This window comes from Artibeus jamaicensis, unplaced genomic scaffold, assembly GCF_021234435.1.
Source record: "Artibeus jamaicensis isolate MK-2021 breed Jamaican fruit bat unplaced genomic scaffold, CSHL_Jam_final contig_1803, whole genome shotgun sequence".
In the NCBI taxonomy this organism is placed as follows: domain Eukaryota; kingdom Metazoa; phylum Chordata; class Mammalia; order Chiroptera; family Phyllostomidae; genus Artibeus; species Artibeus jamaicensis.
In genome coordinates this window covers 4,677,626-4,748,530 of record NW_026521356.1, presented here as the reverse complement: position 1 = coordinate 4,748,530, position 70,905 = coordinate 4,677,626, and the positions used below count along the sequence as shown (strand labels likewise).

Below are 70,905 nucleotides of genomic sequence, written 5' to 3'. Positions count from 1 at the left end.
GGAAGAAGTCGATCTGATCTCAGTATTCTCCAAAGCCATGCTCAAAATCAGAAGGTGATGGACAAGAACTGTCTAAAAAGATCTGAGGAAATGAGAGTACCCCAAGAATAGCATTCCCGATCATGGTCTTTTTTCAAATACAAGGGCAACAGCAGAAATTCTCAAACATGATTGAGTTCAAAACTATGACAGCCTCCAGCCTTTGCACTAAAAACCACCCGGAAAGCAATTCTGCCCTCTAGCACTTGTGAATGGAAAAGCCTGGAGGTGAGCACCGAACCTCTGAAATGCAGAACCCACATTGTCGCTGAAGGAATCACGGTGCAGCATGGAAAATGCCATACACCCTGACAAGGGAAACTGTAACTAACAACGAAAACTGGGAGTGAGTAAAGGAGGGTGAGTGTGAGATCACTGGAAATACATAAATTGGCCTCTGTTCCCAATTCTTGGCACAGGGCTACTAAAACCCTTGGAAATTCCTAAGTGATAAGAGCACCAGGAGCATCTTTTGTTCTAATGAGGAGACTCTGGGTAGGTTCCTGGATGGCTCCTCGATGGGGACTGGTCACAAGAAAGACGAAGCCATGACTAGAGGCCTGGAGTTCCCAGCAGCCCCCAGGAACCACCGCCACTTCTTCAGAGTTCATAACTGACCATGCCTCCACAAGGAACCTCCATGAAATCCCAACAGAACCAGGTCTGGAGAGTGTCCGGGTGGGTGAACACGCCTATACCAGGAAAGTGACACACTGCACCTCTAAGGGACAGACTCTCTGGCACACCAAGACCTCTCCCTCTGCCTCTCTCCATCAGCATCCTTTACCATCCTTCAACAAATGCAAATATAGGTGTTTCTCCGAGTTCTGTGAGCCACTCTGGCAAAGTAATCAAACCCCAGAAGGGGGTTGTTGGAACCTTCTCTGGGAACCTACAGCCAGTTGGTCAGAAGCACAGACACTCGTACCTGTGTGTGTCTGTGTGTCTGCGTGTGTCAGGGGGGCAGTCTCATCTCCAAGTGAAATTGTAGGGCACCTAACTGGTATCACAGAGAATTGCTTGCTGTGGGATAAAACCTCCTTACGTTTGGTGACCACTGGCAGAGTGAAGTGCTCTGTGTAACTATGTCTAAGTAAAGGAGAAGCACAGGAGGGAAGAACTGGATTTTCCCCAACACAGGAAGTAGGCAAAACCGAGTTTTTTCTAAACAATAGGGAGGGGTAGAAATTAAAATACTAATTGCCTCATCTCTCATAGCAGGAAGCCAATATTTTTGTTAAGTATATACAAAGTTAAATATAATACTTTATGTTTAAAAAGCAGTATCATGCAGGACACAGCCTATTCTTTTTGTTCTATTCTATTCTAAATTACTTCCACTTAGTTGTTCATCCATCCCTTTAACTAGGTATCTGAAAAGAAAGTCTCTAGAAGAATGGCCACCAAGAGTTAACACTGACCATTTCTGAGAGGTGGGATAACTGGGGGAATAATTAATGGTGGTCAGGGAGGTATACTTATGAGTGATTTTTGGTTTTTTTCTACTTTCCTATATATCTAGATTTTGAAATTTGTCCATGTATGTTGAAAAATTGAATGCCTATGGTCATAAAGGATAAATGAAGGACAACTGAGAATGATAAAGAAAAATGAGACTGAGAAAAGACTCTCCCACAGAGAGACGCAAACTATTTAAAGGCAGAAGAGCAGGAACAGGAATTAGCAGACAGAAAATGCAGACTGAGAAGTAATGGCCCTTAAAACTAATAAATGTTATTAGCATTTCAGTAATAAATCTAAATCCCATCTAAATGATAACTCCCAAATTCATACCTCTATCCCAGACCTTTCCATGAACTCCCGCATTTATATTCCATTATTTATTCAACATCTCTACCTGAAGACCTGACAAGTATTTCAAACATAATGTGTCCAAAACCAAAACCAAATTCTTCTTAATCTCTCCCCTCCAAACACACTCCTCTCTTACCTTTCCCCACTTCACTAAATTCAAGTCAAAAACTTGGAAGTCATCCTTCATCATCTCTTTCTCTCACACACTTACCCACCCAATCCAATCTCAGCAAATCCCATTGGCTCTATTTCTAACAAAACATAACCTCAGTCCCGTGACTTCTTGCCACCTTCTCTACTATCGGCCTTGTCCAGCCACATGGGTCTAGCCTGGATGACTAGAGCAGCCTCTAACAGGTTCCCAGCTCTCACTCTTACCACTCTATCTGCTCTCTAAACAACAAGCAGAGTGAGATTTTTAAAGTGTACATCAGATCATGTCACTCCTTTGCTCAAAACTTTCTAATGGCTCCCATCTTATTCAGAATAAAACACACAATCTTTACCACGCCCTACAAGCTCCCACATGATCTACATGGGCTCCTGCCTTACAGCCTCTGCACCTGTTCTTTCCTTCAGCCATAAGGTTCATTTGCTCGCTTCTTTCTGATCTCTGCTCCATTAATAACACCTACTCAGAGAGGACTTCCCTGACCTTTCCATTAAAATAGCACCCACACATCCTTTTCCTGCTTTATTGGGAGCAGGAAGTTTTTTTTCTCTTTGTTCATGGCTGTATCCAAGAGCTTAGAAAAGTATCTGACCCAAAGCAGGTGCTCAATATTTGTTAAATGAATGAATTAATCAAAGAACCCGGTATTCTATTTCTCTCACAACACTGCAAATGTCTTTCTTTACTTCTGATTCTCAGACTACTCTATATATTTCTATAATTCAGGCAGATATTACTTGCTCTTAGCAAGCAATACATGGAAGTTATGAGAAACTCTACAAAGCCCAAGAGTCGAGATTAGTTTCTGGTCAATCTCCCATGTGTGTGTTTGCGGGGAGGTGTGCATCAGTGAAGGCAGGAACAGTCACCAGAATCATGAACACGAGTCCCTGATGCGTGGAAGACAGCCCCGGCTGCCATACATCAGTTACAACAGAATGAAGCTTCAGAAACTAATGTTGGCTCAACTGTACCTGTCCCTGTTGGGTCACCTCCCTGGATCATGAAGTCTTTGATGATTCTGTGGAATTTGGTGCCATTGTAGTAACCTCGACGAGACAACTCGGCAAAATTCTTACAGGTCTTTGGAGCGTGCTTCCAGTACAGCTCCAGCACAATGGCCCCCATGCTGCAGGAGGGAGAGGGCGGGAGAGCGCCGGTCAGGAACAAGGTCACAGGAGACGGAATGACATGAGACCTCCAGGACTCTTCATTTTCAAGCTTGTATGTCATGCAATTGTGATACACATCAGATTTCATGCTCAGCAAGCAGAGCAACATAAGGTAAATAGCATAAACATAGTCCTCTTTTCTGTAAAACATACAGGGGCTTCTGGTATTTCTTTTAAGCAACATAACTGTGGACAACTAAAAATTTTAACTGTATACATTAAAAAAAATCACTGATCATCGAAAACTAATATAACCAACCCCTAAACTAGGAGAAACAAATCTTACGCTTAATTTGTAATTTTTTTAAAGAAAGACATTAAAATATCAGGAATTCAAATTTATCTACATATGTGAGTAAGTTTCTGGGTGGGGGTGGAAACTGGGTAAATAGAAGACAGGAAGGTTTTCAATGAATATCTTTTTAAACCACATAAATATATTACCTGTCATAAAAATTGGTTAATGGAAAAGATAGTTTGTGTGTATCTAGGAAGGGCCGCAACAAAGACAAAACCTGATTACTTCAAACCTTCGTACCTACCCAAAGCCATGAGTAGTACTGCTAAGGAAAAGGAAGAAGGAAAACATGTAGATGTCTTCCCCTCCCCATCACTCACCTAGACTTTAAACTTCAAGAAAGTGAGAACTGAGTCAACTCTGTATAGGCTGAATACCCAGTGCCAAGCACAGTGCAAGTAAACACTATAAATACTATAGATAGGTTCTTGGACACTGACTTCTAGGGAAACAACGTATAGTGAAACCAATTTTACCACAGGCTAACGGTTTGAACAAGAGTTCAGTTCCTGCGGCATACTTCTGGCCATAAAAACATCACCAAACTTCTAAAGAAAGACCCCAAACGCTTCTAATATTTTACATTGAAACAAATGTGAACTATACATCCTCTTAAGACTAATAAAGACAAGTTAAGACAATTAATTTCCAATCTGCTCGTTCCAGTTCAGGTTCTGGGGTGGCTGGAGCCTTACCCCAGCAGCTCAGGGAGAAAGGCAGGAATGGAGCCTCGACAGGTCACCCTTCCATCCTGGGCACAGTCAAACACACACACTCATTCAGACTGGGGTGATTTAGACACGCTAATTCACCTCATATGAAGGTCTGTGGGATGTAGGAGGAGAGCAGAGTACCTGGAGAAAACCCGTGCAGACATGGGGAGGACATGCGAACTCCAAAGATAGTGGCCCTGGGTAGGAATCTTTTTTTTTTCTTTCTCATTGTTGAAACAAAACTTTATTCAAGGACCTACTGTATATGTGGTATTTGCCAGGACATAGCTTTCTATTGGCAATTCATCCTTCACATTACTAATACGCAACACAGATGAACAATTACTCTGTGCAAGGCATGGTTCCAGGTGCTTTTCCCTTCGTGGAGCTCACATTCTGGGGGGTACTGGTAAAAATAGAGTTAGTACCTTTAGAATATCAACCAGAAAGCACCTGTACAAATTTAAAATGTGCATACTTTTTGACAGCAGTTTCAATGTCTAAGTATCTATTCTATAGAAAAACTTACTAAAGTGCTTGAGAATACAATGTGTGCAAGGATGTTCATTCCAATTACGTATCATAACAAAAAACAAGAAGTAAACTGATGCCCTTCAAAGAGGGAATGACTAAAATGTGAAATATCCATGTTATGGAAGGCTGTGTATATTAGTGAATGAAAGAAAATTATAGGAAAAAACAGAGATACAGTGTGATCATATGATCTTATGTTTGTTTAAAAAAAAAACAGAGCATAGCCTTGACTAGCATGGCTCAGCTGGTTGAGCAACATCCCAGAGTGAAATGTTGCTGGTGCGATTCCTGGTCAGGGCACATGCCTGGGTTGTGTGTTCAGTCCAAAGTTGGAATGTGTACAAGAGACAACAGATCGGTATTTCTCTCACACATGGATGTTTCTTTCCCTCTCTTGCTCTCTCCCTACCCCTCTCTCTAAAAATAAATTAAGTTAAAAAGTAAAAAATAGAACATAAAAAATGTTTGTATGTACATAGAAAAAGACCTGGAAGATAATTCAACAAACTACTAAATGTGTTTTTACAGGAGAATGGCTTTCAGTGCTTATTCTATAAACATCTATACTTCTTGGATATAAATTTCAACTTATTTTGTAGTTTAAAAAAATGTTACCAGGTGAGTTCAGAAATTACTTTCACGTTGGTGGTAGAATTTTGCCACATAAGAAGGTGGCAAAATGGTCTGGGAGCAAAAGCAGCATCTGGGAGAACTGTGCTGTGGTGGAATGCAGCGCAGGCAAGAACTAAAAGAAGGCAGAGATGGTGGCTGGACCCTGGCTGCTCATGGGGGAATGGTACTCAGGTAAGAAAAGGCCAAATGAAGAAAGTCACTTGAATGTCAGACTACAAAGTTTTAGTTTTAAAGTGCTGTCGAAGTAAGAAGTTACTTAATTTGTCCTACTTTGGAAAGATAATTTGGAACTTTTTCCCAAGAGGAAATTAAATGAATGAGGCTAAGGAAACTAGGACATGAGGCAGACATAACAGGCTCCAAATAAGGTTCCCCTACTTACCATGTGGCTTTGGTCGAGCCATTTAATCTGTAAGTTTTGACATTTCGCTGCTAAAATTGGAGGAAAGTGGAATAATACATACATAATTTGAGTTGTTAGAAGCATTAAACTAAATCCTTGCGATGTGATGCTGGTTGGTGCTCAGTTGTATCACTTTTGATAGTGGGGGAAATGTGTTTCTTCCTGTGTTCTAACAATTTGTTTATAAACTATAGTACTTACGACGTTACAACTGTACTACTTATCACGTTGCTATTTCTACAGCTCTCTCCTTCACTATATCATAAACTCCTAAAGGGTGGCTGTGTGTTTTATCCACCTCTGTATCCTCAAGTGCCAGATCCTACGTCCCCAGCCAGAAAGTATGGATGAACCGAGGGGCGGGAGCACAATAATCAGGCAGTTGTCGCTAAGGCCTCAGCACGAGTCGGTGCTGAGCTCGCTCGGATGCTGGCGGTGACGGTCCACACTCAGCTTTCACGGCCGCCGCTCCAAGGTTCTCCACGAGGCAGGAGAGCCCACCGGGAACCCAGCCCCGCGGTGAAGCCCGGGCTCCGCGTCGCCCCCGCCAGCGCAGCCGTAGAGGCCCGACTCCCCCTTACCTGGTCTCCAAATATACGTTGGGCGGTTGCCAGGAGTCCGGGGGAATTGCCGCCATAACGGAGCCGGCGGAATCTTTCTCAAGCAATTACTACTTCCGGCGTCGATTCGCTGGGGACCCGTCTGTGCAGCGCACACTTCCGGTCCCCTCCGTTTCACCCTTGCGCTACCAAGATTTGGGGAATTGAGAAAAGAAAAAGGAAAGACCCCCACCTCCACGGTTGGGAAGCTGGGGTGCACGGCGAAAACAGACTGGTCGCAAGGACGCAGAAAAATGCAAGCCGCCTTCGAGGTGGTCTCTGTGAGGAGCCAACGCGCCTCTCTCCGGACGCCTGATTGGTTCGTTTGGGCATGGAAGGCGGGAAAAACCAGCAAATATACACTCCGATTGGAGTCCCGTCCTAACTTTCAATTCTAAGAATTTCTTAGTCCCATAAGTCAGGGACCTTTAGGAGAGGAAGAGAATGAAAGGGAGTAGATAGGAGAGTTACCAGGAACTAGCTTTGACAAGGCTCTGTACAATTTACCTAGCACCCGCACTTTATTATCTTATCTACTGTAAAAGTAAATTTTGTTAGTCTCATTTTTTTTGCTTAGAATGAACTTTTTTTTTTGGTTAGAAAACATCGAATATAATCATGAGGTTCTTCTGTAAAATTTCCCAGTTGGTGTTTAATGGTGTGTTAAGTCCTGCATTGTGAAGGAACCTTGACACTGACGCGGCTGTGCGGTCTACCTGCTTCCTGCAGTGGGCACAACCTAGAAGGCTGTCCCAGTCGCGGAGCACTGGGAGTGAGCCCTGGGTGTGGAGGGGCGGGTTCTGGATCATGAGTCTTTGGGCACGTGGGGCCTGGCGATTTCTCCCCAGCTGTCTCCTATGTGGAGTTCGCGGTCGAGCACCTCAGTGTTAGGTCCGGCCGTCTGGGTGATCACTTCCAAAACTGCTGGGTCTATTTTACATCCCTGGCGTACTCCGGGGTCGTTTCTTAAAGCCATGAATGACCGCACATAAGGAACCTCGGTCCTCTTGCCCTGTTGGCGGCAGAAGAGGTCTATTTGAAGGGTAGTATTATAATTTAGATTGCCGTTTTCTGGCCAGACTTCCTGGTCTCCTGACTTGTAGTGCAGCCAGGCAGTGTTACTAAAGAAGGCTCATCTTTTTCATTTTAGGGTTTGGAGTCAAACTTGTCCTAATTCTTAAGGATGCATCATCCATGGGCAAGTCCTGAGTTTTGTTTTCCCATCAGGGTAGTGATACGAATCACTGCACCAAAAAAATGTCACCGGATCACTGGTGGTGTTCTGTAGACCTTGGTTCTTCTCTTCTCCTAGTAAGGAATTCAGTCAAGAGACACACGTTGCCCAAAGCAAGCAAGTTTGTTTATTAGAAAGGAGGAGAGTACACCTGGGAGGTTTCAAAGCAGGTGACTCAGAGCAAACTGAGTGCCTGTTCTCATTTTTCAGACGTGAAAACTCAGCAGTTAGATGACTTGTTTATTTGTTCATAGATATATAACAAATCCAAATCTTCAAACTTCAAAAGCCGAGATGCTAGGGAGAAAGGAAATGATCTGGAGGAAAATGAGAGTTAAGGAAAAGGAGTGAAGAATAAACAGCCACTGCCTCCTCACTATGTAAGCTGTTTTATAACAACATCTCTCAGCCTCATTCCACGTTCGGCTTGAATGCTCCCAGTTTGCAAACTGTTTTTGTTGTTCTTCGGGTTTGTTTGCACAATAAACTTTTGCTAATTATTCCAGTAATCCAGTGGTTTTACTTCCACTATTTCTGAACTTTTGACAACACTTAATCTTCAAAACCCCATGAGGTAAATATTATTCCCTTTTTACTTTGAGGAAACAGTTAATAATTTGCTCAAAGTACCACCGCTGTGAGCCTGTGCTTCAAGCACAGCTCAATCCTAGTTTCCTTCATCATCCAGTGGGAATAAGCTCAAATAGGTTGTGAAGGTCAAACCAGACAGCAAGTTCCTTTGAGAAAGGAACTGGGCCTCCCGCATCTCTTGCCCTCCTCACAGAGTACTGAGCATAAGGTGCTGAGGGTTCGTTGAAAGAATAGTGGACATAAAATGATGTTTTAAACTGATGAGTGCTGTGCTAAGGTAAGATGTGATTAATATCACACCTCCCACAGGCTTGTGTTCATGCCTTCTTTGTAAGCTTTGAGCTGGAAGGAAAAGTCTTTATCATTGGTTGTGTCTGTTGTTATTTGAGTTGCTTTTTTTCTGGATATTTTGTAGTTTCTTACTGTGTATTTTGGGAGGCTTAGGGCACAGTGAAGATACTTCAGAGTTTTACTGAAGAATAAGACAGTGGGCCCCAGTCGGGTAGCTCAGCTGCTTAGAGCATGGTCCCAATACGCCAAAGATGCAGGTTTGATCCCTGGTCACAGCACATACAAGAGTCAACCAGTGAATGAATAAATGAGTGGAACAACAAATCAGTGTTTCTCTCTCTCTCTCTCTCAAATCAGTAAATAATTTTTTTTAAAAAAGAGAATAAGGCAATGTCTTACTGTCTTACTCCAAAATCCTTCCTCAAGAGGCTCAACATTTGTTGATCTTTTTGTCCCCAAGAGAACATTGGGTGTCAGTGACTTCAGGAAGGAGTTGGCAAAGAGGCCTAGATTCCCTTTCTTAGTAATAACTAACAGTTCACATTAAATTAGAGTGATTTGTATTTACTTTATTTACCCTGTATCTAAGCTTACTGTATCATCTGAATAAATTTTATTAAAAAAAATTAAAACTCTTACAGAAGCATCATTTTTCAGGTTGGAAACCTTAAGATCATCCTTTCTCTCCAATTCCTCTAAGGGATGCATCATCAAGACCTGTTCAATTCTTATTCCAAAGATCCCCAGAATGTATCCCTTCCTTCTGTTTCAGACCCTTAACACCAGGATTATTTCAGAACCCCCCCGGCTGGATTCCTCGTCTCTGGATTTTCCCCACTAATCCATCCTATACACATACAGCAGCAAAAGCCTTCCTCCTGAAATTTCTTGTAGTATGTTGCTTTGCCATGAAATGTTAGGTAGTTTCCCTTTGCCTATTGAAATAAAGTCCCAAGCCACTTGACTTGGGCTTAAAGGCCCTTACTGACTCTCCTGCCTGATTTCCTACTATTTTATCCATGTTTAAATGTGCCACCAACGTTCCCACTCCTGGGCCTCTGTCAAGGCTGTTCTCTTTATTTGCAATGCTTCCCAAACCTCACCCATGCCTTAGTCCCAGCTCCTTCAGAAAAACCTCTATTTTCCCCGTCTACAGTAGGCTTTCTTCCCTTCTCTCTTCTTGGTCTTTAATTTGGTACCACCTTCCATTGGTGTCTAACTGCTTGTGTCAGATTCTCTTCTCTCCAAATACAATGTTAAGAGCCCACATTAGGGACCATGGACTAGTTTACTTCAGCTCAACATACACACAGGGCCTTTTCCAGACAAGCACAGAGAGTCTCCAATGGCTGAGAGGAGTGAAGACACCAACCCACAAACAAGCAGTTCTGTTACACAGGGTGCTATTACCTGGGAACCTTATCAATTGCTTTTCTAAATGAGATTTACCCATCATTTCTTTCCTTATCCTCTCCCCCAAACAAGTTCCTCCTCCTATGTCTCAAATCACTATTGTCCTATTCATCAGATGCCACTTTAAATTTTTTATTTATTTATTTATATTTAGAGACGGGAAGGGAGGAAGAAAGAGAGTAAGAGAAACATCGATGTGGGAGAGAAACATTGATCAGTTGCCTCTCACATGCCCCCCTGGGACAGGCCAGCGACCCAGGCATGTGTGTAACTGGGAATCAAACTGGTGACCTTTCACTCTGCCAGATGATGCCCAACCCACTGAGCCACACCAGCCAGGGCCACCGGACTCCTTACACTCCCTCAGCCACAACCCTACACACATTATAGGTTACCAAGAACTTACATACTCATGATCTGTTCTTAGTCTACACCAACCAGGTTTTAAGTGGAAGGCTCTGAGTAACAGGAGGAAGCAATCAGCTTCCGAGCCTACCAGGATTTCTTCTGTTCTAGAACCCACGCCTTTCTCCTGCTATCTTCTAAGCTTTTTCTCCTACCTGGCAGCCTTTCTGAGCTGTTTTTCCTGGGAAATGTTTCTTAAGTAAATTCTCATCCATCATTTTACCTAGATCATCAAAGTTGTTTTTCCCTTGAACTTTCCAATGTTAATTTTTCCTTTTCCAATCTAGCCTTTCTCCTCCACCGGATGTGTATGTCCATAGCAGAGCTCTGATCATGTCACACCCTTGCTCAAAAACCTGCAGTGGATCCCCATTGCCCACAGATTAAAGTCCTAACATTCGAGACCTTCCTGGCTGTGCAGACGTGATCTTTAAACATCGTTTTTTCTTCTATGAGTAGCCTCGGCCTCAGCTAGATAGATTAACATGCCAGGTTCCAAAAATGTGCCTGAAATGTTCATTTTCACGCTCCAATGTCCGATTCCTTACTGGCCATCTCCAAGCTCACTTTCTCCTTTAATCTTGTCCTGGCACACCTACCAGCCACCAGGCACTGAAGAAGATAGAGATGGGTCATGTGCACTGTGCTCAGCCCCAGAGGAACTCATGTTCTAGGAGAGAAAGACAATTAAACTCACAGCTACAGGAGAGTGACATGAGAGCTGTAATAAGGAAGCACATTGTGCTCTGGTTGTTTCAGAGCTGGCTCTAGGTGGTCAGAGATCTCTCTGGGAGTGATAACCTCAGCTGAGATCTGGCAAATGTTGAAGCCAGGAGAGATTTCTTTGAAGATCTGGAAAATTATAAAAAGCCTGGGAAGTCAAAAATTTCTTTGGCTGTCCTAGAGTTGAGTGTAAGGGAATCATAAAGGATCTTGGACCTTGATTCTGAGGGCAACAGGGACTCGTGAAATGACAGAATCAGATTTGTAGATTGGAAGCGTCGCTCAGGTGATAGGAAGGGCCAGAAAGACATGGGCTTTTTAGGGTATCCAGAGTCCCCAGAGCACTTTTTTTAAAGTGAAAATTTAAACTGAAGTATAACACACATCCAGAAAGGTGGACAGGTACTAAGTGTCACAGTTCAATTAATTATTACAAAATAAATCCACCTGTGCAACCATATCAAAACAAGAAAAAAAGTGTTCCAGCTCCACAGAAGCACCCCCATCAATCAGTGCTTCTCCCCACTCCCCAGAGGTAACTACTTTCTAAATTTATAGATATTTTAGGAATATAAGACACACCGGACTATAAGACCCACCTAGGTTTTTGAGGAGGGAAATAGAAAAAATATTTTTGAAGCAAAACATGTGGTAAAATATTTAATAACCTCCACAGCCACCACGCCCCTCCTCCACAGCAAGCCAGGCAAGCTACATTTTTCCCTTTCCCTCCCAAATTGGGGGGGTGCGTCTTATAGTCTGAAAACACGGTAGTTTTAAATTAGTTCCCTGATTTTAAAATTTATATAAATGGAGTCATAAAGTATTTTATGTCTCCATATTCTTTTGTCTCCATATTTGTGAGATGTATCCATGTCGTTGTATGTATTGGACATCATTTCATTTTTTCAGTGCTGTGTAGCATGAATATATTACAATATATTTATTTTATTGATGATGGGCATTTGGGATGTTTCCATACTGTGACTGTCATAAATGGTGATGTTATTAATATTCTTGTATGCCCCTTTTGCACTTGTGCATGAATTTTTGGGAGTGTATACCTGGAAGTAGAATTTCTGGGTAATAGGTTAAGTATATATTACAATTTGGTAGTTAACACCAGATTGTTTTCCAAAATGGCTGTAGCAATTTACAGTCCTACCAGCAGTGTGTGAGTTGCTGTTGCTTTGCTCCCTTGCTAACACTTAGTGTTGCCAATCTTTTTCATTAAGCAATTCTGGAGCTTGTATATTATCTTATCTTAGTGATCACTTGCCTGACAATTAATGATTAACGAAATTGAACACATTTTCACATGTGTATTTGCCATTCAGATGTCCTCTTTTTGTGTTCAAATTTTCAGACCATTTTTCTATTTGGCTTTTTTTCTAACAGAACATCTCAATTCCTACTAGCCACATTTCAAGCATTCAGTAGTCACTTGCATGGTGACAGTATTAGACGTGCTTTTAAAGTTTTGCTTTGTTTTCCTCATATAGATCTACAATGAACATAGAATTTTAATATATGATGTGAGGTAGGAGTCAAGTTTCATTTTTTCCTATATGGATACGCAGCTGATCCAGCACCGTTTATTGAATGTACTATCTTTTCCTCACTCCTTTGTTAATCTCTTTGTCTTGAAGCAAGTGTCTAAATATGAGTGGTTCTGTTTTTGGTTTCTCTGTTCTGCTTAATTGGTTTGCCTATTCCTGCCTCAATATCACACTACCTTTGTAGCTGTAGCTTTATTAGTCTGAACCCAATAGCATTTTGTTTGCAGATCTCTTGAAGAAAGCAATTCAAATCTTCAGCACTGAAGGCAGGACAAGGTAAGTAGCCTGGGTTCAAATCGCGACGCATATGTAACCTTAACGAGTTAACCTTTCCATAAGCCTCAGCTTGAGGGAAAATGTTGTAGTGCAACTTTTTTCATAGGGTCGTTGGGGCGACTTCACTAATATAAAGTGCTTAGTAATGTTCGGCACAAAGTAAGCTCTCAAAAAATACTGAGTGGGCCGTGTGTAAATTTGAGTTATATGCTGGTCTTTTTCTTTTTTAGACATGGAGCTCCCGGAGTAAAGGCCTGCCCTCCATTTACGTATTCATTTCCTGCCTACCTCTTAAAGCCTGTCACGCTACTTGGCATGCAGTAAAGGGCTCAATTAACGCTTGTTGAATTAATCAATTTGGGTACTTAGTCAATTGGGTACTTGTACAATTTGGGTACAATTTGGGTAGCGGAGGTAGGCCGCAGAACCTAACAAGGAAGGACTGGGAAGCACGGAAAAGGAAAAACTGAACACCAGGGGGAGCAAGAACCCGTGCTCTCCAGATATCGTGAGAATTCCCGACAAAGCACGTTCCGTTTGGGCGGAAACGCGACTCTGAGTGAAGGAGCTACCCTAGAGCAGGCGGTATTGCCAGTAGCTTGGCGGTTGCTTCCGGGTTGTGGTCTGAGAAGCAGGAAGTGATCGGCTTGTTGCCCAGCGGCTGCTGTCCCGAGGCGGGAGGAGCGCTGGGGGGCGCGGGCCCTGCAAGTGAGTGACTGGGGCCCGAGGCCGGGAGGGGGAGGTCGCTCAGTGACAGCGTCGCCGCCGCGCTGTCCCTCCCGCGTTGTGACATTCTTGCTCAGCCCCTCCCTTGCCCCCCACAGCCACCTCCTGTCCCTACGCTGACACCTTTTTTGAGTCTTTGGCGTTTTGCAGACTGATGGAATCCCCCAGCAACTCTCCGAAGTCGACTCCCTTAAAACATCTACCCTATTTTTCTTCGTTCTCCCTTTAATAGCAAAGCGAGGTCGACCCTATTTGTTTCGCAGCCACCACAGCGGTGTCCAGAACAGGAGAGATGCTAGCGAAATGTAGGTTTCACTGCTTTTGACAGATTTCTATTTTTTTGTATGTTGAGATAAGATTCTCTGACCCCCTCCGAAACATCTTTCTAGTTGTTAAAAGAGGGTTTTTTTTTCCATTGTGAATTTGGATTGTGATGAGCATGGCATTTGGATTACCGAAAGGAATATGACTTGGTGTGTTGACCTGAATAAATGAGCTATTTGTAATCGCCTTTTATTATGTTTTTTAATTTATTTTTAGACCGGGGGAGGGAAGAGGAGAGGGAGAGAAACATCAATGTGTAGTTGTCTCTCCCACGCCCCCTACTGGGGACCTGGCCCGCAACCCAGGCAGGTACCCTCACTGGGAATGCAACCGCGTTCGTGGTCCGGGGCTCCATGCACTGAGCCACACCAGTCAGGGCATGTAATTGCCTTTTAGTACAAGGAGTTCGCCTTCTTCATTCCATAGTATTTGAAGGGCAATAACCTTACGCCACATTTTCTGCTCTGAGAGCCCACATAGCCTTGGTATTCAAAAATATATTTCGTCATCACCTTATAATAGAGACTACTCCGGGGTATTATTAGGACTTTATCTGGGTGATCATTTGGTTGTTCACATGGTGGAACCTTATATGAACATCTCTTTGTTAATAAATTTGTTTGTGTTTTGAGTTATCACACTTTCTCTCTAAGGAACAACATGCCTTAACCTAAATTCAACTTTGAAATTGCGGGAGTTATATATAATATAAAATATAAAGTGATGTTTTCCCTCCCATCTTCTAAATCTTCTAACTGGGCTAATAATCAGATTAACAGGAGAAAACCAAAATTTTAGTATGTATGTGCAGAGAATTCACATAAGCATGAAATTCCCCAAGACAGTAAGGCAAATAGGCATATTCATCATTTTGGACAAAGGGGTAGGGGGTGGAATCTTAAATTTAAAAAGTGAGGTTGAGTGATTTACAAGAAATTGAGGACGAGTGGAACATCCTTGGCAGGTTAGTTTTTGCTAGGCAACCCAGAAAACAGTTTGTGGTGGTGGTGGACGGGATTGGCTCTGCTTGGAGTCTTCCAGTCTAAAGCTAAGGTGATTCTGTTAAGGTTCCCTTCCTGAAGCTTGTTTTTCCGTCTGACTCTCTTAGGTAGGAAAGGGGGGGGGGGTCAAAGGTGCTTTGAGTCTTTTAATTACTAACTTAAAGTTAATATCCCCAGAGGAACTTTAGGGTGGCAAAACTCAGTCCCTTTCACTATATCGAAGTTTTGACTGAAGTTCATAGCCCAACTTGCATGAACAGACTTGCTCTCCCAAACAGAGAGAGGCCCTGTTTGCCCTGTTAGGCCCTTCCTGCTTTGGACCAAAACATTTTTCAAGACCCAGATTTAATCACTTCCTTCACAGCTAACTCACAACACCACAGAGAATGTTCTATATAAGGATCCTGACCTGCCCGCCTAAACCTTCATTAGGCTAATACATATTTTAAAAATAGAAGAATAGACAGTGAAATGAATAAATAAAAAAGATTTTTATTATTTGTTTTTAGAGGGGAAGGGAAGGAGAAAGACAGGGAAACATCAATGTGTGGTTGCCTCTCACACAACCCCCCACTGGGGACAAGGCCCACAACCCAGGGATATGCCCTGACTGGGAATCGAACCAGTGACCCCTTGCTTTTCAGGCTGGCACTCAATCCACTGAACCACAACAGCCAGGGCTTAGGTCCTTTCTATAAGTTTGTTCCATAGATACTGATGAGGTTCCACATTTCTTAGGTGAATTTGCATGTCTGTTTTTAGTTCCTAAAATTGTTCCTATTTATCTCTGCTTTCGAGAAAAAATTAGTGTGTGTGTGAGAGAGAGAGATAAGAAGAAAATGTAATACAAAATGATAGAGTTGTCTTTAAGGTTCAAAGTGGAAAAGGTTTAAAAATCAAGGTTGGAAGAAAGAGTTCAATCATTGGACAAAACACTGGGGGCTAGGCTTTGTAGGCAGAGGGAATTATACGTACAAAAGAAAAAGATGTGAAACATTATGTTAGCGAAGAAAGTGAAGAAGGAATGGGAAATGAGACTGAACAGGTAGGCAGTGACCACATTATAAAGGGCCTTGCTAAGTAATTTGGACTTAATCTTATAACAAACAGTAAGTATTTAATTTGAGTATTGGGACAAATGTTTTACATACATCATTTTATAATTCCTTAACAACACTGTTGGAAAGACATACTTACTCCCATTTTATAAATGAAAACCGGGGCTTGGAGAAGTTAAGTACTGTCTCCTGGCCACACAGTAGATGGAGAATCTGGTATTTCATGCAGCTTTTCCCAACTCCAGTGCCTGTATTCTTAACCACCATGCCCAGCAGGGCATGTGGAATCAAGGAAGGAGCGTTAAATAGGTGAGTAATGTGAACCAGTTTCTGTTACAGAAAAATAACTTGTGCAGAGGATCAAGGGTAGATTAGCCAAGAGGAGATAACCTGAAAGTATAGGGATTAAATACATCTTTGTGATGGTCCTTGGGAGAGAGGTTTATGGCCTTAACTGCCATTAATGTAGAGCTAAAGAGGAGGCGATGAATGTGAGAATGATAGAGGTAGAATTGATGATTTAGTGATTGATTTATTGGTGAGGATGAAAAAGGAGGAGAAGAGGTTTTAAATTTGGAGAACTGATGTTTCTATTAAGAGAAGGAATGTAGTTGGAGAAATCAGTTGCAGGGGAAAAATAATCAGTTATGGACACATTACATGTAGGGGACTGTAGGAAATTTGGGTCTTGAGTTTGGGAGAGTTTTCTAGATTGGAAAAGAGATTCGGGACTCACTAATAGCTGGTTCTTAAAGCCATGGAGGGAATGAGAAGGTCAAGTACAGCTATGATTAATACCAACATTCAGGCACATAGACTCTGGGAAGAGAACTAGAGAATTATGCCGAGGTTTGAGAGCACTTGATAGAGTAGACACAGCAGCTGCTGCAGAGGGATCAGGTAAGTCGGTAACTGAAAAAAATGTCCTTTGGACTTGTCATTAGTGGCCTTAGTGAAAGCAGTATCAGTGGTGTGAGGGGGACAGAAATATGATTTTAACGGATTAATAAATGAATGGAGACTTAAGATGAAGTGATGCTTTTTTTTGAGCTTGGCTCCAAAGAGAGAATAGAGTGCATGCATTGGAAGTCTAAAGAGGAAGTATTATTATTTTTTAAATAGTGGAAAGTGGAAAAGGTGAGTATAGGAGCAAGTGGATAGAAGTTTTGTAATAGAGAATTAGTCATTTTAATAGTTATGATAATGATGCCTAATGTTCTAGAAAATAATGTCCTTATTCTTAGAAGATGCATCCTGAAACATTTAGAAGTGATTTTGTGATGTGTCACAACTAACTTTCAAATGGTTCTGGTAAAAGCAGAGACAAACAAAAAGCAAATATGGCCATGTGTTAACAATTGGTGAATCTAAGGATATACAGATGTTCACTGTCTGTTTCAGTGTTTCTGGAGGCTTGAAATTTTCAACATAAAAAGTTGGGAAAATAATGAAGAGGCATATTTTCAGTGAGTGAAGAAAGTCCCAGACTCTTCAAATCTCACTGAGCAGATGGCCAGAAAGGGGACTGTTAGATTCAAGTGATGATAGGAGTGGAAAAATAGAATTCTCTCAATTGTAAAGTTTAAGTACTTATTTTAATTTTAAATTGCTACTCTTTTAAGTTATGTTTTATCAATTATTTTTTCTTTAAATATGTCTGTTATTTCTTAGTGTTTTTTATTACAATCCAAAGACCACATTTTTCTCCTGTAGTAGAACATATCTTCAATTGATGGGAATCATTGGACAAAATATAATGGAATTATAACACTACACAATGGATTATCATACTACATAGGTAGCATAATACTAAAGAGCCTAGTAAGGGAGAAACAAAATATTTCTATGGATATTGCGCCCATTGCTGAAGATTGGGATGTATTTAGATGGGCTTTTGTAACTTTATTTCTCAACTGTACTGTTTCCTGGTTCGTGTTTTATCTAAATGAATCAGCATTACCTCTTAGAGTTGCTGAGCTGGCATAGTTGTTTAGTTTGGAAAGCTGAGAACCTCCGGGCTTTTGTTACGTCAGTATTTAGGACATATTTCTACCACTAGAGGAATTCTGTAATAAACAGGGCAAAGGAGTTTACATTTAGTCTGACCTCCTAATCTGTTTTCTGCCTTAAACATTTTTTTGATAAGTTTTATTAGAGTCATTCTACTACAACTCTGTCCTGTTTTTTCCGACGGTTAGACCCAGAAGGAGTTGTGGAGAACATTTCCTTAGAGCTCTCAGTTTCTCCCTCCTGTTCTTGAAGTACTCCTTCAAAAGTGGACAGCCCCTGGCTTACCTCCCCCGGCCCTCTCTTGAAAGCAGGCTTTAGCTATCTCAGTGATCTTCTAACATTTTGAGCAGGACGATTTCTTGTTGTGGGGTCTGTCCTGTACTCTATAGGGTGTTTAGTCTTCACCCACTAGATGCCAGTAGTACTCCCTCAGTTTTGACAATCAGAAATATCCTCAGATATCCCCAAATCTCCCCTGGGGAGCAGAAGCACCCCTAGTTGGGAACCGTTCCAAAACAGTGTCTCCTCGTTGCGGGTGTGCCTCTGGTCAGCAGGGAGAACCGCTCTCCCAGCGGTTCTGACAGTTCAGCACGTCCAGGGTGGTACCTGCGTGAAACCTTGGTTTTTGTAATGCTGCTAGTGATCCTGCCTGTGCCATGGCAGGTATAAGCCACTGTTAAGGGTCAAACTCACTCTTCAGAACTTCCCTCTGTGGCCAAATTCATTTCTGCCAGAGTTGGACCTGCTTTCTAGATGTAAAGAGATTGTAACAAGCCTCAGCTGATTTCACTCAGTCTCCACGTACTTGATGTTTAGCCGTGACTTTATGTTTGATTTTTTTCAGGGATATGGTTTTATTTTGATACAAACTGTTGTGTCTGAGGGCTGATTTTCAGTAGATCGCAGGGAGGGAGCTGCTCTGGCAGTATGAAACCAACCTAAAGACAGGATTTTTGTTGTCTAATTAACATCTTACCCACTAGATGCCAGTAGTACCCCTCAAGTATTACAGTAAAAAACATCTGCAGACTTTCCAAAGGTCCCCGGGGGGGGGGGGGGCAGAATCCCCCTAGTTGAGAACCAAAGGCAAAAGGAGGGTTAATTATCAAGACTCCCTCATGCTCTTAGAAATTTCACTAAGTTATCAGTAGCCACCTTTCTAATAACTTGGGAAGTATATTAGAATATCAGGGAAGAAGGATGTACAGTTTGCAAAAAATACATTCAGTATCATAATGTCATTGTATACTTGGATTATAAAAAGAAATTCTTGTTTTTACAATTTAAACTAGGAGTTTGGTGAGATTGTTATGTGTATCAAAAGTGGGCAGAGGTTTACAAAAGTTGTGAAAGAATCATCAAAAATGGTGATGGTTGCTCCTTTTAGCCTCACTCTGTTTGCGTATACCAGTGTGATGTTCCCCTCTGCCTGGGGTCCTACGTGTGCCCCACCGCCCGATTCTTTCCAAAGTTTTTACTGGATTTTTTCTACAATTCCCTCTGCTCTCTGCCAGCCTTCTACTGAGTTTTAATTGATTTTGACTAGGTAACATTTGATAATTTATTGTAGTGTGCTTAAATGAACATTATTCCTGCTTGCTTGCTTGCTTGCTTGCTTAGAATATCTTTGTTAATTTACTAGGAAAAATATATCTCTGGAATCATTAGTCCGCAAAACCAAGATGTGAAAACTGTTGTAATAAGTTATGGCTTTATTCTTTTTCCAGGGCTCTTTATCGCTGGTAACTGCCCAGGTCTCAGCCACTCAGTTGTGATAATCAAGGGCCACGGTGCTGTGGTTCTGGAACCGCCGTCTCAGAATAGGAAAATACTTGGTAAGGGAGGCAGCCTGCATACAGGTTAAAAGCACCAACCCTGAAGTCACACTTGGGTTTGTGTCCTGGGAAGTAATGAAACCTTTTGAGCCTTAGGTTCAGCATCTGTGAAATGGGATTAATCACACCTTCCGTATGGGCTTGCTCTAAGGACTTGACTAAGATAATGTTGCTCAGCACGGTGAGCAGCACGTAGGACGGCATAACTGGAAACGGTAATATAGGAGTGCGACTAAACATAAGTCTTTAGTTTCTAGTGAATTGAATTTGTTCTCCTTCCTGAAGTGTTCATACACTTCTAAAATTTTACAGCTAGAAGAGATTTTAAAAACCTTCTGATTCGATCTTCTAATTTTGGGGTTGAGGAAATAGATCAAGTAACTTACCAGAATCATGACAACATAATAAATACCATAACAGGGGTAAGTTCAAATTCTATAAATATACATTTTAAAAAGTCTTTATTGAAGTATAATGTATATGCCAAAAAATTCACCCACTTAAAATGCACAATTCAGTGGTTTTTAGTATATTCACAGAGTTGTGCAACCCTCACCACAGTTTAAATTTGGAACATTTTTGTCACTCTAGAAAGAAACCCTGTAGCTATTAACAGTTATTTCCCATTCCTCCCCACCCTCTTCTCTAGACAACCACTAATTTACTTTTTGTCTCTATAGATGTGTTTACTTTTCACTTTTTATAATAAGTGCAGTCATATAACACGCGGTCTTTTAAGACTGTCTTCTTTTTCTCAGTGTTTTCAGGGTTATCTGTGTTGTGGCACGTGTCAGCACTTCACTCCGTGTCACTGTGCGGTAGCACCGCACTGTGTGGACGGACCCGTGTGACCCGGCCACACAGCAGTGCGTGGACGTTCGGATTGCTTCCATTTTTGAGCTATTGTGAATAATGCTGCTTGAACATCCGTGTGTCAGTTTTTGTGTGAATATATTTTAAATGCTTTTGGGGTCATACTTAAAAGTGGAATTGCTGAGTTATATGATAACTACGTTTAATTTTTTTGAGAAATTGCCAAGTGGTTTTCCAAAGCAATAGGACCATTATACATTCCCAGCCGTGTATGAGAGTCCAATTGCCTAGCATTTTTGCCAACACTTGTTACTATCTGACTTATATTATATCCATCCCAGTAAGTGTGGAGAGGTATCTTACTGTGGTTTTGATTTGTATTTCCCTGATGGCTAATGATGTTGAATGTCTTTCATGAGTTTATTGGCCATTTGTATATCTTCTTTGGAGAAATGTCTGTTCAAGTCTTTTATTGGATTATTTGTCTTTTTATTATTGAATTGTAAGAATTATTTTTTAAGATTTTATTTATTTATTTTTAGAGATAGGGAAAGGGAGGGAGAAAGAGAAGGAGAGAAATATCCATTGGTTGCCTCCTACACACGCCCTAACTGGGAACTGAACCTACAACCCAAGCATGTACCCTTACCGGGAATTGAACCAGCAACCTTTTGCTTTGCAGGACATCACCCAGCTAACTGAGTCACACCAGTCAGGGCTAAATTGCAAGAATTCTTTAAGTACCTGAATGTAGAACGTTATCAGATACATAATTTGGAAATATTTTCCCCCTCTGTGGGATGTTTTACTTTCTTGATCATTTGCAGCACAAAAATTGTTAATTTTTGACATAGTCCAACTTAGCTTTTGGTGCTTATGCTTTTGATAACATCTCAGCCATTGTGTAATCCAGTGTCAAGAAAATTTTCCCATTTTCTTTTCCTTTTTTAAAATATATTTTATTGATTGTGTGATTACAGTTGTCCCATTGCCACCCCCTTCACTCCCCTCCACCCTGCACACACTCTCCCACCCACATTCCTCCCCCTTTAGTTCATATCCATGTGTCATACATATAAGTTGTTTGGTTTCTACATTTCCCATACTATTCTTACGCTCCCCTTGTCTATTTTCTACCTACCATCTATGCTACTTATTTTCTGTACCTTTTTCCCCCTCTCTCCTCCTCCCACTCCCCTGTTGCTAACCCTCCATGTGATCTCCATTTCTATGGTTCTGTCCCTGTTCTAGTTGTTTGCTTAGTTTGCTTTTGTTTGTGTTTTAGGTGTGGTTGTTAATAACTGTGAGTTTACTGTCATTTTACTATACATGTTTTTTATCTTCTTTTCCTTAGATAAGTCCCTTTAGCATTTCATATAATAAGGGCTTGGTGATGATGAACTCCTTGAACTTGACCTTATCTGAGAATCACTGTTATCTGCCCTTCCATTCTAAATGAAAGCTTTGATGGATAGAGCAATCTTGGATGTAGGTCCTTGCCTTTCATGACTTGGAATACTTCTTTCTAGCTCCTTCTTGCCTGTAAGGTCTCTTTTGAGAAATCAGCTGACAGTCTGATGGGAACTCCTTTGTAGGTTACTGCCTCCTTATCTCTTGCTGCTTCTAGGATTCTCTCCTTCATCTTAATCTTGGGTGATGTAATTATGATGTGCCTTGGTGTGTTCCTCCTTGGGTTCAACTTCTTTGGGACTCTCTGAGCTCCCTGGACTTCCTCGAAATCTGTTTCCTTTGCCAAATTGGGGAAGTTCACCTTCATTATTTATTCAAATAAGTTTTCCACTTGTTGCTCTTCCTCTTCCCCCTTCTGGCACCCCTATAATTCAGGTGTTGGAAGGTTTCAAGATGTCCTGGAGGTTCCTAAGCCTCTCCTCATTTTTTTAAATTCTTGTTTCTTCATTCTTTTCTGATTGGATGTTTTTTTCTTCCTTCTGGTCCACTCCTTTGATTTGAGTCCCAGTTTTCTTCCCATCACTATTGGTTCCCTGTGCATTTTCCTTTATTTCACTTAGCATGGCCTTCATTTTTTCATCTAATTTGTGACCAAATTCAACCAGTTCTGTGAGCATCCTGATTACCAGTGTTTTGAACTGTGCATTTGTTAGGTTGGCTATCTCTTTGTCACTCAGTTATATTTTTTCTGGAGCTTTGATCTGTTCTTTTATTTGGGCCTTATTGTTTGTCTTGGCACACCTGTTACATAGTAAGGGGAGGAGCCTTAGGTTTTCACTAGGGCAGGGCAACCCCTCCCCCCCAGTTATGAGGCTGTATGTGGGGGAGGGGTCCGAGAGAGAACAGTGGTGCTTGCTCCACTCTCTGCTGGATTTCAGTCACTTCCCCCACTTCCCCCAAGCAAACTGGGCCCTTCTGGTGCTGATTCCCATGCGGTGGGTTTGTGTAGGTTCTAGGACCCTGTGGGTCTGTCCAAGAAACTCTCCTGTGAGGTTGGGAGTTTCTCACAGGAACTGTTGGCACTTCAACTCCCACAAGGGTTTTCAATTGGTGTTTTGAGTGTTTATTTCCTGACGCTGGGACCCTAGGTTGCGTGGTCTGTCTTGATCCCCAGTGTCACCCAGTTTATCTGCGCACGAATGTGGGTCCACCAGGTCTGCCAGCTGCCTTGTGTGCCGGCCCCTCCACAGTCCAACGCCTCATGCACCTGTCTGCCTGTTCACCAGCCACCGAGTTGCTAGCCCTCCCCACCCGGATGCCTGACTCCGCCCCTCCTACTGGTCTGGATGAATGTTTCTTCTTTAATTCCTTGGTTGTGGGACTTCCATAGAGTTCAATTTTTTGTCAGTACTGGTTGTTTTTTGTTTTTAAATTTTTGTTGTCCTTATTTTGATTGTGGGAGGAGGCACAGTATGTCTACCTCTGCCTCCATCTTGGCCGGAAGTCTGAAAATTTCCCCATTTTCATCTAAGAGTTTTATAGTTTTACCTTTTAAGTTCAGGCCTTTGATATTTTGAGTTAATTTTTATGTAAGGTAGAAGGAAGGGTCCAGCTTTATTCATTTGCATGTGGGTATCAAATTGTCCCAGCAGCGTTTATTGAAAATACACATTTTTTAATAGAGTTTATGCCATGCTTTTATATAAACCTTGAAATGGAGGTGTATATGGCCTTTAAAAAAGTTTGAACAAGAGCACACAGTCTGGGGAAAGGATGTGTCCCCTTTCGTGCGTGGTGTTCCTCCTGCCCTCCCCCAGGTCCTCAAAGTCTAGATGACCTGCCCTGAGAAGTCTGAGTCCGATTAAACAGCGTTCGTGAAAAGCTCTGTAGGTGAGTCTAATGTGGAGTCATGCTTCAGAACTAGTGAGCTAACAGGTTTTATAGTCACTAAGAGGACCAAACAGGAGTCCTTAGGAGGTGCTGCTGGAAGAGAGAGATGCTGAAGTGTCCTGCCTTGTGGCCTTCAGGCCTCCTTGTCTCTGCTGGACCTACGTGACTGTTGTCCTCTGCTCTGCAGGTGGTGGCATCTCCTTACTGAAAAGCAGAGTTGTACCATACCAGTGGTTTTAGAGATTAGATGCCCTTTGAGGAGGAAGTATGTGAAATAATAGGACTTACTGCATTAAAAAGAAAATAGAAGAGAGCATAAATCCCAAGCACTCTTTTTCCTACTGTAAGTCAAGAAAAATAATGTTCTGTAACAAAAGCACTTTTTTAAAAGAACTAAATTCATTTTACAAGTGATTCAGAGAGAATTTTTGCCATTTTGCCCTTGATTCTATAGACACCTTGAAACTATTTGTCTTTAAAATAACTATGAGACTGAATTGGATCTTGAAATTAGTTATAGATTTTTGGTCTTTTAAGTATGTAAAATACAAATGAAATGCCCTTTATCATCTAAAATTGTATTTGTGGAAAAGCATGAGGACTGCAGCCTGCAAGGTCTGAAGAGCTCCCGTGCCGTGGGGTTTGTGTTCCTGAAATCCTTGCTCTGCCAGGAGCAAAGCAAACCAGCACCTTCCTCAGAGTAAACTTTGCCTTCAGTGATCACTTCCTCCTCTTGTGTTGCTAAAAGGTCTGTTGAGGAGAAAATTCTGAGATGTTCTAAATTAAATTACAGGGCCCAAGCCTGAGAGTAAAATTCTGAGAGACAGAATTATTAGTCTGTTAATGCCTGGGGGTTGCTAACAAAAGACTGTTCACACTTTTTTCAATGCCTGTTGGAACTTCAATTAATTTCTAGGTGGCTATTTGCTGGATTACTTTAGCCAGGCACGTGAAACTCCAGGAGCCCCTCCTTGTTGTTTTCAGACTGCTGCCGCAGCCAGTCTGCAGGGCACTTCTCTGCCACGGTCCCAGAGTTGGCTCCGCTTCCCCCTCTCCTATCCCTTTGCCCATAGCTAATGTCAATTTTTTTCACAGTGCCTCTTCTTTCTTTGCCATCGGTCTATGTATAAAAAATGCTTGCAGAACTCTGGGACGATGAGCATGTTGTCTTTTCTACCTGTCCATGCTGCTGGTGGTTTAACGTCCATGCACCGAGACTGGCATCTTCTTTTTGGCTGGCATTTTAGTCTCAATAAAACCTTACTTACGAAAAGACTTTTGGCCTTGGAAGTTAATTTTTTTTTTTTGTTTGTTTGTTTCATGGGTCTCTCTGGTATAAATGGAAGGAAATAATTGATTGACAACATTCTCTGTATTCTATTTCTTTTTATTTTAAGAAATCACCAATAGCACATCTTTTGTGATAAGTTTCAGAAATCATTTGAGATGGCTGTTTCACAGCGCTGTTGGACATTTATTGTGCTGGAGGCCAGTGCTCCTCAAAGTGTCTGAGTCCCAGTGCTGGTCTGTAAACCGTTTGTTACCAGGTTACACTTAAGTCACACCTAAAAACTCATGTAGCACCTTGAGATTGTCTTACATATTCTTCATGTTTTATAAAAGTACTGGCCTGCAGTGGATTGGGAAAGCACAAAACTGTTCTTCCACACGGATGGTCAGGAAGCATTGTTTGAAAGCAAGTAGCTTTGAAAAGAAAGTACTTTAAAGAAACCATCTTTCCTCTCCATTTGTTTTCTCTCTCTCTCTCTCAGGGATTTTGCATTGGAAGACATGGATCTTGCTGCCAATGAGATCAGCATTTATGACAAACTTTCAGAGACTGTTGATTTTGTGAGACAGACAGGCCATCAATGTGGCATGTCAGAAAAGGCAATTGAAAAATTTATCAGACAGCTATTGGAAAAGAATGAACCTCAAAGAACGCCACCCCAGTACCCTCTCCTTATAGCTATGTATAAGGTAAAAATGTGTTCTGACTTGGAAAAGCTTAGATGGGGCACAGACTCCTCAACTTTCTCCCCAAATGCTACTGTGACTGAGTCCACCATTGCACCTTGGACTTTCTATGAATAAATTGGCCTTCACTCTTGTTACCATGTGTTACTAGGAAGTTTGACTATTTTGTTAAATGTCCTAGATGAAAGCTGTGTATTTATAGTTAAACTCTATTTGTATATGTTTTTAATGGTGTATATACCACCCGGTTATGGTGTGCATACCACCCGGTGGTGAGCCTTGCAGTCCTCATGGTTCTCAAACTTTAAATGCTTTCAGAAGTGAATATAAATGGCTTGTTGAAGAAAATGGACTAATTCTTAAAGCACATTGGACATAGCAGAAGAGGGCTGTTATTTTCTTGGCATTAAGTATTTTGTTTGCTGGGACAAGTACTAATCCTTTTCCTGTCTTTCCTTGTAGGTCATCGGAACCCTGGGATTAATCTTGCTCACTGCCTACTTTATGATTCAACTTTTCAGCCCATTGCCACCAGAACCGGTGCTTTCTGGAGCTCACACCTGGCGCTCACTCATCCGTCATATCCGGCTAATGTCCTTGCCCATTACCAAGAAGTATATGTTAGAGAATAACGGAGTTCCTCTGCATGGTCACAGTGAAGACAGGTCCTTTCCAGGTAGATGCTGCATTACTACTTAAGAGATACAGCCTTCTTGACAATACTGTATAAGATGGGAAAGGAAATAACATTTATGGACATCTGATGAGAGGTACTTTTCCTATATTGTTTCATTTAATTTCAGTCCTTACTAAACTCCGGGATAGGTTTTATTTTCTTCATTTTGCATATCGAGAAACTAAGGCTCAGAGAGATTAAGAAACTTGTCCGAAGAACATATCTGATGGGCCAAATTCAAACCTTGAATCCAAAACACACGTGGTGGGGATGAGTGTTTTATTCATAGGAAGGATTTGAATGTATCTTTTCTATCTTTTTTCTTTCCTGTGATCCCATTCCATAATAGACACTTTGATAAGTAGCTGTTGATTTATGGGAAGCACCCAAGTTCAGCTCGCTTTTAATCAGATCCCCGGACAGGATGTAGCCTGTTGGGCTGGGTTTTTGTCTGGGTCTCTCTCGCTCTTTCAATGCAGTCTTTTCTCTCTGCCTCACAGTGTACTTATTTAGTGCTCCTAAATGTACAATTATGCCAATAAGTTGAATTTAAGAAACATTTATATTTGGTAACATTGCATCAATGACAGCATAGGAATTCCTCGTCTCGCAGACCCTTTGAAGAGGTTCCTTTGAGAATGGTGCAACATGTGGTCAGACTTAAATTTTACTTTTTTGAGAAAGATTAGAAGGTATTAGGGAATTTTACTTTTTTTGGTGGTCTTAATGTTATTTGCCCATATGAAGGAATGTGTAAATTAACATCACAGATGGTTATGAACCTTTCGTGTAACTGTGAAACCTTGAGAACCAGCATCATAACTGTTTAGGAAATATGTGTTCTCGTCAGAAAACATATTTGTTATCTTCAGAAAGAATGTACTAGTTGAAGCTAACCTTTATACTCATAATCAAAGACCTAATCTGTCATAAAAATCATCACTTGGCTGGGGTCTCCTTTGAAGACTTTTGTTGTACACTTAAGGAAATCATGGAAAGATTTCCAAAGTTATATCAAAATCAGAGGAAGGAAACATCGTAAATCAAACAGTCACCTGGTGAGTTTTTGTTTTTAATTAGAGTTTTTAATTCCAAATATAACTAACTTCCTGTATTAATTGGGAAAGTTATTTTTGAAAGTTCATCAACAAAGCTCAAAAAATGAAGTTTCCAGTTCCTATCCGGAAGGTCCGGAGCACGTGGGGGAAAGAGCCCGAGTAGCCCCTCGGTCGGCCCGCCTGTGCGCCTGTGCGCCTGTGCGCCTGTGCGCCTGTGCGCCTGTGCGCCTGTGCGCCTGTGCGCCTGTGCGCCTGTGCGCCTGTGCGCCTGTGCGCCTGTGCGCCTGTGCGCCTGTGCGCCTGTGCGCCTGTGCGCCTGTGCGCCTGTGCGCCTGTGCGCCTGTGCGCGGCCTCCGACGGCCCTGGCTCCTTTCCTTCTTCCTCTCTCGGCTCCTGAAAGGCACCTTCTGCGCTGTGGCACATCAGAGGACATCAGTGACTTTTAAGGCCAGCTCGATAGTGGCACTCACTTTGTTTTCCCCTGCCCTATAAAGTAAATCTTCATAGGCTGCTGAGTTAAGAAATAATGAGTTTGACCAAAAAGTGTGTTTGTTTGTTTCCCCCATAAGATGGCTCTCGTAGCGCTTAGTTGTTTTTAACTTCATTTGAAACAATTTTGTTAGATTGTACTGTGACAGCTGTCATATCAGAGTGTATTTAAAAGAAAAAACCAAATTGGTGAACTTTTTATGTAGCAATTATAATATTGAAGATGGAAGAAAATAAGCAGTTTTCAGCATATTATGCTTTACTATTTCAAGAAAGTTAAAAACACAACTGAAATGCAAAGAAAGATTTGTGCGGTGTATGGAGAAGGTGCTGTGACTGATTGAACGTGTCAAAAGTGGTTTGCAGTGTTTTGTGCTGGAAATTTCTCACTGGGTAATGCTCCATGGTCATATAGAGCATGGAATTGAGTTAAAGTTGAAGCTGATAGCAATCAAATTGAGACATTACTTGAAAATAATTGTTATACCGTATGGGAGATAGCCAACCAAATCAGTCAAATTATTGGTGAAAATGAAAATTGTGTCTTTTATTTTACAGAAAAAACCACATGGAGTTTTTGGCCAACCCAATAATAAAATGGACATGATTGCTCATTTTTTAAAATGGAGTTTAAAAATTCAAGGAATGTTAGTGTCTTGTCAACAAGCCTGATTTTTTGGTCCATTCCAAATAAATATTTTGCCTTGCAGATGGAAATAAAATGATTCCTTGGAGCTCAGTTATAAAGAGAGAACATTGGAAGGGTGTGGTTTTAGCTCTTAACTGTTTTTTATTCTATTCAAGGACTGCTTTCTTTTATTTGTAATGTGAACATTGACACCCCTTATTTTCCTATGTGTGATAATTCTGGGAAGCTATAGACATTTAAAGGTCACAGGATTTGCATAACATTTGGAAAGAAACTTAAGAACCCATCATGATATAAGGAATAAAAAGAAGTATATTGGGGAGAATTAGTTTAAGAGGGCCAGGAAAGTAAAAAAATTAAACTGTCATTCCTAATGCCATGGAACCAAAAAATGTCTGCCCTTCAGTTTGCATTACTTCGCAGTGATGGTAGAACCGAGTGCTGTGACAGTCAGCTCCCAAAGGAAAGCCCTGGGCTGCCTTCTTTCCTTCAGGGCTGGCCTGTCTCGTGTTCTCCGGGGTCATCTGACCCTCCTTGTAGTGGCATTTTGGGAATGGTGGTGGGGCAGCAGGAGCAGTGACGATGTACCGGAGGCACCACCAGCAAAGGTGTTAGGTGGGTAGTTTCCCGTCTTGACTCTACCCAGGGAACAGAAGGCAACAGAAATGAGGTTGTTTCTCTAGGTTTCAGCCATGGGCAGGAAACCCTGCCCTGAATCCTGTTGATGAGCATGAAGTGACACCTGTAGTGAGTCATGTAAACATCCCTCTTTGCAGCAGGAATAAACAAGATGACACTTACTTAGTACTTACCAGATGCCAGGCCCTGTTCAGAGGGCTTTCCACGTACCAGTTAATCTTTACAATATCCCTATGAGGTAGGTTTTTGTTTTATGCCTGTTTTACAGACTAAGACACTGAAGTACACTGAGATTAGGTCAATTGCCCCGGGCCCCAAGGCAAGTTAAGTCATGGAACCATGATTTGAACTCAGGCAGCCCGTCTTCAGAGTTTGAGCGCTTAACCCTTGATGTGAATAGTCTATAGCTACACCGTACCCGAAGAGAAAGAGTTGAGTTTGAGTCAGCAGTTCTGCACTCTCTCCTTCTTAGGTCTCCAGACGCTCTCTCTCAGCTCCCTAGACCCTGAAGAAAAGGTTCTTTCTGGCTGGTGCTACAAATCCAAAGATAAGCAATCCTCCAAGCTATTGAGCCTTTAGAATTTTCCTGAATTAGTCTTTTCCTAGGCATTCAGCCCAGCTTATCTTCCTCCCTGTCTGCACCACCACAGGTAAAGTTTGACTTTCTGTTTGACTTAATCCTTTCACTCACCCATAGTTTTCCCCTCATATTCTTAGTCCGCCCCCCACACACATACTTTATACTTTATGTCCACTTTGACCCTTCAGCAGCCATTCTCTTGGCTTTCACTTTTCCATAGAATCACTGAGTCTTAGAGCTAAAAAGAAACCAACCTATTACATACCCCAACTCTATAAAGAGGACATTGAGGCCAGAAGAGGTGAAGTCACTTGCTTACCCAGCTAAAAGTGGCAAACTAGCACTTGAACTTTAGTTTCTTACCTCTAATGCCGCATTCTTTACATCACACCACACTTTACTGCCTGCTGTCTCCACCCTCAGCCAAGCCAGATTTCAGCCTGTTAGGCTTGATTATTTTGTTTACTTCGGGCATTTACAATTTTTAATTATAAGACCATTAATACTGAGGAGGCCTGGGATAGTGCTCACGTACCAGGAAAAGGTGCATTTCTGTATCTGCACTGCATTATTGGAATTTTGTGCACCCATGAACTTCCAAGGGAAGGTTGAAACACTGAGGAGCGTTGGGAGTAGCGGATCACTTACTGACTTAGAACTCAGGACCTGATCAGACTGAGCGTCTGGGCCAGTGCCCAAGATGAAATGCCTGCACCTCAGACAGTGCCTACTCTTTCATTTTCAAGTAGAAGAATAAGGCCTTCCCTGGGGTGGCAGTGCCAGCTCCGTCGGGCATTGCTATGCGTCAGGCACTGTGCCACGTCTTTTCTGTTGGCACAACAGTCACTTAGGGCAGTTACTGTTTTTGTGTTCATTTCAAAGGTGCAGAAACTGATGTGCCAATGACATTGACTAACTTACCTAAAGTTTGACATTTAGAGATATTTTTATACAAGGAGATCTCATAAATATATGAAATCTCATAAATATATGTGGTTTGGTATGGTTCAAATGCCTTGCTTCCTGAAGGCAAGGCTGTTGGCAAAATGATTCCTTGGGTTTCTCCCATCCCTGCTGTGATGAAAATGGCTTTGGACACCCTGCCGCTCATGCAGGGGACCTGGCCAAGGGCGCCTTCACCGTCAAGGCTTCATCTCTACTGCACTCCCAGGATTCTAGGAGAGGTGCTAAAGAAAACAGGCTGCTGTAGAGTAGCTGAATTAAATACTGGGCTTGCAACAGTGAGAGTCCCAGAAACTTTGTTGTGGGCTTTGCAGGCTTTTCTAGGGTACATTTGTAATATAATAAATGTAAAGAAGTTACATTTAACATGAGCTCCCAAGATGGCGGCGCTCCGGCGCGAGGCTGGGGCTGACCTGGGAGATAAAGCTGTGGTGCCAGTGGGAGCTGGAGAAGCACCCGAGGACATGGAGATGGCAGCGTACACACGTGGTCAGCACAGTCTTTCTCTAGGAGATGCAAACCTCAGAAGATCAGTGGTCATCGAAATCGTAGAAAAAAATTTGAGTATCTCAGAAAAGAAAAGACTTTAGATATATACGAGACAATGATCATTGGAACAACAGCTAGTTTCTCTGGACTGCTGGCAAACTTCATTTTCAGACACTGCTTCAGGGTTAACCGTGGTGCTTTGAAGACATGCGCATCATTGACTGCACTTCCATTTTTGTCTACTACAGTTGCTTATAAGCTCCTTGTCACAGATGCTTTGTGTTCAGGTAATACAAGTCAGGAAAACTGCTCTGAGAAGTTCACTGGTTAGCATAGTGTGTGGTTTGCATCCCACTGGTTTGGCTTTTTCTGAAAATGGACGTCTGGCAGTAAAGTATCGTACTGTTCCACTGCCACCAAAAGGAAGGGTTTTACTTTACTGGGTGATGCTTTGTCATACAGAGGTAAAAGGAATGCTAGTTCCTCTAGCCTTTCAGATGGCCTTGGGAATATATAATGGTATACAATGTTATGCAATATTTGAAAGTACATTAGAGAAAACTATACATGAAGATTGACCAAAGAATGAATGGATTTTTTTATGGTGAGGACTCAGGTATTGCTGAAAGAGTTCAAAATAACTCGGGACAATTTGTTTCTGTTCTTTTTGCCTAGTATTTACAGGTTCTCAGTAAATATTCAGTAATTCAGTTAAAGAAGTTATATTTAATCTTCATTTTAAGGTTTTTCTAAATTCAGACTATTCATTTGATTTTTCTCCCCAAGGACTTAATCCTATTGTTAAAGCTTCTGGAAAAATGAAGGTTTCCTTCCTTCCTTCCTTCCTTCCTTCCTTCCTTCCTTCCTTCCTTCCTTCCTTCCGTCCATCCATCCATCCATCCATCCATCCAGTGAGTGTGTATTGAGACCCCACTGTATGCCAGGCACTGTTCTCAGCAGAGCAGAGACAACAGCCAGTCCTCCTGCTTTTGTGGAGCTAGTCTTGGCCTCGTGCCTTTCTTCCCTTTCCTTTTTACCCAGAGGCGGGGTTTTTTTCCTGGAAATAAATCTTTTTTTTTCTCTTTTCTCCACATTAATAATCAGTGTAAAAATACTCTCTCCACTCAGAATTCCAGGGCATGTTATGGTTGTGCAGCGAGCCAGCCTCAGTGCCTTTTCTTTATACACAGCTCTCAGGCACTCGGAAGCCTCGTGGCAGGCCTTGGCCCAGCGCTTTTCTGCAGAATACCCGACTTGCAGCGGCGGCTGGTAGATTACTGTTTCTGCCTTCAGAAGGGTAGGAGGTTATAGTTTCTGCCTTTCTTAACTTTTTAGGTCATATTTTGTCTCAGAGACTGTTTTCGACATCTCAAATGAAATGTTTCTAACTCATGGTGAGAATTCAGAATACAGGCCTTGAGTTTTAGTGAAGTCTTATATGTGGCTTGTCATTTGTCTGTCATACCCTTTTTAAAAAACATAAAATAGCTATATAAGGAGGATACCTAGAGTAAAGAAGCCTTGGAAATTAAAAGAAAGTTGGGAAGCTATTAGCCAACTTCCACTGGCTTTTCTCTCTCCTGTCAGTGGACGGAAACGGAAGGGAGGTGCGGCGTGTCTGGTAGGGCAGCAGAGCTGCGGGCCGGAGTGGGTGGGACCGCCTGCTCTGTGCCGTTGGCTGTTCTCCAGGGTGGTACTCGGTCACTCTTTTGTGTGATGGCTCCGGCCAGTTGTATAAAGATCAGATAACACCTTTTCATAGACGGAGACCAAGTTGGAGTGTGGGCACTTCTCCCTGCGGGCTTCTGTGGCAGGGGGAAGAGCCCTAAGTGTTCCCAGCACCCAGGCACCTTACTGCCTGGCCGTTCCTCAGTCCCCTCCCACCCAATAGAAGCACATTCTTTATCCACATTGGTGATCTCAGGGTTGCAGAGAAATCAAAAGTAGCTCTTTTCTTGAAATTCAGGATCTCCTAATTCAGGCGGATGGCATAAGCTACCCCATGTCAGTGACCCTTTTTCCTCATTACTTCCACTGTTCCTTTGCTGGCTGCCGGCCTGGCCGCAGTGCTTCTGCTCTGCCTTCTGAGGTGACTGAACTCTACATTTCAAAGTTGATACTCTCAGCATAGGTTTTCATGGTCTCCAAAGAAATTTTTATGGAAAAATACATAAAACACTTACACACAAAGGCAATAAAGAGGTGTAAGATTTTGGCCTGGTTGGTGTGGCTCAGTGGATTGAGCACCAGCCTGTGAATCAAAGGGTCACTGGTTCAGTTCACAGTCAGCACACATGCCTGGGTTGCCAGCCAGGTCCCCAGTAGGGGGCGTGTGAGAGGCAACCACACATCGATGTTTCTCTTTCTCCCTCCCTTTCCCCTCTTAATTAAATAAACAAACAAATAAATATATTTTTTAAAAGGAGGTGTAAGATTTTTATTTTTAAAAATATACTTTTAATAAAGTAAAATTTCTTAATCACTCTAACTCTTCCACTCAAGCAACCACTGGTAATAATTTGTACACACCCTTGAGCTTTTCCATGGGTGTGTAGATGAATATACTTAACATATAGGTGTGAGCGAAAGTAGGTTTACAGTTGCAATACAAATAATACACAATAAATACTAATACACGAATAAACTGTGTTTCCCATACTCAGAAAATACTTTTGGTTCACACAGGAAAAGGCTTATGTACATATTTTTAGCTAAAATCTAAAGACACATTAGTTTCTGTTTTAAATTTTTTATTTATTTGTTTTACAGAGAGAGAGGAAGAGAGAGAAACATCGATTTGTTGTTCCACTTATTGATGCACTCATCGGTTGATCCCTGTATGTCCCAAACAGGATCACACCTACAGACTTGGCATAGCAGAATGATCCTGTAGCTGCCGAACTTCCCTGGCAGGTCCTGTATTTGTTTCTAAGGCTGCCATAACGAAGTACCACAGTCTGGGTGGCTTAAAATGATAGAAACCCATTATCTCACAGTTCTGAAGGCTAAAAGTCCAAAAGCAAGGTGTCAGTAGATCTATACCCCCTCTTAAAGGCTCTAGGGAAGAATCCTTCTCTGCCTCTTCCAGTGTGTGGTGGTTGCCAGCAATCCTTGGCACTCCTTAGCTGTGGGGGCATATCTCCAGTCTCTGCCATCTTTACGTGGCCATCTTCCTTCCACGTGTGTCTCTGCTTGTCCTCTCTTCTTATGAGGACACCGTTCAGATTGGATGTAGGGCACATCCTACTTCAGTATGACTGTACCTTATTAATTACATCTGCAAAGACCCTATTTCCATATATGGTTACATTCTGAAGTTCCAGAAGGACATGAATTTTGGGGGGACACTATTCAACCCAGTATACACATTTTTCAGCGTTTCATATTATTTCACTCTCTGAATACTTCATAATTCAGTGGTTTCTACTTTTTTTGCTATTATAAAAAATGTACCTGGGACATTCATGTACATTTATCTTTATAAACACACACTAATGCTTCTGTAAGATGGACTGACTCTTGGAAGTAGAATAGCTGGATCAAAGGTCATGCACAGTTTAAATTCTAATAAGTACTAACTACCAAATTGTCTTCATAAATTTGCATATGTTGATCATCAGCACTGGGTATTGTCATTGTGTTGCCAATTAGAAAACTGAAGAATGATATCTCATTTTAAGTTGCATTTCTTTGATTATTAGTGGTGTTGGATGTCTTTTTATATATTTATAGGTCATTTATAATTATTTTTCTGTGGATTACATATTCATATTTTTCCCATTTGAATCTTTTTATCAAATAGGAGTCCACTACATATTAGACACATTAATCCTTTGCATCTTATATGCAAATACTGGTTGAATCTGTTCATTTTGTTCTTTATGGAATCTTGCTTTATGCCCTAAGTAGCCTTTTTTGTTCTCCAAATTATAAAAATCATATCATATTTTCTTCTAATTTATTATTTTTAAATTTTTGTTTTCTCCATTTATATCTTTAATTTATCTAGAATTTATTTCAGTGTGTAGTGAAAGATAAGGAGCTTTATTTTCTTCCAAATAGGTGGTTACTTGTCTCAATATAATTTACTGAATCCATCCTTTCTTCAGTGAATTAAGATTCACCTTTATCATGAATTAAATATCCAGTTATATACAGGTATTCTGGATCTCTTGCCACATTCTTTATTCTGTTTTATTAAGCTTTTTGTCTGTTCCTTTAACAGACCCTTTTTGTCTGTTCCTTTTTAAGTCGGTTCTCATTGTTTGCTGTAGTTATGTTCTATGAAGTCCCTGCAAATACTGAATTAGTGAACACTGACCCACTGCCCCTTGGGGAAACAGAGTTAGGTTCCTATATTACTGATTCATCAACATTGAATTTAGCCAACATCACTACAGCTCGTGCCTGAACAAAGTATATCTAACACTTGTAGTTTTCTCTGTAAGACACATCCCAGCCTTGCACTTAGGGACACTTGGCAGTACTTCAGCACTTGGCTCAGGGGCCATTTTTTAAATATTATTATTACAAACTATTTTTTAGACAATTTTAAGTTCACAGCAAAATTGAGCCCAAAGTACAGAGAGTTCCCCTAATACTCCCTCTTTCCCACAAATACACAGACATTTTAAATGGCAAAATCACTGACAAAAATGCAGAAAATGTAGCACTAAATAGGTGGTATAAAGGGCACTTGATTGTAGTGGGAGAGGCGGAGCAGCAGGCGGCCTGTGGCCCACTCCCACCTCTGTGGGGTTGGCTGCTCTGTGCGTGTGTGGGTGCCTCTCAAGCCTCTGGGGTATTGCTTTGGGGTCACAGATACATGTTAGGGAGTAGGCGATAGGAATCTGAATACTGAGGGTTGACTGTAACTATTTTAATTATAGCAGCTTTATAGAATGCTATTATATCTTCACGTCTGGTTCCCTCACAATTTTTTGGTTTTTGAGAATTTGTCTACAACTCATATTTCAATACTAGAAAGACAAATAATCCAATTAACAATGAGCAAAAGATTTGAATAGACATTTCTCAAAAAAACATTGGTAATTAACATGCATATGAAAAGATGTTCAACATCATTAGCCATCAAGGAAATGCAGGTTCAAACCACAGTGAGAAGCCACTTCATACCCATGACGATGGCTATAATAAAAAGGTAGACAATAAGAAGTGCTGGCAAGGATGTAGAGAAATTGGAACCCTCATACGTTGCTGATGAGAATGTCAAATGGCACAGCTGCTTTGGAACACAGTTTGGCAGGTCCTCAAAAAGTTAAACACAGAGTTAGCAAATGACCCAGTCATTCCACTTCGAGGTGTGTACTCAAGAGAACTGCACACACATGCCCACCCAAACACTTGCATGCAAATGTCCACAGGAGCATTATTCATAATAGCCCCAAAGCAGGAGCAACCCTAATGTCCCACAACTTAGGAGTGAATAAAGAAAATGTAGTATGTCCATGTAATAGAACGTTACTTGGCAATATAGAAGAATGAAGAATTGATAAAGGCTATGACGTGGATGAACCTTGAACACATTATGCTAAGTTTAAAAAGTCAGACACGAAAAACCATCTATTGTGTCATTCCATTTATGTGAAATACCAGAATAGGCAAGTGCACACTTAGGGCGGGCGGGAGAGAAGTTGGAGTGGGAAGGGGCGCTCGTGGGCACAGGGTTTTCTTTAGGATGATGAAAGTGTTATAAACTTAGGTTATGGTGCTGGTTATACTGTATGAATATACTAAAGACCAATGAATTGTGCACTTGGAATGAATTTTATGGTCTGTGAATTAATCTCAATAAAGCTGTTTTTTTTTTTAATGTAATGTCTACACAGAGAAAGCAAAACAATGCCCTTTCCCTCTGGTCCCGCCCTCCTCCTGCCCAGAATGTCACGGTAAATCTTCAGGTCCCCCGTGTCTCCTGTGTTGGCGCGACCTCAGGGGAGGAGCTCTTGGCACTGTGGGCCGCAGACATTCTCGGAAGTGCTGCTCCGGTGCCTAGATTGTGTCATCACTGCCCCTGGAACCCCCTTCTTCCCAAGCCCAGTCACTGCCTCCGTTTAGATTCTCACTACATTTCACCTCTCATCACAGTACAGTCCTCCCCCCACCAAAAAAAAAAAGGTCAGAACCAAAAGACAACAGGCCTCCCTCTTCCCAGCCTCTCTCTTCTAGGACACCCTAGTCACAACCCAGAATAACCTTCCTATAGCATCAGGAAATCCCTCCTCAGAGGCCTCTGTGGTTCCTTGCTTTGCTCTCAGTTGAGTCGCAGGTGCTTGGAGCCCCGAAACCCCCATTAGAGCCATCCTCAGCGACACCCTTCCCCCTACTCCGCCCCCAGTGCTTTGTGCTCTTCCCCACCCTCCACCCCCGCACTCTGGTGCCCTGGAAGTTCGTGTTGCCGCTCACTCTCAGTTTGCTTATCTGTAAACTGAGAATAGTGATGTCTCCTCGATAATTGCATGGAAAAAGTAAGCCGTGAAAATGACCGGCGTAGGGCCTCGGGCTTAGCACAAGTTCCCTCTCTCCTTCCTTCTTCCCTCACAAGTACTTTGGAAACTGAAATGCTGTGTAGTTGTGACACGTTGTTGTGATTATGTGCATCTCGTTGTATGTCCACTACCCAGAGTTCTTGTATTTGGGGAAGAATTCGTCATATTTGGCCTCTAATAAGGAACATTTAAAAATATTTCAGAAAGGGAAAAAAGTGTAACTTTGCAGCTTCAGAGTGCCACTGAAACAGGTGCCACTGGAGGGTGTTCGGCCGCCCCAGGGGCGCACGGTGAGCACGTGGGGTGGAAGTCCCTCTCGGGTAGGGGCGTGCCGGGCCTGAGTGCGCAGTCTGCCCACAGGCCGAGAAGGGCAGGTGAGAAGGGCAGGTGGCCGCTTCCTCTGCCTAAGCGCAGAGAAACAGGTTCTCTCTGCCAGAGATGGAGGGCGCCTGGAGGTGCTTAGGAGACGCGCTGAGAGCAAACTGAGGCTTTCCTGCTGGGGTCCTCTCCACTCCAACGCTGCTGTAGGAAAACCAGGGAGAAGCACTTGCTGCTTCTACAGAAAGTATTCTGTGGCCGAGAGTCCGTTTCCAAATGTGTTTGTTTGTTTAAAGAATTGACCTCGCGTTTTAGCCACATTCGGGTGTCTGTCTTCTGTTCCAGGCTCTCCTGATTTTAGTTTTAATCAGAAACCATCTGGTGGAACATTTTGGATTCAAATTAGAGTTTATCACAAACATGTATCTCAGACTACACGCATAAAACCCAGAATGGAACAAAAAGCAAACAAGAAATATTACTATAACATTATGAAGAGAATAGTGCCAGGAGGAAGGAATGGGGAGAAACTGAGAAGGGCTGCGCAGAATCAGGGCCAACCCCTCAGACAGGAGCCACCAGGGAAGGTGTCGGGGAGCTGGCCAGCATTCACTTCGGCATCTCGGTGGGCCTCTTCCTTTTCTGACCAACCTGTGGTCCTTGGGCACAGAAACCAAGGCCAGTAGCCCCTACCTCCTTCTGAGCGGGATAGCGCGCCATCTAACGGGTGGGTACGATTCACTTGACTCCAAAGATAGGTGCCTGAGAGGCCCTATCTCCTCTCCATCCCTTCTCTCTGCACCCTTTTCTCACTCTTCCTTCCCAGAGTCACCCCGGCCTCCACTGGGGCTTGTGACCAAGGGTCTAGGCCCACACCCAGAGTGCTGAGAAGAAACGCAGTGGGACTCATCACTGATGGCGGGAGCCCTCCTTTCTGCCCGCCCCTGCCCCATATGCTGTAGACTGTTCAGATGTGGAGGTCACAGGCTAGCAAATGGTGGAGGAACTACATCTCCAGTCCCATGTTACTATCTTCTCCAGCTCTTTGACTTTGTTGATTTGTCTTAGGAGATACATGTACATGTTAAAAAATGTTTTCCATAAAGTGTAGAAGAGTCTACACAGAAAAGTACCTCTGTTTCCCAGCCTGTGCCCTGCATACTCTGCTCCCTCTCAGAGGCCACTTATTACATATGTACCTTTTCGTAGGCCACCAGTGCTTGTCATTGTTGGCTTTTGAAATGATTGTATCTTTCCTTTCTACTTCATGGCCTGGGCTATTGGACTTACCTGCTGTGTTCTTTCTGCATCTGCTTCCTTTGTATCCCTTCCCCTCTCAGAGGAAGACCCCTGGTGGACAAATAGCGGTGAGCAGAACGACTCGGACCCCATTCCTGACCCCGTTCCCGACAGCTGCACTGGCTGCATCCTGAAAGCACCGGTGCAGATAGTGCCCCTGGCAGATGCCCCAAAGACGTTCGAGAGACTCCATCCTCTGTTGATCAAGGTGAGCGAGAAGCTGACTCTCCCACTGACCGATTACCCATTTATCCTCGCCAGCGGTATATATGTTGGTCGTTGCTGTAGTGAGAGAGGAAGGGGTGGGAGAGGGACAGACAAAGAGAAACATCGATTATTGGTTGCTTTCTTGTATGTGCCCCAACCAGGGATTGAACCCACCACCTGGCTATGTGCTCTGACCCTGAATGGAAAGCACGACCTTTCGGTCTGTGGGATGATTCTCCAACCAGCTGAGCCACGATGGCCAGGGCTGGTTACCCATTTAACAGCTAGAAACCACCCAGCTCTGTGACATTCCCAATAAGTAATTCTGTATTGTTTTGCATTGTCTTTTGTTTTCCTCTGAGTCAAGACCAAAAGGCCGCTGTTGTCTGAGGAGCTTCAGCATTTTTTGTGCCAGTACCCTGAGGTGACAGAAGGCTTCACAGAAGGGATTTTTGCCAAGTGGTGGCGCTGCTTTCCTCAGAGGTGGTTCCCTTTTACTTATCCCTGGTGAGTGAAAGGGGCTCCCGTCTGTGTGTGTGTGTGCGGAAGGGGGCAGAGCAGATGTCGGGCTGTGCCCAGCACTGTGCAAGCACCTTGCAGTACACTGTTGAAGTCAAAGGACACTCGGGTGCTCCCTGTGGACAACCCAGTGAGAGAGAGGTAAAGGGACAAGTGGAAGAGCTGTGTCAGAGGAGTGCCGCTGTGGGTGGACACCAGGATTGCCTGGCGGATTTCTGATTTATTCTAACTATGTGTTTAGCATTTATGTTTATGCACCATGCGTCCTGAGTGTCGAGAGCTGAAGAGAGAGCACAAAGAGTGGGAGCCTTTGTTTCCCTGCACGTGTCTGCGGAGCAGCCTGCCTTGGTGCTCAGTGTCTGTTGCTTAATGGTGGTGTTCAGAATAGCTCTGGAAAGTGGGAATTACGAATGTCACTTTTCGGATCAGAAAAATGGGAATAAGAGAGGTGGCGTACCTTGCTTAACATCACCCAGCCAGGATCGAAACTCAAGTTTGTCCCCCTGTTCCTTCTTCCTGTGTCCTGTAGAAGACATGGTCCATTTCTTGGGGTGCTCTTTAGAAAGAAAAGGAAAGTCAGTTTTCATCTAGAATCATTCCAAAAGAGCATTTAAAAATTGCTCTTTTGAGCTTTTTGTTGGATAATTACTTGATGCTTCTGCCTTTCTTTAAATTGGCTATTTGTGTGATCGGATACTCAGTTTAACAAGCCAGTCGGGCTTGCCGCTTGATTTCCCTGCACTTGTTGCTCTGTCTCAGAGGAAGGTTCATGACTTCCGCTGCCTCCTCTTCGCTTTGTCTCGTCTTCCGCTTGGCTTGTTATTACTTCAGTCTCTTCCAAGATAGAATGAATGGATTGTTTCTTTCCTTCCTCTATATATTATTTTAGCTGGACTTTATAAATACCCGCCCACATGGACAAATAATGGCTGAAGAATTTATGTTACAATGAATTGATTTGGTGTGACTGTTCTTCATGGACCTAATACTTAAGATACTGTCCTGATATTTTCCCCTCATCCTCACCGCCCACGGCTTTCCCACCCTTGCTCAGCTCTGTGTTAGTCATGGCAGCTGATCACCCAGTTTAAATACTGTTTTCTCTTTCAAACTTTTACAGGACAAGATCTCTGAACAGATCACACATTTTACGTGAGCTTTTTCCTGCTTTTACCTACCTACCATTTCCAAAAGATGCCTCCTTGAAAAATTGCTTCTTTTTTGAAGGAGAACATATTGAGAGGAATCAGGTAGGAAATTTTCAAGGGACTTAGAACCAGAATTTTCCTCATTTGGGAACTGGGCTAATGTCATAATCAAGGCCTTCCCTGCACATCAGCTTGGAGGGTGAATTAAAGGGACACTCACATAATCCAAAGTTTTCTCCTCCTGTTGCTAGCCAGGAGACCTGCAGTGGCCTGGTCTTTTATGAAGGCGTGCTTATGGAAAGTCTAGTTACTTCATCAGTCTGCCTTCTGCAAGCCACTTTTCTGCATTCAAGTCCGTAGAATCCTAAATTTTGAAGGGACCTGAGCATGCAGTGAGTCTGACTTCTCTACCTCAAAGTAGAAAGCTGGCAAACTGTAAATGAATGCTATGTACGTGAACAGTCCGACTTACTCATTTTGTAGATAAGGAAACTGAGGCCCACAGAGGTTACATGACTTACCCAAGGACACAGCAAGTTGATAGGAGGGCTCTCCCTTACTCTCACTCCCAGGTTGGCTTTCCCCAGAAATAAATGAGGAACGTCAGATAGACTATTGGAAAAGCAAAGGCTTGAGGGCATGGAGCGGTCTGGGGACTAACAGGTTGGCAGGCGTGTGCCCGAGGCAGGCAGCGCAGTGTAGGTGGCCAGCGTCCCCTCCGCCCGAGGCCGAGAACCTGGGGCCCGCGTTTTACCTCTCTGCGGCGTGGACTCTGCAGAGCTGCTATGTATTTGCATCTGACCACTTTTCTCTGAATTGCTCTTTTGTTGAGTCTCGTTCCTGAGGAAGGATTATGAGCCTGGATTGATTTGAAAGAATTATAAACAGGAATTTTCACTTTGTAAAAAATTTAAATTTTTCCAGCTGTGGCCCCTACCAACTCTGGGTTGTGTTATTGGCTTCAAATTTGCTGAATCATGTTAAAGGAATTCTAAAGCCTAGAAAAACAGTCATTTTGTCTAGAACTAAGGACCGCCTGCCAGCAGCAGGGTGGAGGTGCTGGGCTCTTCCTCAGATTTTAAAGAAGTTTATCCGTTGTCCCTGGCAAGAACCCAGGGCCCTAGTATGAGTCCATCTTCATAATTGTAACATGCTTCTGGGCAAGGGCCTTTAACTTTATCTTGATTTTCCTGCTTAAATCTGAAGTTCATTTCACCAGTCTGCTTAACAGGAACACCAAGTAGCTCGGCCAAAGGGGCAAATACAAAGGTACTCAGATGCCTATCGAAGTCATCCTGTTGTGGTTCTCAGACGTGTTTGGGGGAGGGGAGCGGCCCACATAGGCGAAAATGCCAAGTCTGGTTGTCCAGAGCATCCGTCCCACCCGGCCCCAGCTCCCCACAGTCTTGTTCTCCATCCTGTTATCTGTGTCTCTGGGCCCGGGGCCCTGGTAACCTCACAAGTCTGGGGGCTCGGGATCCAAGAGGCAGCGCCGGGCACGGAAGTGGGGATTCAGTTGCTAAGAAGCACTGAGGAAGCCGGCGAGGGGCTCCAGGCCCCCTTCACCCGCCCACATTGCTGCCTGTGTCCGGCCTGCTCCGTTGTGGTGTTTGTTTCTTCCCACCCTGGGTGCACAGGAACGGGGCCCTTCCTCCTCTCGGGCTGATGTGAAGAGAAATACATCCACTTGGTTTTGGTCTTCTGGGATTTTTTTTTCAAGATTAGAGTTGTCAGGGCTTCTGCTGGTACCAGTCAGTTGCAGGCAGTTCAAGACACTCGTTCTCCCAGTGTCTTCCAGTCACTGCGGCAACAGTTGAAATGGCTCTAGTGTGTCCGTGGAATCAGAGTCATGGCCAGGGCCTGTTAAAGGGTTAGGGACAGGAGAAGATGGGACCAAAACCCAAGACTCTTGAGGCCCCAAGTGGTGAAGAGAAAACCAGGATGTGGCCCAGGGAGTCAGACTTCTGATCCCTGCTTTATGTGGGCATATGAAAGGGTTGCCGGAAGGGCAGGGCCCGGGAGGGGAGGCCTAGGGGTTCTCTCTCACTAGGAAGGAAGAGAAGTCTGTGTGAGGTCAACCCTTCTGTTCATCCCCGCTCCCTGTCCCCGCCCAGCACCCGGGTTCACAGCGGCGCCTGGCGCACAGCGGCTGCATAGTGTGCCCGTGGGCAGCAGCAGTGCTCCCTCCGAAGGGCAGGGGTTGCCTCCACGGGTGCGTATCCTGGTTGTCTCCTTAGTTTCCAAAATCAGAGGCCAATCTTACCGTCATTAACTGTTAATCAGTAGCATGACGTATCTGCTCACCTGGCTCTTGCCAGAAAGTGTAAACCTGACCTTGCCACTGTTCGATTCTTATCAAAACTCTGGCAGTAAAAAGGAATATTCCTTAGAACACTGCCCAAAGGATATGTAGACATCTATTAGTTTAAAAGTCTGAATCAAACCAGACCCTTGGAAGACTGCATTCTTAGACTGACATGTATTAGGCTTTGTTAGGCTTTTGTTAAATTGCAATGAGATATTTTGTCTTTGGCCTGCGTTGAAGCTGTGGCTAGAAATAGCTGTGAATTATGAAGTTTGTGCAGTTCTACTGCAGGACTGTCGTTGAGGTTGTCATCCAGCGGGTCACACAGGATCTCATTAGCAGCCATTACAAGAGATTTTTACCCCGCTCTCAGTACTGGGAGATGAGCCATGCTTGGGAGAAACTAATTTGTTTTTGCCTTTTGGACACAGTTGTGAATTGTGTTGTTGGTGCTATTTTCCTTTTCGCTTAGGCTGCTAGGAACCTCAGAGCTACATGGGTGTGGATTTTTGTGTATCAGTATCCCACACTCCTGGGTTTTACTGTTTCCTTTTCCTTCCTTTCTCCTTTCACTTTTCCTCCAGGCACATAAGATGCACGACCTCTTTACCATTGGCAGTGGCGAAGCCTTGCTGCACCTCATCCCCCCCTTCCAGTGCCGAACGCACTGCAGCATGTTGGTGATGCCGATAGGGCCGGGGGACATCGGTAGGTGGGGCCCAAGAGGGCAGGGCCAGCCACGGGATCTTTTCATTTTTAACTCTAACATATTGTAAGAATTAAATATTGCCTTCACAAAGATCACTGGAGTCAAAATAGCATTTTTTAATTAGCAGGGTCAGTATTTATGCTGAGATGGAACAACTAATGAGAAAATGTGGTAGAGGGGAAATGTCTTGTTCTATAAACGTTTACAATATATGTGTCCAAGTTAGAAAGGATTATGGAAAATATTTAGAGCAATCCTTTATTTTGCAGATGAGGAGACTAAGACACAGAGAGGAGAGGTGACCATTCCAAGGCCCCACCTTCTGTTAAGCAAAGCTTCAAGTCTCTTAAGTGTCTCATTTAACAGAATCAAGCCAGGGGAGGTACAACTTTAGATGTGAGGAAACCCATTTTGCTAATAAAGCAGTGCAAGCAGCATGTGAGGGCACCGGCCACGCAAGGAAACACCACCGTCCGCGTGGGTCCCACAGCCGAGTTGCAGCCTCACTCACAGTCATGACTCACCATTGGCTCCAGACTTTTTTCCCAACTGTGACTTGTTCTGTGTGCTATATTCTAGAAATCTGTCCCAGGAAACAGGTTTAAGTCAACTGCTGTTAGTAGCAATCAGTTTAACTGTAGAGTTTTCTTGGCAGAGCAAACAGATCAGCAAGCGTCACCACTGCCCTCCTTGTTTTTCCTGCCTAGAGTCCCTGGCAGAGCCCAGACCCGCTTTCCATTTGATTTCTTGTACTTCGCCTACTCAGAAAACCCCAGTCCCTAGAAACGTCTCACCTCATTTGGAAGAAGGGTGTAGACCACAAACTGTGCCAAGGTTTAATTCAAGTTAAATGACTTTGATTTCTGTTTACAAATGAAAAAATAAAAACTTACAAATTAAGCATTGACTGATAGTGGAGCACAGCTGGCCTGGCCCTTGGGAATTACCGCATAAGAGGAGATTCTCGTGTGGAAACGATTCTGAACCCGTTTTCCTGCAGGGGTGGCCCTTCCATGGGGTGTGACCGCCGCACAAGCCTGTATGGCATTTGGGATTGGAAGTGGGTAGTTGTGCAGGGAGAAGTTTCTGTCTGCTGTTCTACGAACGCCTGACAGTTCAGACAACTACAGAACACCTTAGTTATCCAAATTCCAGTTTTCCAGCTCCCACGAGCACTTAGAATGCCAATTTCAGGATTAGGGGGAAAGAAAACAATGGGTGACGGGCCGTGATCAGGGAAGCTTTGGGCACCAAAGTCCAGTGTGCGTAGCCCAGAGCAGCCTAAAAGTCCAGAGCCAGGCTGTGACCGGCCAGCTGTGGCCCAGAAGGAAAGGAGCCCTGTGGTTGGCAGTGTCCACACAACGCCAGCCACGTGACAGGAATGTGGAGAAGGGACAGGAGACAGAAGAGAACAAGAGAAAGAGGGCAAGTCTGGGACGAGGACGGTGGGGAGAACAGTGGGCATCTGAGTAGTGGCAGGAGCAGAAGCGATGGCTGCGGCTGCCTCAGTCACAAAGACGGACAGGAGAGCAGACCTGACAGCAGAGGGTGTCTCGTGGTGTCTCGTGCACCACAGGGACCCTTAAGATTAGCAGTGTGACAAGCAAGTTCTGTGTTTTTTGACAAAATAAGCATTGTCCTGTGAAGGTTGAGGGGAAGGGTCAAGGTTACAGATGGCCAGAAGCCTGTGATAGGAGGCATTTTCAAGAATGATGATGGGCCAAGAGCTGGTGAACCCTTACATCTGCCGAAACTATACAGTCACTGCTCATAGTAACCTTCCTACTGTCACCAGGTAGACACTAAATTCTATTCAGTGCTCTCCATTTAAAGATGAACAGCGTGCATCATACTCTAGAAAATTTTCCATCAAGAGATTATTGAACTATTAAAGGTTTTAAGTTTACCTCTCTAGTACCTTAAATGATACAGACCAGTCTTTCCTAAGCAGTTCTACAGATCATTCATGTCCCCGGAGGTGGGGACAGCAGCTCTTTGGCAGATGGGGCTCCGTGGGTCAGTTGACTCTGGGAAACACCTTTCTTACTGATACGTAGCACACATTAGTTACAAAAGGCTCTGAAAAGCCTTGGAAGAACCTAGTGTTTTTCACACTTACTTGGCCATGGAACCCATTTTCCTTGGACTATCTTACAGGATATTGTCTGCTGAACACAATTTAGGAAATGCTGGGTTGGGTCAATCTAGATGTTTTGCAATAAGACCCTGTTGTAGATAACCTCGGTAAAATTGGATAGGGGTCCTCCCCTCACCCCACAACCCATCCTGTCTTCTTGCTGAAAAAGATGAGATCAGCCTGAGACTCGACGCCCAACACCACACCGGGTTACCTAGAGCACCCTGCCTTTGTAAACCTGCTGAACTGTAATTCACAGGAGACCCAGGTCAGGACCCAGGTCAGGAGGGGTGACGAAGAGTTTTGGTTCAAAGTGGCTCCTTTTGGGTGTCAGGTTACAGAGAAGCCAGGTAATAACTGGGAGTATTTATGCCAGAAGGAGCTAAAAGACCTCCAGAGCAAGCATGATCTGCCTGGCTTTGCAGATGTGCCCTGCGGGTGGCTCCGGCAGACCCTCCTTGCTCATGCCCACAGGTGCCCCCAGTCCCTGACATTCACATGCTTTCCCGTTGCTGTTTCCTTTCAAGGCTATGCTGACCCCGACCACTGGAATATCTACATTCTGGTCCGAGGGCTCCAGCCGTTGGTCGTCTGCGATGCAACCACCCTCTCAGAGGAGTAGGAAACAGGACTGCGTAGAGGAACAGCTTGGAGCGCTGAAGACCAGAATGAAAGGACGAAATAAAAACGATGACACCACTCTTAGGGGTTGGTTACTCAGTCCCCTGCCCTGTGCATGCGTACGTGAGCCCCTGTGTGCCGCTGTGTGCCGGAGCCGAGGGCCAGAGCCTGGCCCTCCGGGGGCTTGGCCAGCACTTTGCCAGTCCCCGTCTGTGAGATACTGGGCTCCTCCAGCTCTTTCTGCCTCGTAGCCTTGAGGCTGCCCTTCAGGGAGGGAGCAGGGTGGTGCCTTCCCTCACTGCCCTCTGCTGGTCCCCTGGTCACAGAGAAGGCAGCCAAACCAGCCCCAACTTCAGAGCCATCCTTCAGCAGATGGGCCTGCGTGTCCCATCTTCCTGGCCACACCGCCCTGCACTTTTTTAGGAAAGCTATGGCTGCGGATTAAGGAAGCCATTGCCATTTCCCAAACACAATGGGATCTAGAACCACTGACACAAAGATCAGATAACCTCAAATTGCACTCAAGAAGTGAATTTCTTTCCCAGCATCCATGGCTCTCGAAGTCTCAGCGACGCCAGGCTGGGGTCTGATTATAACTGAAATGGTTACTCCTAAAGAAATACTTTGCTCCGTTTTCACTTTTGGTTCTTTTGCCTCCCCCACCCAACCCTCGCCAGTCTCAGCTCCTTCTCATCTTCCTTGGCTGTCTGGCTGGTTTCTTGCACTTAGGCTCCTGGTCCCCGTCCCTTGGCTGGGCCAGGGCCCTTTCCTGCCGAGGCAGTGTCATTCTGTCAACTGTGTTGCTTTTACCAAGTGTCTTGAGGGGGATGAGTTACATGCTGGCCTGGGAGAGGGCGCCTCCCTGGTTTGATCTGTAGGGTCTGACTCTGTGCGGGGAAGATGTTTTACAGATGTGTCAAGCTGATGTTGTAATGTGATTGGGGAAGGAACTCCAGACCCCAGTGTTTGCCAGCTGGGCGTGCGTCCATGTGATCCTCTGTCTTTAAATGATCTCTCTCTTTGTACGGGAAACAAGGTGAGGTTTATATTTTTTGTAACAATATAAAGCTGTATTCTTTTGATTGGGTAATTGACTCTGCTCATTGTTTCCCTTAAGTGCTTTTAGTATGTTAATCAAATAGTGTAAATTAGGATGCTCTTTTCTTGTTTTCTTTTGTCCTTTATTGATACTGCTAGGTATCTGGCCTCTGGTCATGCCATCACCAAGATGAAGAAAATACAAAGTACACTGTGGCCCCGACTCCTGAATGACAGAAATGGAATTGGGAGACGTCTAGTTCAGAGTTATGAACCAGGGGTGGACAGTGGGGAGGGGAGCGGGTGTCACTCCGTGCAGGGTCCTCTTCATCTTGGGAGCACCCCTGCCCCTGTCCCCGGGCTCTGTCTCTCTTCGCATCTCCTGGGCAGCAGTGGGGCTCGCCGGCCACTCCAGCTGTCCGCTTATGGGCTTGTAAAGGACAAGCAGGGGTCACAGAGCTCAGGGTGGAAACACTCAGAGCCTCCTCTGCAGGCTTGAATGAAACTAGGATGAACTGTACCTGAGGGAATTATTCCGTAAAAAAATCAGCGCCTTGTGTTGATTAATGCAGCAAAAATTCGAACATATGCGAGTCACGCTGGCTAAGCAGTTGTGGTTTAAGACATTTTAAATCAGAGGGAGCACTTAGAGGCCAGCGCTGTGCAGACTCAGGAATCTGCCACGTCCTCTCCCTGCTGCACACTAGGAGGGAGGATGCTATGTAAACAAGTTCCTTTTCAAAAAATCGTATTTATTTGTCTCTAGAGAGAGGGAAAGGGAGGGAGAAAGAAAGGGAGAAAAACATCAGTATGCGACAGAAACATGGAGAGGTTGCCTCTCGCATGAACCCTGACTGGGGACCAGGCCCACGGCCCACGCATGTGCCCTGATTGGGAATCGAACCGGCAACCCTTTGCGGGACAGCACCCAGCCATCTGAGCCACACCAGTCAGGGCTGTAAACAAGTTCTTCAGAGGCCACTCAGTTTTCCTAAATTAGGCTTTTCGGGTTAAGAAAAGAGAGGCTTCCTTAGGAGCAAAGCAACGGTTTTAATGATTGAGATTTCAATTTCATTTTTATGAATTATCCTGTGTCCCTTCCCCATTTTACTCCTGTTCTTCACACCTTAAATGTTCATAAAATATCAACTTCAGTTCAAACTTTGAAAAATAAGAAACCCTCGCATGGGTTGCTGTTCCCAGACGTCCCCTGGGAAGTCCCCTGAGCCCGTCAACAGAGAGTGGTATGGCTGCTGCTAAGAGACTTGTGCATATGCTATTCATTTTATTAACATCTGTCCAGTTCAGAATTGAACGTAGGGTTATATTCAGAGAGAAATTCTCCAGAGAGGGCTTCCTGCTCTTCATTACTGAATGCAGAGAAACCATTTGCCTTCTTCACACGCTGACTTGGGCCGGCCCAGTCTGCCAGCGCCGGTCCCACAGGAACGGCTCGGGGGTGCCTCGCCAGCCCCTTCCTGGGTACCCGAGGCTTTGTGGGAGCCACTGCTTGGCTTTCCGTGCTCACCTCGCTCTCATCTCCTTCAGGGAAGAGCAGAAGGCCCTCCGCATGACCCGGTGTGGGAAAGAAGGTCAGCTAATGAGGAAGCAGGGTCGGGGGATGGTGGGACGGCCTCACCAGCTCCCGCTTCCACCACTGCACCAAGGACAGAACTGCGGGGCTCTAGGAAGAGGGGCTTGCTCATGAGCTCATGAGTTTGTTGAGTGTTTACTGAGAAGTGACTAACTTCCACACACGGGTTAGGTTCACTTTCTTATAGGTCCCCAGAGCACACATACTCATAGCCCCAGAAACCAGCTGTCTGGGGAGAAAGGCTGCTTTGACACCATGTGAAGCATTATGTCCCCGTGGCAGAGGCCTCAGGATGAAATATTAGACAGGACACCTGTTCTGGCTCATGGAAAAAGGCGGGGCTTATCCTTTCCCCAGTGTGTTGTTTTTTTTTTTGTTTTTTTTTTAGGGAAGAGAGAAACTAATTTAATAATGGTTTATAAAAACAAAGTCTATCTATTTAGTAACATATAAAACCATCTAAATAGGCTGAGTCTGCTTTTTTTTTTTAAAGAGAAAGGAATAATAACATTGTGTAGTCCGTGGTCTTTTTTCATCTTACTTAGTCCTATATAGTAGGTATTAGATGCCCATTTTAGAAATAAAGAAACCAGGGCTTAGTTAAGTGCTGGCGCAGAGGTTGTTGGTTTCTCGGAATATTATTTTACTGCCTCAGCACCGTGTGGTGCCCGGAACGAAGACATGTGCTCAGCCCGTGAGCCCTCATCGAGGTAGGAGGACCTAGGGTAGGGTCAGCAAGCCAGGAACGCCTCAAGATTTGTTTTGGTTTTAAAACTGTCTCGTACAGAAATGGAGGAGGAGAGAATCTAACCAGATGACTTTAATAAAAAGTCTTTCACTTTTCCCCTCCCTGTTGGAAAACTCTCTTAAGAGTGTGTGTGGCTGGAACACGATTGTGTCCAGCCATTTTCCCAACACTCCACGTCTCCAGATGTGTGACCAGAAAAGGGACTCCGCCCATTTCCAGTTGTGGGTCCTCTTGGAGTTTACATCACTTGTTTTTCACATCTCAATTTTCTGTTCCTTTCTTCCAAAATTCAGCATAGGCCTCAGTGCAAGAACAGTTATTTTAACAAAATCTCAAGTTCCTTAGCTGCAAATGATGGCCTCGGCCATTCTAATATGAGGCTTCCATAGTGAACATTAAAAACCAAGAGCAGCCCTGGCTGGTATGGCTCTGTGGATTGAGTGCTGGCCTGAGAACCAAAGGGCTACCGGTTCAGTTCCCAGTCAGGGCACATTCCTGGGTTGAGGGCTGGGTCCCCAGTAGGGAGTGTGCGAGAGGCAACCACACACTGATGTTTCTCTTTCTCTCTTTCTCCCTCCCTTCCCTTCTCTAAAAATAAATAAATAAAATCCAACCTCCCCCCCGCCCCCCGAAACCCAGAGCAGATGTTCATTCTCATCTAATCCTCACTCAGCAGAAGCCAAGTTTTAGGGAAAGAGGGAAAGCTGTTTGTCTGGTTGCACGGACAGAGGCGGTTGTGTCTACGTCTTGTGAATCGATTACTGAATGGGGTTTTCGGCTTCGAGTTCCCCTAGCAATGGGAGAGAAACTCTCCTGAGCTCATCAGTTGCACATTCATTAACTTTTAGTGGAGACCCGTCGCCCACTAACCCACTGACGGACGGGAGTGCCAGAGCTGTGTTTTGAAACAGTGAGTCAGGCTGGAATCTTCCACGTTTGGACCTTTGCATGCTGTGTACAGAGCCAGTGTGTGTTGGGGTCAGAAGGTTAGGAAGGGGAGGTGCTTATGGAGGTGGCCCTGTGGCAAATGAAAACTGGGAGGCCCTGGGGATGTGCCGTGTCCCCACCGGGGACACACTGTGGGCGTGTGTGTCCCTGGCTGCCTCACCTGCTGGCAGCTTCTTCCCCAGAAGCATCTCAGAGAAGATGGACAGGTGCTCCCTCCCACGCACCACATCCAAGCCCACCCGCCCTGGATACAGTTGGCTTTAAGCGCTGGCCTTGGTGGGAACCCCTCCAGCCAACTTGTCTGCTGTCCATGTCCCTTAGTATCTGGTTTCCCTGCCCTGCATAATTTAAGCATTAGAGCTAAATACCTCTGTCCTTTCCCTTTCTCTGGAGACGTCGAGTCCAGACCTCTTCAGAGGAATGGGAAGAAGAAACGTTATGTAACCGCAAGTTGAGGCCTGAACTGTCCAGACATGGGCTGGCCCTGGGGCTGTTCCTGCTGCACTTAGTGCGTCTGTCATCGATCCAGGGGTGAGCCCCGCTGCAGGCTCCGCACAGAGGAGAAGAAACCAGTGTAGTTTTCCATTTCACGCAGAAATCGAGGAGTGGGGACATCTGCTTTGTGCCAGGCTTCATTGACCTGCTTACTCCCCGCAACTCTAAGGGGTATTTGAGGTCATCCTGGGAAGCCACCTTAACTCACCATTCAGCAGTGCCCCAGCCTTCAAATTTCAGCCCCTCCGAGCACTTGTGACCTTTCCAGAAACAAATGGTCACTTATTAAGCAAAGTGATGACAGGATCAGACAGACACGTGGCATTCCTAGAGGGAAGCCCCAGTCTCATCGTAGGCAACTTTCCCTCCAAACTTCTTTCTACAGTTTCACCCCCAGAAGAATGCTGTCTGTGGTCCCTCCCCCTGCCTCCTGTGGGAAGGTCAGTAACAGGCCAGGGGAGGTGCAGGGTGCAGGGTGAGGGTGCAGTTGGGGACTGGAGAGGCGGCAGGAAGGCGGTCACTCCACTCAGCCTCTTCCCCGCTGTCATCGCAGACAGGACCGGACAGCTGACCGTGTGGTAGCCTGCGTGGTCCCACTGAGCAGAGGATGGACACCTGTCCCAGTCACACATGTGCTGGGAGTGGTCTAAGCTGCTAGGTGTCCGGTACAGAATGTCGGCCATAATTTAATGTACTATGAACTTGTAAAGACTTCCCCATGTAAAGAATGTATGTATTTTAAAGTTTTATGTAACAAAGTTTTTACTTTTTGCAATTAAAAGTGTGTATGTTGGTTGATAACTTTCTTATAGTTGTCATTCTTTAACTTCCAGTTTTCTCTTTTCCCGTAACTCAGGAGATTTCTAGCCACATCCTAGTCAGGAGGAGGGCCTCCCGGTCACCTGTCCCGTCTGACCGTGGTCCTCTCTGACCTTCTCACCCAGCTTGGTACTCACTTGCATTCACAGACTCTTCTTTTATCACTCTTTCAGGCCTTTGCCCACCCTGGCTGCTAATCTGCCATTCGAGTGAATTCTCAAATCTCAGTCCTCCTGTTAATACCAGGATTTAAATCATACCCTGGGTGGCTTCTTCCTGCTCACCTGCTGGGTGGGTGTGGCCCAGATGCCCTCACGGTGTCTCCTCACCCGTGTACGTCGTGGTCGGTCACAGGAGGACGGCCAGGACCCTTGCTGGTTCACTGCAGCCGCCCCCAGATTAGGGCCACTCAACACTCGATGTAGATTTGATTTAAGTCCTCTTTGTGTCATTTTAAAAAAATTCTACATAGTTTAATAAAAATGCATGAATATAACCAGGTCTTAGTGTTTAGTGCCCTGTTTTATTTTCCTTCATTGCTTGCTGTGCCTGCCTCCCTCTCCCCTCGTACCCCTCCCCCTCCCCTGGCCAGATAAGCGTAACGTATGCACAGGCATACTCTGCCTGTATCTTTCCAGGTTCTTCCATGCTCTCATATAATCATACACCATAAGGTTTTTGTCATTGCTTCACTGAAATGGAGTCATATTACAAGCACTTAATGTTTCTTGCTTTTCTTACTCAGTACCTCACAGAGTTCAGATCAGCTGGCATAGGTCTAATCCATTCGTTTTAATGGCTAATATTCCTTGGTGTGGACGTGCCATTATTTGTTTGACTGTTCTCTTCCTGATAAATCACATGCTGTTAAATGAGTATTCGGATTATAAGTCAAGAAGTCTGAACTTAATTTTAAAAATACGTGTCCTCACAAAGCCACCGATTTTCTCCCCGTCTTTTTCGGCCCCCGTGTAGCACTTGACACTGACTTGTGGAGCACACCCCCTCCCTTGGCTTCTGTGACACTCCCTACTCCCTGAACCCCCCTTTCCTCCTCCTCTGCCTCCTTTGTAGAACCTTCTGCCTGTCTCTGAAACATTGGTCTCCTCTCCTAGTCTGCCCTGGGCCCCCCCGGCTCTCTCTGGGAGATCTCAGCTCCGCGTTGCCTCCACCTGTATGCCTAGCCCACACTTCTTGCCTGAACTCAAATCCTGTAAATGCAGGTGTCAGGAGCTCATGTCCACCGTTCTCCCCTAACGCATCTCTAGTTCACCACGCCCAAGATGGCTGTGGTAGCCTCACAGGGCCCCTGTCTTTTCTCTCAGCCTCTGCTTCTGATCTGGACCAAGCTCTGGAGAACTCTTGTTGCATATCCAGTCCCACTCCTGCTGTCTCAGTTTAGAACCTTGCTGTCCCACTCGTAGACTGCCGGTGATTGCCTAATTGGTTTCTCATGCATGTCGCCTCATCCCAGTTCACCGCCCGCATAGCTGCCACGGTGGTCTTTCTAAAGCTCAAGTCACCTTACTTCTTGCTCAACGCTCCTCAGTGACTCTGTTGCCCACAGGGTAGGTCCCGGCCAGGCCCTCCAGCCTTTGCTTCCTCTCCATGTGTACTGTACACACCCCCCCACCCCGCCACTTCAATTCTTGGAAACTCAGGCTGGTTTTTCATTTTTAGAAAAAATTTTTATTGAATTGGCATGACACTGGTTGACAAAACCATATGGGTTTCAAGTGTATAACTCAACAACCCCTCTGTGTCTGTGTGTTAGGTGAATATGCGCTCTGGCTAATCCCTTCACCTTTCGTCCAGTTCCCCTGCCCCCTCCCCCTGACAGCTGTCGGTCTGGTCCGTGTGTCCATGTCTGTTTCTATTTGGTATGCCAGTTTATTTTATTCATTAGATTCCACAAGTAAGTGAGATCATATGGTACTTGTTTTTCTCTGACTGGCTTACTTCACTTAGCAAAATAGTCTCCAAGTTCACAGCAAAATTGAGCATAAAGCACAGGGTTCCCACGTACCCCATGGACACAGCTCAGCCATGTCGATGTCCTGCAGCAGAGTGGCACACTTGCTGCAATTGATGGACCCACAGTGACACATCCTTCTCAAAGTCCACAGTTTACATTAGGGTTCACTCTTGGTGTACAAATGTATAATGGCATGCATCTGCCACTATAGTATCACACAGTCATTTCACGGCCCTGAAAATCCCCGGGCTCTGCTCCTCCTCCCTCCCTCCCTGCTAACCCCTGGCAACCCCTGATCTTTTTACTGTTCCATGGTTTTGCCTTTTCTAGAATATATATGTTGGAGTCCTACAACATGTAGCCTTTTCAGATGGGCTTCTTTCACTCAGTAATACGCATTTCAGTTTCCTCCATGTCTTTTCATGGCTTAATAGTTCACCTCTTTTTAGCACTGAATGATACTCCACTGGATGTTTCACAGTTCATTTGTCCATGTACTAAAGGACATTTTGGTTGCTTCTAAGTTTTGGCAATTATGAATAAAGCTGTAAACATCCATGTGAAGTTTTTTGTGTGGATCTGGTTTTCAGCTCCTTTGGGTAAATATCCAGAAATGTGGTTGAGGGATTGTATGGCGAGAATATGTCTAGTTTTGAAAGAAATCACCAAACTCTTCCCAGTGGCTGCACCATTTTGCACTCCCATCAGCGATGAGTGAGGGTCCCTGTTGCTCCACGCCCTCCCCAGCATGCGGTGGTGTCAGCGCTGTCTGGTTTGGGCCGTTCTAGTGGGTGTGGTCTCATCGTTTGGACTTGCAGTTCCCTGTGACGCGTGTTGGACACCCTTCCGTGTGCTGTGCGCCACCTGTGCATCTTCTTCAGTGAGGGGTCCGGTCAGACCTTCGGGCAGACCTAATTCCACTTTGGAATTAGGTTGTTTGTTTTCTTCTTGTTGAGTTTTAAGAGTTCTTTGTATATTTGGGGAAACAGTCCTTTGTCAGATGTACTTTTTGTAAGTGTGTTCTCCCAGTCAGTGACTTGTCTCTGCAGTACACACAGAGGTTTTACATTTTAATAAAGTCCAACTTATCAGTTGTTTCTGTCATGGATTGTGCCTCTGGTGTTGCATCCAAAAAGGCGTCTCCTTACTCGAGGTCACCTAGGTTTTCTCCTACGTTATCTTTTAGGAATTTTATAGTTTTGAATTTTAAGTTAGGTCTGTGGTCCACTCAGAGTTAGTTTTTGTGAAAAGTATGAGGTCTGTGTCTAGATTAATTTTTTTGCCTGTGAATGTCCAGTGGTTTCATCACCATTTGTTGAAAAGTTATCCTTACTCCATCATATTGTCTTTGCTTCTCTGTCGAAGGTCGGTTGACTCTGTTTATGTGGGTCCACTTCTGGGCTCTCTATTCTGTTCTGTTGATCTTGAAGTTGGGTAGTGTCAGGCTTCCAACTGACCCTAACTGAGCTTTCCTCTCGGTAACGTGCTGGTTATTCTGGGTCCTTCGCCTCTTCACAGCAACTTTAGAATCAGTTTGATGTTTACAAAATAACTTGCTGCAGTTTTTGATTGGTATTGTGTTGAATCTATAGATCGAGTTGCATCCAGGTTGTTTTTAAATAGGAATTATAATTCCTATCCCACAATAATACTTTCAGACTTTAATATGCCCTTTTTGCTCAGTTTGAACTCAGTTTATTAGTGCACATTCCTCCGACATGACGTGGCCTTTACTCTTTCCTAATAACTCAAACTGACAAGCCCTTAGATACCATGTTGAAGATAGATATCTCACTAATCTTAGTTTTTCAAAATAATGACTTATTTTTGTAAAATGATAAATTCTTTTTATAAGAATTGAAGACAGTTTGGTTGATCTTATGAAAACATCTACTCAGAGATAACCACTAACATTACATGAATAGAATTCTAGGCGTCTCTAGGATATTTCTAGATAGCAGGCTAGATAGAAATGCCTTTATTAAAATGGGCTCAGCCGCGGTATTTTAAAGAACAAAAGTACTAAATCAATTTTATGTGACTCCAACAAAGAAAAAGAAATATTAGTTCCTAAAAGATCTCTCTGAAGTTAAGATTGTGAGAAACATTAAGAAACTGGAATTGTTCTGAATAAGGTTCACTTTTTAGATGAAAGGCTTAGGCCTCTGAGGATAAGAAAGTGTCTCCTTTTCCCGCCTTATCTCTTCCTCAACTTCCCAATTTGCATATTGATTATACCCCTACTGACACTGACACCACCTGTGCATTTCCCCTCGGAAGGTATAGTTCTCGTGCTTGTTCAGCCTTCATTTCCCATTTAAACCGACTTTTGACTCACCACCGGTACCGTTGCCATCACTTCTTCATTCCTGAGTTGTTTTTAAACTCTCGTTTGGCTAAATTTCATCATTCAGTTTTTAAAGGATGGTTCATGAATGCTGCATTTTCTGTGTTTGAGAATGTTTCTGTGGTCTTTAGACGTGACCACAACTTGGCTGAATAAAGTATTCTTGCATCACACTTTCTTTTGCTCCGCACCTTGGAGACATTTCTCCGTCGTTATGTGGCAGCGTGGGCAGCGTGGGCTGTTGGTAGAGACCGGAGAGGCCAACCTCACGTTCCCCTTCAAAAGGAAAGTGATTCTCTCCTTCTTGTTTCCTCTCTTCTTTTAAAAAGAAATCTCTGTGGCTGAAGGATTCTTGTTCTTTATCAGCTTTTCCTGGAACAAGGCGTGTTCCTTTGAGTTGCAGTTCTGTTCTTACAAAGATGTCTTGTATTTCTCTATGGATACTTCCTTTTTTCTCCATTTGTTGAGTTCCCTGTTTCAGATTCCATATTTATTTCTTTGTTTCTCTGTCTTTATCTTTTATGACTATTGTCTTCTCTTTTTAATACTTGTCTTTTTTTTTTTTTTCATTTCCCAGGACTATTTCAAAGCTTCCCTCTCTCCTAATTTATTTTTCCGCCGTATTTACTCAGTTGCGTTGGTCCTGGGGTATTGGTTCTATGAAGCTCGCTCAGCCTGTTGCCCTTCTGTCTCACTCCGTCCCTGTGTCTCCACTTACTTTTTTTGAACAATGGTGGTTGGTAAATTTTTCTGTATCTCAACACCCTACAGGGAATTTTTCTGCTTCTTGGATTAGGTTTTCTTCTAGACTCGGTTTTCATCAACCACATGCATGTCCCTCCTTTTACTGTTTTCTCACACGTTTGTGTAGCTGTGAGGCCGCTTCTCCTCAGCGCGTGGGGCTGAACGAGGCAGCTCCGGCCACACCTCTCGTTTGCTTCTGTACAGTCGGGGTGTGTTCTCAACTCTGCCAGAAAACCCGCCACTAAGATTTAACCGATGGTAACATTTTACCGTGTTAACAAAGTACTGATTTATGACACTCATTTACTACAGGCACATCTCAGAGATACTGCAGGTCCTTCCAGACCACTGCAGTAAAGCGAGTATGGCAATAAAGCGAGTCATAATCTTTTTGCTGGTGGAGGGTCTTGCCATCCATTTGTAAAAAAATACAAACAAAGAAACCCCCCACAACACCTGTCAAGTGTACTGAAGTTCAACGCAACAGAACGAGGTCCGCCTGGACTTGCCACCAAAGCCGCCCCTCTGCTCTCTCACACCCGAGGCTTCTCCTCCCCGGGCCGGGCCGGCGGAGACCTCCCTCCGGCCCTTCCCGACCTCGAGTTCACCGCCCCACCTCACTCTATCCGAATCAGAAACTCGTATTTTCTTAACTGCCTACCATATTCCAACTTCCCTTATTTTAAAAAAATCCTTATTTTCTACCCTCACCTAGAGAAAGTAGTGAAAACTAATGAAAACTTATTACATAACAGTCTTAATCTGAAAACCAACTCAGCAAGTCCATCCTTCCTGGTCACTCAGGCAGGTGGCCGCCCTCACAGCCCCCTTGCTCCAGAAGGGCGGGTCGCTCTGAGGAATCCCGTTCTGGCTTGCTAAGAGAGTGACTTCATGGAGCCCGTGACGGCTCTGCCTCTGGCTTTGTCATCCCCAAATCGAGGCACTAAACGGGCCTTCAGGGGTTGGATGAGCATCCCTGAGACCCCTGCCCCTGCACTCGGCGCGTGTTCTCCCCTCGTCCTCAGCCTGTTTCCACTCTCCTGGTTAAATTCTTGTATTTTTAATCCTCCCCTGATGCTATGTTGATTGATTTTAGAAAGAGAGAAGCACTGATGTGAGAGAGAAACATCGGTCGGTTGCCTCCCACAGGCGCCCCACCAGGGATCGAACCCACCGGTTTTGGTGGGTGAACAATGCTCCAGCCAACCGAGCCGTGAGCAACTTCTGCCTGTCACTGTTCAGGCCTCCCCCAGCCTTGAGAGCCATCAGAATCACCAAGGTCAGACCTAAAAGATTCTCTGACCACTTCCCTCCTTTTTTATGAATAGGTGAGGAAGCCGAGGCCTGTAGTTGGTGGCTCACTCACCAGTGGAAGAGCCCAGCCTGTGCTCTCGACCACCAGTCCTCCTGGTGTGTGGAGGGCTACCCCCCTCGGCCCCCTCGGCCCAGCTCCATCCTGCACCCTGGAAAACTCCCCTAAAGGATATCGTCTCACAACCCCGCACCAAGCTGAGCCTTCATTCTGTTTGGTGACATTTCGTGCTGTCCTTCATCGTGTCTGGCCTGGGTTTAGGGGCAACGACGAAGCTCGCTTTTTCCAGCTGAACCCACCCCTGCTCATCCTGGAGGCTCGGCCCGTGCACATTCCATCGGAGGCCCTCGGCCCATCTCCCGCTCTCTGGTTCCCTCAGGCAGCTCACAGGGACGGAGTGCGGTGCGTTCTCCCACCTACACAGATCCCTTCCTGGCTCGGGACAAAACTACACAGCACACTCGGGAGGCCCCGGGGAGAACTAACTGTCTTGGTCCCGGGCACTCTCACCCCCGTCCGACCCCCAGTGCCCAGCAGCTCTGCCCGCTGCCCATCTCCAGGCATCTCAGGTCCAGAGCGGGGGAAAGCACCAAGGGCTACGTTAGCCCTCTGTCCAGATGTCCAGCTTTAGTTCCTCAAGGTTATAGGAAGGAACATGATCCCAGCCCTTTGAGGTTTGATAATCTTGTTGAGGAGGCACAGGGAGCAAGTGTAAGGTGCATTTTAAGAACTAAACATTGAGAAGTAAACCATATCGGTACAGAATGAAGTGCAACAGATATGCAAAGTCACCTGAAGAAATGGTTCCCAGACATGACAGAAGTCAGAATGGAGATATGACACAAAGAAACATTAAAGACCGTCCCAATCCAAAGGCGAGGAGAGTGGTGAAAGCCTAGGAAAGGGGGAGCCCTGAGGCGCAGGCTGGCGGCGCCCTTGTGACTGTGGAGACAGTGCCCCTCAGGTGGGGCATCGCTGGCCTTGCCCACGCCTCTGTGGATCCCAAGCTTCCCCTGCGCTAAGCTGCACGAGGGATGCAGGGAGCTGGGCACCAAGGCAGACTGGAGTCACCTAAAAGCCAGACTGTGAGCTCAGTCTGGGCAGGCTTCGTGTGCGCGTTTCCTGGACGAATGCTGCAGAATGAAACTACCCCAGAGCAAAGAAGCCTAGAGGCCTAACCTGGGCCCTCAAAGATATTAATGTGTTCCGCGGAGGAGGGGCAGGAAGGCAGACATTCCAGAATGGAGGGATGGATGCTTTACATGGAAAATGAAGGAGAGTTCCGATCAAGATGGCAGCATAGGCAGACATGGCCCACCTCTTTGCACAACCACATCAGAATTACAACTAAAATATAGAACAACCTTCACTCAGGAACGTCAGAAATTGAACTAAATGGAAGTCTGACGACTGTGGAATTAAACAAACCACATCCATCCAGACTGGTAGGAGGGGTGCAGATGTGGAGCAGTCTGGTTCCACACCCATGTGGATAAAAATTTGGGAGGGCTATCTTGGGAGTGAGGCATCCCAGACCCACACCAGACCCCCCAGCCCAGGATTCCAGTGCCAGGAAGATAAATCTCCACAATTTCTGGCTTCAAAAACCAGAGGGGATTGAGTCGGCGGAAGAAACTGCTGAGGTCCAAAGCATTTCCTCTTAAACCACACACAGACTCACCTACTCAGACTCACTTCCTCTGAGCTCCAGCCTCTGGGGAGAAGCTTGAAAGGCACCAGTGATACCCAGGGAGACACTGAATGTCAGGTATCCAGGTGAGCAGAGATCATCGTCCCTTTACTAAACCCTCCCTCCACAGAATGGGCAAGCTGGTGCCATATCTGAGATTCCACCAACCTGGCTAACACTGTTTGACCCTCTGTAGAGATCCCTGGAGACTCTGCCCCACCCAACTTATGGGGCCATCTAAGCTGCTTTTCCATATGAATGGCTGGTCTTGGCTTCTAAATTCTCCAAACAAGCAACAGCCTGCTTCATAAGCCCCAGGGGCAGCCAGGTTGGATTCATGGATGAGCTTCACCTGAGAGGTCTTAAGTCCAGAACAAGCAGCAGACATCTCAGATTGCTTTACAGCTCTGGCAGGGTGCCTCGACAAAAACACAGGTTGGGGCTGACCTTGGCCTGTACCACCTGGGAAACCCCAGTACACCCAGTGGACAGCTACAGATCACATTGGAGCACCACCACTCTGCCCCTGCACAGCTGATCCTCCACAGAGGGCAGAGGTTGCTGGTCAGCAGTCACAGCCAATCCTTGAAACTGACTGGCCCAGGCAAATTCCTCCCATTGATCTGCCAACATCAACTTAGGTTCAACTACAAGAGGAGGGTGTACTCAGCCCTCATAATGGGTGCACCTCCAGTACCCAGGTTGGGTGATAGCAGAAGCTGTGCCACTGAACCCTACAGGACACCTACTACATTAGGCCACACTACCAAGACAGGGAGGAGTCACAGCAGCTCTACCTAATACATAGAAACAAACACATGGAGGCTGTCAAAATGAGGGAACAAAAAAACATGGCCCAAATGAAAAACTAGATCAAAACTCCAGAAAAAGAGCTAAACAGAATAGAGGTATTCTCTAGAGATAAGATCTATCAGATGCAGAGTTTATACACTGTTTGTATGGTGTATAAACACTGTTTATAAGGATGTTCAGTGACCTCACTGAGGACCTCAGCAGCAGGTCCTAACTAAGGACCTCAGCAGCAGAAAAAAGAGCCAATCAGAAATGAAGGATACACTAATTGAAATAAAGAAAAATTTACAGGGTAACAACAGTAGAGTGGATGAAACCAAGAATCATATCAATGATTTGGAACATAAGGAAGCAAGAGAACAACAAGAAGAAAAAAGAATCCAAAAAAATGAGGATAGCATAAACAGCCTCTGGGACAACTTCAAGAGGTTCAACATTCACCTTATAGGGGTGCTAGAAGGAGAAGAGAAAGAACAAGGAATTGGAAATCTATCTGAAAAAAAGGTGAAAGAAAACTTTCCTAATTTGGTGAAGGAAATAGACATGCAAGTCCAGGAAGCACAGAGAGCCCCAAACAAGATGGATGCAAAGCAGCCCACTCCAAGACACATCATAATTAAAATGCCAAAGGTTAAAGATAAAGAGAGGCTCTTAAAAGCAGCAAGAGAAAAGAAGTTAGTTACCAGATAGTTGCCAGATGGGAGGGGAAAGAGGGAGAATAAATGAAGAGGTGAGGGGATTAAGAAATATGAGTGGGTAGTTACAGAACAGCCATGGGGAGGTAAAGTACAGTATAGGAGGCAGAGTAGACATAGAACTTTCACGCATGACCCACGGACACGAACAATGATGGGAGGATTGCCTGAGGGCGTGGGGAGTGCCAGATGAAGAGGAGCAAAGAGGGAAGAACAGGACAACTGTAATAATATAATCAGTAAAGTATTTGTTAAAAAAAGAACATGAAGGCACAGAGGTAGGAACAGCAGGATGTGTGCAGAGGGTCGGAAGGAGGTTGGCAAACACAGGGAGTCAGTGGGGTAGGTCCTAGCTCGGGGGCCTGGGGTCCAAGAAGAGGAGTTGAGATCAGATGTGCTAGGAATGGGAGCTATCCAGTTCCTGAGCAGGAAAGATACTGGGTGAAAGTGGAGTTTGAGGATCATCAGCCTGGCTGGGTGGGCTGACAGATGCCAGGAGAAAAACAGCGTGTGGAGGAACAGAGACCAGGGCCAGGCAGGCAGGTAGGAGGTTTTGACTATCCCAGGCTCAGGGCCACTAGAAACGAAGAAGTTAGGAAAGATAGGCAGAGATATGCACAGAAAAGATGGTCACAACATCATTCGTATTAGCAAATGCCCATGAGTAGGATAATGAATGAATAGATGGTTGTACATTTGTACAGTAGAATATTATTCAGCAGGGAAAATGAGCTGTATAGCTCCAGATACCTCAACATCAAGAAACCTTAAAAGGAAGAAAGGAAGGAGGGGAGGGAGGGAGAAAGGAAGAGGAAAACCAGTGTTAGAGGGATCAAGCTCGTGCTGTCCAGTGCAGTAACCAATGCTAGTATGCTGTCCAATGCTGGCCACATGGAGCTCTTCAAACCTAATTAGAATAAAAATGCAATCCCGCCTTGCCCTTGTATCCAGTTGGTGGTGGTGTCATCCTGTACTCCAGGGGTTGCAGGTTCAATTCCCAGTCGGGGCACGTAAGGGAGGCAACTGGTCAATGTTTCTCACATCAATGTCTCTCTCTCTCTCCCTGCCCCATTCCTCTCTCTCTAAAATCAATAAACATATCCTCAGGTGAGGATTTTTTAAAAAAATGCAGTCCCTTAATCACACTGGCCACGCTTCAAGGCTTGATAACCACATGCAGTTCATGGCTACTGTATTGGACAGGATGGATGAAGAGCATTTCCATCATCGCTAGAATTCCTTTGGACAGCACTGATTTTTAAATGTATTTTATTGATTATGCTATTACAGTTGTCCTACTTTTTCTCCCTTTGCCCCCATACACTTGGTATAGCCCATTCCCTCTGGCAACCCTGCCCCTTAGTTCACGTCCATGGGTCATGCATATAAGTTCTTTGGTTTCTCCATTTCCTCGGCTACCCTCAACCTCCTCTTGTCTATTTTGTGCCTACAAATTATGCTTCTTAATTCCTGTATCTTTTCTCCTATTCTCTCCCTTCCCCCTTCCAGCTGATAACCCTCCAGATGATTTCCATACCTATGATTCTGTTCCTGTTCTGGTTGTTTGCTTAGTTTGTTTTGTTTTGTTTAGATTCAGTTGTTAATAGTTGTGAATTTGTTGCCTTTTTAATATTCATAGTTTTGATCTTCTTTTTCTTAAATAAGTCCTTTTAACATTTCATGTAATAATAGCTTAGTGATGATGAACTCCTTTAGCTTTACCTTGTCTGGGAAGCATTTTATCTGCCCTTCCATTCTAAATGATAGCTTTGCTCAATAGAGTAATCTTGGATGTAGGTCCTTGCTTTTTTTCACTTTGAATACTTCTTGCCAGTCCCTTGTAGCCTAAAAAATTTGTTTCGAGAAATCAGCTGATGGTCTTATGTGCACTCCTTTGTAGGTAACTATCTGCTTTCCTCTTGCTGCTTTTAAGGTTCTCTCTTTATCTTTAATCTTTGGCATTTTAATTATGATGTGTATTGGTGTGGTCCTCTTTGTTTCCATCTTGTTTGGGACTGTCTGTATTTCCTGAACTTGTATGTCTATATTCTTCACCAAATTAGGGAAGTTTTATTCATTATTTTTTCAAATAAGTTTTCAATTTCTTGCTCTTTCTCTCTTCTCCTTCCAGGACCCCTATGATTTGAATGTTGGTATGTTTGAAGTTATCCCAGAGATTCCTTACCCTATCCTCATTTTGTTTTGTTTTGTTTTTTAATTCTTTTTTCTTCTTACTGCTCTGATTGAATGTTTTTTTTCTTATGTTCCAATCATTGATGTGACTCTCAGCTTCATCCATCCCACTATTGATTCCCTGTAAATTTTTCTCTATTTCACTTAGCATAACCTTCATTTCTGCCTGCATCTCTTTTATGCTGTTGAAGTACCTCATGGGTTCCTTAAGCATCTGAATAACCAGTATTCAAACCCTGTATCTCTGTAACTCTGTATCGTATATCTCCATTTCGCTTAGTTCTTTTATGGGAGTTTTCTTTTGTTCCTTCATTTGGGCCATATTTCTTTGTCTCCCCATTTTGTCAGCCTCCCTGTGTTTGTTTCTCTGTATTAGGTCAGGCTGCTTTGACTCCCTGTCTTAGTAGCATGGCTCATTGTAGAAAAGTGCACCTGTAAGTTGGATGGGGCAGGGCCTTAGGTAATCACCAGGACAGGGCAACTTGTGTGAACCAGATTGATGGAGTTTCAGTTGTGGTGTTGCTGCTCTGTGGTTCTGTGTGTGGGAAGGCTCAGAAATGGATCAATGGCCACTGCCTGGCCTCTGGACTTTTATCTGGGAGGAAGCTGTCCCCCAGAACTCACCCTGATGCCAAACACTTCAGTTTCTCCCTGTATGCCACTGGCACCCTTCCAGCTATTGCCCCAGTGTTGGAGCTCAGAGAGAGTCAGTCTGTGTGAGTCCTAAGTCCATTGTGGGCCCTTTAAGAGGAGATGCCTGAGACTCCTATAGTATCTTCTGCTGCCCCAAACCCCACTGGTTTGTATGGCCAGAAGTCATGGAGACTTATCTTCCTGGCACTGGAACTTGGGCTAGGATGGCTGTTGTGGGGCTGGGATTTCTCACTCCTAAGGTATCCTTCCCAATTTCTATCCACCACATGTGGGTGTGGGAGAACCCATTATATATTTCCACCCCCTGACCTGTCTAGATGAATGTGACTTTTTAAATTCCTTGGTTGTTGGACTTCCATACAGTTCAATTTTCTGATGGTTCTGGGTGATAGTTGTTTTGTAGTTTAATTGTAATTTTTTGTTGTGATTGTGCGAGGAGGTGAACTGTGTTTATCTCCGGTGTTTTTAAATATACAAAAAATGACATGGTGCGCAAATACAGAGTATGGAGCAAAAGCACCATGGGAGTCACGCATACCTCAAACAAGTGCAGACCGCAGTTATGTCTGGGAGGCAAGAGTCTTCAGGATCAGAGACGGATGCTGGGGGCCTCCACGTTTCATCTCTGAAGGCAGGTGGTGGCTACATGAGCGCTTGTTATATTATAACTATACTTTTATACACAAGATCATTTCATAATAAGTACATTTTTCTTTTTTTAATATTTTATTTATTTATTTTTAGAGAGAGGGAAACATTAATGTGTGGTTTCCTCTTGAGTGCCCCCCCTACTAGGGGCTCGACCTGGCCCACAGCCCAGGCATGTGCCCTGACCGGGAATCAAACTGATAAGTACATTTTTAAAGATGGGCTGGATATAAGGGGCACTGTGATGAAGACCGAGTATAGGACAGGCAGGAGACTGAAATGGATTGAATTTGTTGTCTGGGAGACATCAGTACTTCCCCACTCTGGTACCCACACAGTTCCACGTGTGCCATTCAGCTGCTCCCTTGTCGCCATCACCATCCTATGTTCTCACACTCTTCTCTGTTCCTCGTTACCATGGTTACCTGGCCTTCGACCAGCTGTGCAGGGTTCAGGCACAAACGCCCGCACAAGCTGGCCTCCTGTTGGTCGCAAAACATTTTGGGTGGCCCTCTTGCTTGTCCAGCCACGGCCCCCACATTCTGACCTCATGTCCCTTCCCACAGGCTCCCCCACACCAGCTCCAACACCGAGCCTGGCCCCGCACTCCTGAAGAGGGCTGCTTCTGTCTCATGAGCATCCCAGAGGGGCCTGGGACAGCTGTGCTCTGTCATGTCAGGAATTCACACCAGGAAGCCAGCAGTTCAGGGGAGGTCTGGGCCAGCCGCCCAGCCCTGCTTAGGCCAGGGGGCTCCTGGCTGCAGACTCTGGGCACTGGCTGAGTTTGGCATTTCAAGGGCAGAGGGAACCTCTGGTTATGATTTTGGGGCCAGGCCCTTCTCTTTGGGACAATACATTGTGGACCCCCCCTTGCCACCCATGGTGGTGATGCCCTCTCGACAGAGTCCTTCAGTCTTTATTCTGGGAACCGTAAGACCCCAGACCAGGAGATTAGCAATGCCAGGCAGCCCTGCTGGGGTGCTTTGGACCCCCCTGCCTCTTTCCACCTGTGCAGAACAGCTACTACCTTTACCCCGTGCTGAGTATTGACATTCGTTTTACTTCAGTAAAATTTTCTAATTTTACTGAAGTAAATTCTCCAAGGTAGATGGTTCATACCCCATTTTACATAAGAAAAAACTGAGGTTTAAGGGGTAAATGATTTGTTCGGCTAGGGAATGACAGGAGTAGAGTCCGGTTGGGTCTAACCTGCTTCCTCCTCTGAACTCTCTTGACCTGCTTTTCCCCTCCCTTCCTCTGGCTGTTATTCTGTCTCCCCGTCCTTCTGTCTCATCCTCCAAGCCCCGCTCTGCCCCTCCATCCCGTGACCTCCCTCCTCTGCTTCTCCCTCCTTGACCCATCTCTGACCTCCCCCACCTCCTGTCCTTCCCCCACCCAGAAACACAAAGGTGGGTTTGAGGCGCAGACACCTCGGCTTCCAGCTGAGTGAGTTCTGTGCCCTCAGGAATGCAGGCCTGTCCACTCTTAGGAGCCAGCAGCCCTGCTCCATGGTGGCTCCCTTCCCCTGAGACATGCACCCCACACACACATACACACAATCTTCGGGGGAAGACTGTGTGGAGAGGGGTCCTTGGAACTGCTCCAGAGAGGAAGAACAGGGCTGCCGTGAACCACTGTCACTTCTACTTTGAGGCCAGAGAGACAAGGAGGAGGGGTCGGGGGTCACAGGCTGCTGGGTGACAGGGGAAAAGGGAGGCCAAGGCAGGGGAAAACTCCACAAACCAGGATCGTGTGAGGCACCGTGGGGTGAGATGAGAGACACTTCTAGTCCCCTGGGCCCCGCAGGTATGCAGCATGATGACAGCAATGACCAGCCTTGGGGTGAGGCCGGTCCCGACCATGCTGGGAAGTAGGCGCCTGGAGAGGTTCAGACCTGCCCAGGTGGCCGCAACGGGCTGCAGATGTCGCCCTGGCTGCTTAGGGCTGAAGAGAGCAAGAAGTAAGATGAGAGAAACCAGATGAGGGGCAATACTTGAACCAAGACCAGAACACAGGGCAGGGTTGGCAGGGGCGGGGCGGTATGGGGAGGGAAGCAGGAGATGGGGCATCACGGCTGCCTGAAAAGCCATGTGGAAAACCAGGAGGGCACCTTCCAGGGGAGGGGCAGCAGGGTGCAGGGGAAGAAGCACAGCCCACTGGGAGTTCGGAAAGGAGGCCCGAGTCAGACCGTCTATTTCCGCATTTTGCCTGGTCCTGACGCTGTCTGAGGCACTTGTCTGTCCTTTAAAATGCTCTCTGCGTTGCTCTTACTGGCTGCAACCCCAAGTTCGAAGTTCACCGTGGAGGGACTAAAGTAACATTTTGTGGCGACTTTTTCACCCTTAAGTGGCTGGGACTGGGAAAGCAAAGCTGGGGGGCACATGGATTCAGTGCCAGTGACCTTTGTCTCCATGATAATGCAGAATGTGGCAATCCACAGTGTGACCTGACCCTGACATCTAAACGCTAAAAAAAAGAGCAAGCTGAGCTACCATGGTGAGCGTGGCAACTATGGAAAAATTATCTGCAATGTAAGAAAAAGCCTTGTGTCCAAAGGCCAGTGACTCCGAGGTGTCTCCAAGGCCCCAAATGGGTAGCAACCTGAGGTCTAGCCCTGGGAACCGGCTGTGTGAATGACAGAACAGGTACTCTCTGGAACACTCTGCAACCATTGGAAGCGGTAGTTAGAAAGATATGTAGCAAGTTGGGGAAATTCTTTATGATCAACGACCTGGGGGAAAGTCAGGACCCAATATTGTCTGTGTGCTGGTGTTTCATCAATGTTGGGACAGGAAAGACACTAGGACCGTGCTTCCCAGGTTATCAGTGGAGAGGGACCGGTCTGTTCTCGTAAAATGTCCAGTTCATTTAAAAAACAAGCAATTTTTAAAATGCCATAAAAATAAATGACAAGCATATAGCCATCAAAAAAAAATCAAAACTCAACAGTAATAAAACAAAGAAAACAATCCACTTAAAAACAAACAAAAGTCACGAACAGATGCTTCACCGAAGAGGACAGTAATGACCTGAGCCTGTGAAGATGTTCGCTGTCATCATCTGCCAGGAGATGCGAACCGAACCCCAGGGAGCTCTCCCTGCACGCCTACCGCAACAGCTGCAGCAGATCCCAGGGCTGCGTAAAAGAACCACAAACTGAGTGGGTTAAAACGACAGAAATTTATTCTCCCACATTTCTGGAGGCCAGGAGCCTGAAACCAAGGTGTGGGCAGGCCCCTGCTCCCTCCGGAAACTCTAGGGAAGGATCCTTCCTCGCCTCTTCCCGCTTCTTGAGGCTGCTGGCCACCCTGTTCCTCGACGCGCAGCTGTGCCGCTCCCGCCCCCGCCTCCGAGGCCACACGCCTTCTTCCCCCGTGTCTGTGCCCTCACGCGGCCTTCTGAGGAGAGCACCAGTCACTGGATTTAAGGTCTGCCTTAAACCCTCTAGAACTTACCTTGTCTCGATCATATCCGTAAAGACCCTATTTCCAAGTGAGGTTGCATTGGGGGCACTGGGGGTTAGAACTTGAACACATCTTTACGGGGGACATAAGTCACCCTAAAACAGGGATGAGCACACATGGATGTGGAGGAACTAGACCTCTCGGACTGTGCAGCTGGAGAGGAGTCGGCCGTTTACTGTACGACCCGGCAATCGCATTCTCGGCGTTTATCTCAGAGAAATGAAAACTCAGGCCACACAAAAATCTGCACACGGTGTGCACAGCACCTTTATTCCTAAATAACCGCCAGCTGGAAACAATCCAAACGTCTTCCGCCCAGCGGTGGGCGGTTAAACAAACCGCGGTGCAGCTGCACACCGCACACTACTCCGCCACATAAAGGAACCGCGAGTCGGTACATGCAGCGTCTGAGTGGATCTCGGGGGCATGTATGCTTACTGAAAAAGCCCAGCGCAAAAGGTTACGTGCTATGTGATCCCGTTTACATAATGTTCTGGAAAGGGTACAAGTACAGCAGTGCGGAGCAGAGCCGTGGGTGCCGCGGGACGGGTTCGGGCGGGGGTTGCACAGCGGAGGGGCAGCAGCAGCGCCTGGCTCTGAGTTCCACATCTGAGTGTCATGGCGACAACACAAGTCTGAGATCAAATGGCACAGAACTACACATGCACACACATACACGCACATGCACACACATACATGGAGTGAAATCTGAATGAGGGCTGATGACAGTTAACAGAAGACGATGTCGGTTTTCCGGTTTTGATATTGTGCCATGGTAATAGATGTCACCAATGGGGGAAGCTTGGTAGAGGGTTTCTGGGACTCTGCATTATTTGTGTGACTTTCTGTCGGTCTAAAATTATTTCAGAATAAAAAGTGCCACGTCCTCTTCCAACCACGTTGTCTGACAAGGTCCGGGCCTGGAGGATTCGAGTTCAAGGAATTCATCTCCCCGGAGGAGAACGTGGCGTCCAGAATGGGTTAACAATTGGCTGTTTTATTTTAATTATTTTACTCTTTCTACTGAATACAGACATTGTACTGTACTTACTTATTCCTGTGAAAGTCACCCAAGACGAGGGGACAGTTCAGGGGAAAACATTAGTATTCCCCACGGAACTGCCTGAAAGGATGGAAAAATCGCTGCAGATTCTCCTCTCCCTTATACAGGGGAGTACGACAGCCAGGGTAATATAATTATTAACCATAAGGGAAAACACATCAAGTTGTATAAATTACCCTGGTTTGAGCAACTTAAAGTGATCAGGACCGCCATGGTGTACCAGAAATAAGAAAAACAAGTTAGATCTCTTAAATCAACAGTTAAGGCCATTAATAAAGAACCAGGTTATTGTTGCAAACACAGGTTGTGCTGCCAACAGTTGAGGGAAGAACAGATCAGAAAGACTTTCCCACAACTGTTCCTTACCCACAGATACAAAGGGTCTTCCAAGAAAACAAGTAAAAACTATATAGACCCCTACCCACAGCCCAGGGAT

General features: G+C 44.8%; 2 protein-coding genes and 1 pseudogene across 12 annotated transcripts in view; 2 read left to right on the top strand and 1 right to left on the bottom strand.

Annotated features, from left to right (window-relative positions):
• The window catches only part of PPIL1 (peptidylprolyl isomerase like 1), a 16,131-nt gene extending 9,613 nt beyond the window's left edge, over nt 1–6,518 (bottom strand). Inside the window, exons 1-2 of the mRNA XM_037146225.2 lie at nt 6,361–6,518; nt 3,001–3,155 (exon numbers count right to left, since the gene is read on the bottom strand). Coding sequence (XP_037002120.2) covers nt 3,001–3,155; nt 6,361–6,416 — 211 coding nt within the window. The 5' untranslated portion in view covers nt 6,417–6,518. The remainder of the gene's footprint in view (nt 1–3,000; nt 3,156–6,360) is intronic.
• Nucleotides 6,519–13,445: 6,927 nt separating this feature from the next.
• CUNH6orf89 (chromosome unknown C6orf89 homolog) lies at nt 13,446–52,871 on the top strand. Of its 11 annotated transcripts, XR_008392630.1 has the most exons (10): nt 13,624–13,901; nt 25,710–25,917; nt 26,377–26,590; nt 39,625–39,791; nt 40,158–40,297; nt 41,430–41,559; nt 44,347–44,470; nt 44,741–44,853; nt 47,136–52,492; nt 52,606–52,870. XR_008392630.1 is itself a non-coding variant. In XM_053671154.1 (9 exons), the coding sequence occupies exons 3-9, from the start codon at nt 25,729–25,731 to the stop codon at nt 47,228–47,230; spliced, it is 1,059 nt and encodes a 352-aa protein (XP_053527129.1). In that variant the 5' UTR covers nt 13,459–13,578; nt 19,717–19,824; nt 25,710–25,728; the 3' UTR covers nt 47,231–47,330. The 11 variants fall into 11 exon arrangements, 10 of the variants coding, with proteins under 10 accessions (XP_053527111.1, XP_053527129.1, XP_053527126.1 ...); XM_053671154.1 differs by lacking the exons at nt 13,624–13,901; nt 44,741–44,853; nt 52,606–52,870 and adding exons at nt 13,459–13,578; nt 19,717–19,824 and having other exon boundaries at nt 47,136–47,330; XM_053671128.1 differs by having other exon boundaries at nt 47,136–52,870.
• LOC119050061 (complex I assembly factor TMEM126B, mitochondrial-like) lies at nt 28,741–31,887 on the top strand (annotated as a pseudogene).
• Nucleotides 52,872–70,905: the final 18,034 nt, after the last annotated feature.

Excerpts from the sequence above, each read along its gene's own strand:
- CUNH6orf89 (XM_053671128.1), top strand. Across the intron at positions 39,792-40,157 it reads TCCATCCTCTGTTGATCAAG|ACCAAAAGGCCGCTGTTGTC; the intron begins GTGAGCGAGAAG and ends CTCTGAGTCAAG. Across the intron at positions 41,560-44,346 it reads AACATATTGAGAGGAATCAG|GCACATAAGATGCACGACCT; the intron begins GTAGGAAATTTT and ends CTTTTCCTCCAG.